The 72,089-nt window shown below is 41.6% G+C and overlaps 1 gene segment (V, D, J or C); it reads left to right on the top strand.

The window, feature by feature from the left end:
- The first annotated feature begins 39,997 nt into the window (after positions 1-39,997).
- LOC128647540 (immunoglobulin kappa variable 3-15-like) lies at positions 39,998-40,780 on the top strand. The segment is given in 3 exon segments: positions 39,998-40,062; positions 40,194-40,505; positions 40,704-40,780. Coding segments are annotated over 3 exon segments (438 nt in total).
- Positions 40,781-72,089: the final 31,309 nt, after the last annotated feature.

The raw sequence follows: 72,089 nt of genomic DNA, 5'->3' as shown, positions 1-72,089 counted from the left end.
GGGCCTGGGACACACGCTGCCAGGCAGGCAACTGCAATTCAATGGCCCTAGGAGACTGATGATTCACAGTCCAAAAAGTTATGATTTAAAATATTTTCAATACTGTTACAACAAATATGATTGGTGGCAGAAGTTGGCTAGTGGGCCTGGCACACACGCTGGCAGGCAGGATGAAGCTGCAATTCAATGGCACTAGGAGACTGAAGATTCACAGTCCAAAAAGTTATGATTTAAAATATTTTCAATACTGTTACAACAAATATGATTGGTGGCAGTAGTTGGCTAGTGGGCCTGGCACACACGCTGGCAGACAGGCAACTGCAATTCAATGGCACTAGGAGACTGATGATTCACAGTCTAAGAATTTTTTATTTAAAATATTTACAATACTGTTACAACTAATATGATTGGTGTAACTAGTTGGCAAGTGAGCCTGGCACACATGATGGCAGGCAGGCAACTGCAATTCAATGGCACCAGGAGACTGATGATTCACATTCTAAGATTTTTTATTTAAAATATTTACAATACTGTTACAAAAAATATGATTGGTGGCAGTAGTTGGCTAGTGGGCCTGGCACACATGCTGGCAGGCAGGCAACTGCAATTCAATGGCACTAGGAGACTGATGATTCACAGTCCAAAAAGTTATGATTTAAAATATTTTCAATACTGTTACAACAAATATGATTGGTGGCAGAAGTTGGCTAGGGGGCTGGCACACACGCTGGCAGGCAGGCAACTGCAATTCAATGGCACTAGGAGACTGAAGATTCACAGTCCAAAAAGTTATGTTTTAAAATATTTTCAATACTGTTACAGCAAATAGGATTGGTAGCAGTAGTTGGCTAGTGGGCCTGGCACACACGCTGCCAGGCAGGCAACTGCAATTCAATGGCACTAGGAGACTGATGATTCACAGTCCAAAAAGTTATGATTTAAAATATTTTCAATACTGTTACAACAAATATGATTGGTGGCAGAAGTTGGCTAGTGGGCCTGGCACACACGCTGGCAGGCAGGAGGAAACTGCAATTCAATGGCACTAGGAGACTGAAGAATCACAGTCCAAAAAGTTATGATTTAAAATATTTTCAATACTGTTACAACAAATATGATTGGTGGCAGTAGTTGGCTAGTGGGCCTGGCACACACGCTGGCAGGCAGGCAACTGCAATTCAATTTTCGGTTCGCGAATGGCGGACTCGAACTTCCGGTATTGTTCACGAACCCGCGAACCGCCATTGAATTCAATAGGCAGGCGAACTTTAAAACCTACAAGGACTTATTCTGTCCACAATAGTGATGGAAAAGTTGTTTCAAGGGTACTAACACCTGGACAGTGGCATGCTGGAGGGGGATCCCTGGCAAATCTCCCATGGAAAATTACATAGTTTATGCAGAGTCTGCTTTTAACCCATAATGGGCCTAAATCAACTAACATTCCCAAATTGTTTGCAATAACGTGCTTTAAAACATCAGTTATGATGTCGTATCTATCAGGTAGTGTAAGGGTTACGGCCGCATCACAGTGTCAGAGCAAACTCCAAGTGTTACGCACCGCAATCAACCGCAAACAGTCCACTTGCACAACCACGAGATAGATAGATAGATTTGATAGATAGATACATAGATAACATAGCTCAATCGATGCAATATACATATGATCGATACACTGTACATAGCTCAATAGATGCAATATACATTCGATCGATACGAATTACATCAATCAATAGATGCAATATACATTTGATAGATACAAATGTTATCGAATCAAAGATGCAATATACATTTTATAGATACGAATGACATCAACCAAAATATGTAATATACATTTTATAGATAAGAATTACATTGATCAATAGATGCAATCTACATTTGATCAATACGTTTGATAGTTCGATCGATTTGATATATAAATAAATGGATTTGAAATATATATAATTTCCCTGACAGAGTATAACAATAAGACATGTGGTCTGTGACCCGTGGTGTGTTAAGTAGTAATATTCTTAACATTTTACTACAACCTGTTACTCCCCCTATCAGATGAGGTCTATATGGCCTTCATTTGTGGAACCGGGAGATGGAAGAAGATGATTGTTCTGTCCTCCTACTTCAAATTTGTCAGAAACACAAGTGGCTGTCTCAAAACATCCCGGACAGAAGATAGATTGATAGATAGGATAGATAGATATACATAGATTGATAGTTAGATAGAATCTATAGAAGAGAAATAGATAGATTTGTTAGATATATAATTACCCTGATAAAGTCTAATAATTAAACATGCGGTCTTGGACCCAACTAGGTTGTGTTAAGTAGTACTATTCTTCGCACTTTCAGCCCTGTAACTCCCCCTATTGGTGGAGGTCTATATGGCAGTTATGATTACCCTGACAAAGTATAACAACAAGACACGCGTTCTGGGACCCATGGTAATTTTGTTGTGTTAAGTAAAACTTTTCTTATCACTTGAATCCCTCTTACCCCCCCTTTTGTTGGAGCTCTATATGGCCTGCATGATTAGCCAGACAAAGTATAATAATAAAACATCTGGTCTTGGACCCTTGGTAATTAGGTTGTGTTTAAGTAGTACTATTCTTATAACTGTAATCCCTGTTACTCCCCCTATCAAGGGATGTCTATATGGCCTGCATGATTACCCTGACAAAGTATAACATCAAGACACACGGTGTTGGACCCATGATAACTAGCTTGTGTTAATTATTACTTTTCTTAGCACTTTAATCCCTGTTACCCCCCCTATCGGGGGTGGTCTATATGGCCTGCCTGATTACCCTGAAAAAATATAATAATAAGACATGCGGTCTGGTACCCATTTTAACTAGGTTGTGTTTTAAGTACTACCATTCTTAGCACTTTAATCTCTGTAACTCCCCCTATTTGGTGTGGTCTATACGGCCTGGATGATTACCCATATAAAAAAAATTATAATAATAAGACATCTGCTCTTGGTCTGCGACCCATGGTAACTATGTTGTGTTAATTAGTAATGTCCTTAGCATTTTAATAGCTGTTACTCATACTCACCCTATTGGTGGAGGTCTATATGGCCTGCATGATTACCCTTACAAAATATAATAACCAAACATATTCTCTGGGACCCATGGTAAGTAGGTTGTGTTAAGTAGTACTGTTCTTTGCAGTTTAATACCTGTTACAACACCAAATGGTGGCAGGTCTATCTGGCCTTCATGATTAGCTGCACCCAAACCCAAATAAAAGCCGAGTGGTCTTAGACTAACACCCATGGCTAACTCGGTTGTTTCAATTAGTACTATTCTTAGCACTTTCATCCCTGTTACGGGTGGTCTACATGGCCATCATGATTAGCAGAACAAAAAACTACAATCCAACCTTTGCTCAGTCTTTATAGGCCCTTCATTGGCTGTATTTTGATAGTACAGTTCTTATTAATTTTATAGCTGATACGACACCGAGTGGTGGCAGCTCTATATGGCCTGAATGATTAGCCGCACCCAAAACAAAAATAAATCCAAGCGGTCTTGGATTAACACCCATGGCTAACTCGGTTGTTTCAGTAGTACTATTCTTAGCACTTTCATCTCATCATCCCTGTTACTTCCAGGACTCTCGGTGGTGGTCTACATGGCCATCATGATTAGCCTAACCAAATACTAGAATCCAACCTTGGCTCAGTCTTCATAAGGCCCTTCATTGGCTGTATTTTGGTAGTACTGTTCTTATTAGTTTAATAGCTGATACAACACCGAATGGTGGCAGCTCTATATGGCCTGCATGATTAGCCGCACCCAAAGCCAAAAAAAAGCCAAGGGGTCTTGCACTAACACCCATAGCTAACTCTGTTGTTTCAAGTTGGACTATTCTTAGCACTTTCATCTCATCCCTGTTACTTCCAGGACTCTCGGTGGTGGTCTACATGGCCATCATAATTACCCTCACCAAAATATAACAACAGTACGTGCGTGCAGGGAACCATGGTAAGGTTACTTCCTTTCGCAAAATCGAGTATAACAGTTGCAGGCAGAGGTTCTGACCCTGCATTATGGCTGCACCTCTCCCTAAAAGAGGCATGTGTTACAGAGTCTGTGGGCATGTATGCAAAGAACTGGCTTGCCTAAAAAGAGGAGCAAGGCTGTACAGGTTGTTCTCCTTCAGCCGTTTTATATGCTGTCCCACGGCCACGACCCTCAACAACCACAACAGAATGAAACACCACATATGCCATCCTTTTGAACAACAGAGTACAGGTATGGCATTGATTTTAGTTACACAGCGATATTTATTATGAACCGTGAAATTGAAAACAAAAACATGATTGGACACCCAGTACAGTACAGGTCGTTCTCCTTCGTCCTTTTTAGAATAGTGTTCCGGACCCCCAACAAAAACAACAGCAGGAAAGAGGACATATGGCATCCTTTTGAACAATAGATGACAGGTAAGGCATAGATTTTAGAAAGCCATAGATAATTTTTTTGCAACTGTGAAATAAAAAAAACATTGATTGGACACCCAGGACACTTCTTTATCCTTAGGCCTTTTTATAAGAGGCTCCCAGAGCCTCAACAGAAACAACAGCATGAAAGAGGACATATGGCATCCTTGTGAACAATTGATTACAGTTAAGGCATTGATTTTAGAATCCCAGAGATAATTTATATGACCCGGGAAATAGAAAAAAACATTGATTGGACACCAAGTACACTTCTTTATCCTTAGGCCTTTTTATAAGAGGGTCCCGGAGCCTCAACCGAAACAACAGCATGAAAGAGGACATATGTCATCCTTTTGAATAATAGATTACAGGAAAGGCATTGATTTTAGAAACCCAGAGATCATTAGTTGCAACCGGGAAATAGAAAAAAACATTGATTAGACACCCAGTACACTTATTTATCCTTAGGCCTTTTTAATAAGAGGGTCCCGGAGCCTCAACCGAAACAACAGCATGAAAGAGGACATATGTCATCCTTTTTTAATAATAGATTACAGGAAGGGCATTGATTTTAGAATCCCAGAGATCCTTTATATGTCCCGGGAAATAGAAAAAAACATTGATTGGACACCCAGTACACTTCTTTATCCTTAGGCCTTTTTATAAGAGGGTCCTGGAGCCTCAACAGAAAAAACATTATGAAAGAGGACATATGGCATCCTTTTGAATAATAGATTACAGGAAAGGCATTGATTTTAGACTCCCAGAGATCATTTATATGACCCGGGAAATAGAAAAAAACATTGATTGGACACCCAGTACACTTCTTTATCCTTAGGCCTTTTTATAAGAGGCTCCCGGAGCCTCAACAGAAAAAACATCATGAAAGAGGACATATGGCATCCTTTTGAATAATAGATTACAGGAAAGGCATTGATTTTAGAAACCCAGAGATCATTAGTTGCAACCGGGAAATAGAAAAAAACATTGATTAGACACCCAGTACACTTATTTATCCTTAGGCCTTTTTAATAAGAGAGTCCAGGAGCCTCAACCGAAACAACAGCATGAAAGAGGACATATGTCATCCTTTTGAATAATAGATTACAGGAAAGGCATTGATTTTAGAATCCCAGAGATCCTTTATATGACCCGGGAAATAGAAAAAAACATTGATTGGACACCCAGTACACTTATTTATCCTTAGGCCTTTTTATAAGAGGGTCCTGGAACCTCAACAGAAAAAACATTATGAAAGAGGACATATGGCATCCTTTTGAATAATAGATTACAGGAAAGGCATTGATTTTAGAAACCCAGGGATCATTAGTTGCAATCGGGAAATAGAAAAAAACATTGATTAGACACCCAGTACACTTATTTATCCTTAGGCCTTTTTATAAGAGGGTCCCGGAGCCTCAACCGAAACAACAGCATGAAAGAGGACATATGGCATCCTTTTGAATAAACGATTACAGGAAAGGCATTGATTTTAGAAACCCAGAGATCATTAGTTGCAACCGGTAAATAGAAAAAAACATTGATTAGACACCCAGTACACTTATTTATCCTTAGGCCTTTTTATAAGAAGGTCCCGGAGCCTCAACCGAAACAACAGCATGAAAGAGGACATATGTCATCCTTTTGAATAATAGATTACAGGAAAGGCATTGATTTTAGACTCCCAGAGATCATTTATATGACCCGGGAAATAGAAAAAAACATTGATTGGACACCCAGTACACTTCTTTATCCTTAGGCCTTTTTATAAGAGGCTCCCGGAGCCTCAACAGAAAAATCATCATGAAAGAGGACATATGGCATCCTTTTGAATAATAGATTACAGGAAAGGCATTGATTTTAGAAACCCAGAGATCATTAGTTGCAACCGGGAAATAGAAAAAAACATTGATTAGACACCCAGTACACTTATTTATCCTTAGGCCTTTTTAATAAGAGGGTCCCGGAGCCTCAACCGAAACAACAGCATGAAAGAGGACATATGTCATCCTTTTGAATAATAGATTACAGGAAAGGCATTGATTTTAGAATCCCAGAGATCCTTTATATGACCCGGGAAATGGAAAAAAACATTGATTGGACACCCAGTACACTTCTTTATCCTTAGGCCTTTTTATAAGAGGGTCCTGGAGCCTCAACAGAAAAAACATTATGAAAGAGGACATATGGCATCCTTTTGAATAATAGATTACAGGAAAGGCATTGATTTTAGACTCCCAGAGATCATTTATATGACCCGGGAAATAGAAAAAAACATTGATTGGACACCCAGTACACTTCTTTATCCTTAGGCCTTTTTATAAGAGGCTCCCGGAGCCTCAACAGAAAAAACATCATGAAAGAGGACATATGGCATCCTTTTGAATAATAGATTACAGGAAAGGCATTGATTTTAGAAACCCAGAGATCATTAGTTGCAACCGGGAAATAGAAAAAAACATTGATTAGACACCCAGTACACTTATTTATCCTTAGGCCTTTTTAATAAGAGAGTCCCAGAGCCTCAACCGAAACAACAGCATGAAAGAGGACATATGTCATCCTTTTGAATAATAGATTACAGGAAAGGCATTGACTTTAGAATCCCAGAGATCCTTTATATGACCCGGGAAATAGAAAAAAACATTGATTGGACACCCAGTATACTTATTTATCCTTAGGCCTTTTTATAAGAGGGTCCTGGAACCTCAACAGAAAAAACATTATGAAAGAGGACATATGGCATCCTTTTGAATAATAGATTACAGGAAAGGCATTGATTTTAGAAACCCAGGGATCATTAGTTGCAACCGGAAAATAGAAAAAAACATTGATTAGACACCCAGTACACTTATTTATCCTTAGGCCTTTTTATAAGAGGGTCCCGAAGCCTCAACCGAAACAACAGCATGAAAGAGGACATATGGCATCCTTTTGAATAAACAATTACAGGAAAGGCATTGATTTTAGAAACCCAGAGATCATTAGTTGCAACCGGGAAATAGAAAAAAACATTGATTAGACACCCAGTACACTTATTTATCCTTAGGCCTTTTTAATAAGAGAGTCCCGGAGCCTCAACCGAAACAACAGCATGAAAGAGGACATATGTCATCCTTTTGAATAATAGATTACAGGAAAGGCATTGATTTTAGAATCCCAGAGATCCTTTATATGACCCGGGAAATAGAAAAAAACATTGATTGGACACCCAGTACACTTATTTATCCTTAGGCCTTTTTATAAGAGGGTCCTGGAACCTCAACAGAAAAAACATTATGAAAGAGGACATATGGCATCCTTTTGAATAATAGATTACAGGAAAGGCATTGATTTTAGAAACCCAGAGATCATTAGTTGCAACCGGGAAATAGAAAAAAACATTGATTAGACACCCAGTACACTTATTTATCCTTAGGCCTTTTTATAAGAAGGTCCCGGAGCCTCAACCGAAACAACAGCATGAAAGAGGACATATGTCATCCTTTTGAATAATAGATTACAGGAAAGGCATTGATTTTAGACTCCCAGAGATCATTTATATGACCCGGTAAATAGAAAAAAACATTGATTGGACACCCAGTACACTTCTTTATCCTTAGGCCTTTTTATAAGAGGCTCCCGGAGCCTCAACAGAAAAAACATCATGAAAGAGGACATATGGCATCCTTTTGAATAATAGATTACAGGAAAGGCATTGATTTTAGAAACCCAGAGATCATTAGTTGCAACCGGGAAATAGAAAAAAACATTGATTAGACACCCAGTACACTTATTTATCCTTAGGCCTTTTTAATAAGAGGGTCCCGGAGCCTCAAACAAAACAACAGCATGAAAGAGGACATATGTCATCCTTTTGAATAATAGATTACAGGAAAGGCATTGATTTTAGAATCCCAGAGATCCTTTATATGACCCGGGAAATAGAAAAAAACATTGATTGGACACCCAGTACACTGCTTTATCCTTAGGCCTTTTTATAAGAGGGTCATGGAGCCTCAACAGAAAAAACATTATGAAAGAGGACATATGGCATCCTTTTGAATAATAGATTACAGGAAAGGCATTGATTTTAGACTCCCAGAGATCATTTATATGACCCGGGAAATAGAAAAAAACATTGATTGGACACCCAGTACACTTCTTTATCCTTAGGCCTTTTTATAAGAGGCTCCCGGAGCCTCAACAGAAAAAACATCATGAAAGAGGACATATGGCATCCTTTTGAATAATAGATTACAGGAAAGGCATTGATTTTAGAAACCCAGAGATCATTAGTTGCAACCGGGAAATAGAAAAAAACATTGATTAGACACCCAGTACACTTATTTATCCTTAGGCCTTTTTAATAAGAGAGTCCAGGAGCCTCAACCGAAACAACAGCATGAAAGAGGACATATGTCATCCTTTTGAATAATAGATTACAGGAAAGGCATTGATTTTTGAATCCCTGAGATCCTTTATATGACCCGGGAAATAGAAAAAAACATTGATTGAACACCCAGTACACTTCTTTATCCTTAGGCCTTTTTATAAGAGGGTCCTGGAACCTCAACAGAAAAAACATTATGAAAGAGGACATATGGCATCCTTTTGAATAATAGATTACAGGAAAGGCATTGATTTTAGAAACACAGGGATCATTAGTTGCAACCGGGAAATAGAAAAAAACATTGATTAGACACCCAGTACACTTATTTATCCTAAGGCCTTTTTATAAGAGGGTCCCGGAGCCTCAACTGAAACAACAGCATGAAAGAGGACATATGGCATCCTTTTGAATAAACGATTACAGGAAAGGCATTGATTTTAGAAACCCAGGGATCATTAGTTGCAACCGGGAAATAGAAAAAAAACATTGATTAGACACCCAGTACACTTATTTATCCTTAGGCCTTTTTATAAGAAGGTCCCGGAGCCTCAACCGAAACAACATCATGAAAGAGGACATATGTCATCCTTTTGAATAATAGATTACAGGAAAGGCATTGATTTTAGAATCCCAGAGATCATTTATATGACCCGGGAAATAGAAAAATACATTGATTGGACACCCAGTACACTTCTTTATCCTTAGGCCTTTTTATAAGAGGGTCCCGGAGCCTCAACAGAAAAAACATTATGAAAGAGGACATATGGCATCCTTTTGAATAATAGATTACAGGAAAGGCATTGATTTTAGAAACCCAGAGATCATTAGTTGCAACCTGGAAATAGAAAAAAACATTGATTAGACACCCAGTACACTTATTTATCCTTAGGCCTTTTTATAAGAGGGTCCTGGAGCCTCAACCGAAACAACAGCATGAAAGAGGACATATGTCATCCTTTTGAATAATAGATTACAGGAAAGGCATTGATTTTAGAATCCTAGAGATCATTTATATGACCCGGGAAATAGAAAAAAACATTGATTGGACACCCAGTACACTTCTTTATCCTTAGGCCTTTTTATAAGAGGCTCCCGGAGCCTCAACAGAAAAAACATTATGAAAGAGGACATATGGCATCCTTTTGAATAATAGATTACAGGAAAGGCATTGATTTTAGAAACCCAGAGATCATTAGTTGCAACCGGGAAATAGAAAAAACATTGATTAGACACCCAGTACACTTATTTATCCTTAGGCCTTTTTATAAGAGGGTCCCGGAGCCTCAACCGAAACAACAGCATGAAAGAGGACATATGGCATCCTTTTGAATAATAGATTAAAGGAAAGGCATTGATTTTAGAAACCCAGAGATCATTAGTTGCAACCGGGAAATAGAAAAAAACATTGATTAGACACCCAGTACACTTATTTATCCTTAGGCCTTTTTATAAGAGGGTCCCGGAGCCTCAACCGAAACAACAGCATGAAAGAGGACATATGTCATCCTTTTGAATAATAGATTACAGGAAAGGCATTGATTTTAGAATCCCAGAGATCATTTATATGACCCGGGAAATAGAAAAAAACATTGATTGGACACCCAGTACACTTCTTTATCCTTAGGCCTTTTTATAAGAGGGTCCCGGAGCCTCAACAGAAAAAACATTATGAAAGAGGACATATGGCAACCTTTTTGAATAATAGATTACAGGAAAGGCATTGATTTTAGAAACCCAGAGATCATTAGTTGCAACCGGGAAATAGAAAAAAACATTGATTAGACACCCAGTACACTTATTTATCCTTAGGCCTTTTTATAAGAGGGTCCCGGAGCCTCAACCGAAACAACAGCATGAAAGAGGACATATGGCATCCTTTTGAATAATAGATTACAGGAAAGGCATTGATTTTAGAAACACAGAGATAATTAGTTGCAACCGGGAAATCTAAAAAAACATTGAATAGACAGACACCCAGTACACTTCATTATCCATAGGCCTTTTTAGCAGAGGCTCCAGGACCCTCAACAAAAACAAGAGCAGGGAGCTGGGCATAGGAGTACAATGGAGTGTGACAATAATAATGTGAAGGGGAAGATTGCGGAGTTGTGGCATTTTAATTTTGTTATCGTGGGAAGTACTTGCAATGACCTTGCTCTGGTGAATCCATATCGCAAATGTGTTTTTTAAGGCACTGTTTGTCTATTTTTTGAATATCAGCATTTTGTAAATGAAGCTCAACTTAAGGTGGTGAGAACCGACCTTTCTTCTGGCTGTTTGCAAATGTTGTGGCTCTGGACAAACATGTGAATAAGGGGCCATCAGCCATATTCTGCACGCAACCCCTTTGATGATTGACGATAAACATGTGTCACCTGCAAGCAAAGCTCGTTACTTCTGTCTAAATCATCTTCCTGGTATGGACAGGCCACTGTTTCCCACAGCAAGTCTGAAGCTTGAACTACAAGATTGTCTTGAGTATGGTAGGAAACCAAAGTTTATTTAATTCTGTACTATCACCACAAAAGCTGAACTTCTTGAAGCAAGGAAAATGCCAGCAATTTCATGTGCTTATGGATGACAAGGACGTCTTGTCCTGTGGTGCACAGAGATGGAGAGGATTTTGGGCCTCCCTGTACACTACCCAGATGTCTCCAACATCACCAGAAACACAAGACAGCGACTCTTGGAAAGTTCCTGGAGTGTTCTGGTAGCCATCTCTTTGCGCCCCGAAAGGAATACTTTATCAGTGTTTTTGTATCCATCCGACAACAGCTTCGGAGACTGTGGTGACGCACATGTTATTTACTGTTGTTCCAGCTGTGGCAATATCAATTGGCATTAAAAAGGTAAGATTTGGAGACTAGTGACGCACATTTTATGCACGCTGTGGCAATTGCAATTTGCATTAAAAAGAATCTGCTAACAACCACTACCTAGGACCACACCTGACTCCTGAAGTCATGCTTCAGTTAGTAACTCAAGTTAAATTAATTTTTTTTTTTATTATGCTCAGCAGATTCAAAACATACCATTCTTCTAGTCATATCACACGACATGTCAAAATGCTGCATGGAAAATGGCAGTGTGCAAAGTCATAATCTTAGTGAACCTATAAGTGCATTAAATTTTCTAAAATAAACAAAAATACCGAGAAAAAAAAAAGGAAAGAGGACATATGGCATCCTTTTGAACAATAGATTACATTTAAGGCATTGATTTGAGAAACCCAGCGATAATTTGTTGCAACCGGAAAATCTAAAAAAAACCTTGATTAGACACCCAGTACACTTATTTATCCTTAGGCCTTATTAGCAGAGGCTCCAGGACCCTCAACAAAACCAGCAGCAGGAAAGAGGACATATGGCATCCTTTTGAAAAATAGATTTCTGGAAAGGCATTGATTTTAGAAACCCGGGGATAATTTGCTTCAACCGGGAAATCTAAAAAAACATTGATTAGACACCCAGTACACATATTTATCCTTAGGCCTTTTTAGCAGAGGCTCCAGGACCCTCAACAGAAACAACAGCAGGAAAGAGAACATATGGCATCCCTGTGAACAATTGATTACAGTTAAGGCATTGATTTTAAAATCCCAGAGATCATTTATATGAACCGGGAAATAGAAAAAAACATTGATTGGACACCCAGTACACTTCTTTATCCTTAGGCCTTTTTATAAGAGGCTCCAGGAGCCTCAACAGAAACAACAGCATGAAAGAGGACATATGGCATCCTTTTGAATAATAGATTACAGGAAAGGCATTGATTTTTAGAAACCCGGGGATAATTTGTTGCAACCGTGAAATCTAAAAAAACATAGATTAGACACCCAGTACACTTCTTTATCCTTAGGCCTTTTTATAAGAGGCTCCCGGAGCCTCAACAGAAACAACAGCATGAAAGAGGACATATGGCATCCTTGTGAATAATAGATTACAGGAAAGGCATTGATTTTAGAAACACAGAGATAATTAGTTGCAACCGGAAAATCTAAAAGAACATTGATTAGACACCCAGTACACTTATTTATCCTTAGGCCATTTTAGCAGAGGCTCCAGGACCCTCAACAAAACCAGCATCAGGAAAGAGGACATATGGCATCCTTTTGAAAATTAGATTACAGGAAAGACATTGATTTTAGAAACCCAGAGATAATTTGTTGCAACCGGGAATTTGAATCAAACAAATGATTCGATGGACACCCAGTACACTTCTTTCTCCTTAGGCCTTTTTATAAGAGGGTCCCGGAGCCTCAACAGAAACAACAGCATGAAAGAGGACATATGGCATCCTTGTGAATAATAGATTACAGGAAAGGCATTGATTTTAGAAACACAGAGATAATTAGTTGCAACCAGGAAATCTAAAAGAACATTGATTAGACACCCAGTACACTTATTTATCCTTAGGCCTTTTTAGCAGAGGCTCCAGGACCCTCAACAAAACCAGCAGCAGGAAGGAGGACATATGGCATCCTTTTGAAAATTAGATTACAGGAAAGGCATTGATTTTAGAAACCCGGAGAGAATTTGTTGCAACCGGGAATTTGAATCAAACAAATGATTCGATGGACACCCAGTACACTTCTTTCTCCTTAGGCCTTTTTATAAGAGGGTCCAGGACCCTCAAAAAAAAAACACCAGCAGGAAAGAGGACGTATGGCATCCTTTTGAACAATAGAGTACAGGTACAGCATTGATTTTACAAACCCAGAGATAATTTTGGTCAAATGTGAAATAGAAAAAAAAATTGAGTGGACACCCAGTACTCCTCTTTCTCCTTAGGCCTTTTTATAAGAGGGTCCAGGACCCACAAACAAAATACCAGCAGGAAAGAGAACATATGGCATTCTTTTTAACAATAGAGTACTGGTACGGCATTGATTTTAGAAACCCACAGATAATTGTTTGGAAAAGTGAAATAGCCCCAAAAACCATGCTTGGACTCCCACTCCAGGTCGTTCTCCTTCAGCCTTTTTATAAGAGGGTCCAGCACCCTCAACAGAAACAACTGCAGGAAACACCACCACATATGCCATCCTTTTGCACAAGCGAGTACAGGTATGGCATCCATTTTAGAAACCCAGAGATAATTGAGAGGAACCAGGAACATTTTTCTAAAAATTTGATGGGGCACCCATTAAAGGTCATTCTCCTTCAGCATTTTTATACCATGGGCCACGACCCGCAACAGGCACAACAGCATGAAACACCACATATGCCACCCTTTTGCACAATAGAGTACAGGTATGGCATAGATGGAACACGGAGATAATTTAGAGCCACCAAGAGACGGATAAAGATGCTTGGTCGGTCCTCCTCCTTCAAATTTGTAGCATTTTGCATTCAATTTAATGGTCCACCAGATATGAGTGGTGTGCTAAGTTGTACTATTCGTAACAGTTTAATCACTAGTGTTATGTGCCTTATTTTTTTTATTTGAGTTTTGTAGCTGTAGCAGCGGCCAGAAAAATTGATGTTTGTAAAACATTTATAAAGTTCCCTAAAAGCTTGTGGCTTGAACACTAGTTGTTGGTTGATAAGTCAAGTAAGTCCTCCGGCTTTATAACAAAAAAAAAAAGGCCAGCCTGTGTACCAGTTGTACCCCAAGCCAGCTCATCTCATCATCAGGCCTTTTTTATTCAAATGTATCACCCAATGTCAGTCCCTTCGGGATCCAGCCCTCATTCATTTTTATAAAAGTGAGATAGTCAAGGCTTTTTTGACCTAGGCGACTTCTCTTCTCAGTGACAAAACCTCCTGCTGCACTGAAAGTCCTTTCGGACAGGACACTTGAAGCGGGGCAGGCCAGAAGTTCCATTGCAAATTGGGATAGTTCAGGCCACAAGTCCAGCCTGCACACCCAGTAGTCAAGGGGTCCATCGCTCCTGAGAGTGTCGAGATCCGCAGTTAATGCTAGGTAGTCTGCTACCTGTCGGTTGAGTCTTTCTCTAAGGCTGGATCCCGAAAGGCTCTGATGGTGCATGGGAGTTAAAAAGGTACGCATGTCCTCCATCAACAAGACGTCAGGAAAGCGTCCTGTCCTTGCCGCCGTGGTCGTGGGAGGAGGAGGAGGATTAATTTCATCTCTTCCCCTGTTACATTCCCGTGTTGCTGTGACATCACCCTTATACGCTGTGTAAAGCATAGTTTTTAATTTATTCTTAAAATGCTCTATCCTTTCCGACTTGCGGGAATTTGGTAACATTTCAGGCACTTTATGCTTATACCGGGGGTCGAGGAGCGTGGACACCCAGTACAGGTTGTTCTCCTTCAGCTTTTTTATACGAGGGTCCCTCAACAGGCACAACAGAATGAAAGATCCCATTTGAACAAGGTTGGATGCCGAGCTAATCATGTCCCGTTCCTCCTCCTCACTGATCTCACTGATGGTATCTTCTTCCCCCCAGCCATGTACAACACCATGGGTACCAGAGAGGTGACAACAACGAGCACCCTGGGATGCCTGTTGTGCTCAGTCTTCCTCCTCCTCCTCCTCCTCCTCAAAGCCACATTCCTCCTCTGACTCCTCTTCCTCACAATCTTCTTCCTGCATTGCCGCAGGTCCAGCAAGCGATGCTGATTCGGCTGTTTGTGGGGGTGATGGACACCACAACTCTTCCTCTTCCTCTTCACGCTCATCTACTGCCTGATCCAGCACTCTTCACAGGGCACGCTCCAGGAAGAAAACAAATGGTATGATGTCGCTGATGGTGCCTTCGGTGCGACTGACAAGGTTTGTCACCTCCTCAAAAGGACACATGAGCCTACAGGCATTGCGCATGAGCGTCCAGTAATTCGGAAAAAATATCCCCAGCTCCCCAGAGGCTGGCCTAGCACCCCGGTCATACAAATACTCATTAACAGCTTTTTCATGTTGGAGCAGGCGGTCAAACATTAGGAGTGTTGAATTCCACCGTGTCGGGCTGTCGCAAATCAAGCGCCTCACTGGCTGGATATCGGACAAGTGCGCCATGGCCGTGTAGGAACGCCTGAAATGGCCACACACCTTCCTGGCCTGCTTCAGGACGTCCTGTAAGCCTGGGTACTTATGGACAAATCGTTGTACAATTAGATTACACACATGTGCCATGCACGGCACATGTGTCAACTTGCCCAATTTCAATGCCGCCACCAAATTACTTCCATTGTCAGAAACAACCTTGCCAATCTCCAGTTGGTGCGGAGTCAGCCACTGATCCACCTGTGCGTTCAGGGCGGTCAGGAGTGCTGGTGCGGTGTGACTCTCCACTTTCAGGCAAGTCAACCCCAAGACGGCGAGACACTGCCGTACCCGGGATGTAGCATAGTACCTGGGGAGCTGGGGGGGTGCCATAGATGTGGAGCAAGACGCAGAAGTTGAAGAGGACTCAGCCGAGGAAGAGGTTATGGAAGAGGATGGAGTAGGAGGAGTAGAGGAGGTAGCAGCAGGCCTGCCTGCAAGTCGTGGCGGTGTCACTAACTCTTCTGCAGAGCAACGCATTCCATGCTTGTCAGAAGTCAGCAGGTTTACCCAATGCGCAGTGTAGGTGATATACCTGCCCTGACCATGCTTTGCAGACCAGCTATCCGTGGTCATATGGACCCTTGCCCCAACGCTGTGTGCCAGACATGCCATAACTTCCGTTCTCACAACAGAGTACAGGTTTGGGATTGCCTTTTGTGAAAATAAATTTCTGCCAGGTACCTTCCACTGCGGTGTCCCAATAGATACAAATTTTTTGAAAGCATCAGACTCCACCAGCTTGTATGGTAAAAGATGGCGGGCTAAGAGTTCAGACAAGCCAGCTGTCAGACGACGGGCAAGGGGGTGACTTTGAGAAATTGGCTTCTTACGCTCAAACATGTCCTTGACAGACACCTGACTGTGGGCAGATGACCAGGAACTGCTACGTAAGAGAGACTGGAGGATGGTTGAGAGGGGGCAAGGAGGACAGCACTGGTTGATGTGGCTGAAGATGCTGTAGCAGGAGGAGACGGGCGGCTTTCACTTTGTGTGCTGCTTCTACTCATGTGTTCTTCCCATCGGCGTTTGTGATGGGAGACCATGTGCCTTCGCAAAGCAGTTGTACCTAGGTGGGTGTTGGACTTCCCACGACTCAGTTTATTTTGGCACAGGTTGCAAATGGCATCGCTGTTGTCAGAGGCAGACACACAAAAAAATGCCACACTGCTGAGCTCTGCGATGACGGCATTCTGGTGGTGGCAACAGTATGCGTTGATGGGCGTCGGCGTGCTGTCTGGCTGACCCCTGGTGACGATGCATGCTGTCTGACTGTGCCACTAGCTCCTTTAGACGACCTCCCCATGCTTCCAAATCGTCTCCTCCTCCTCTCTGTCTCCCCATCTGAACTTTCTCCCTCTTCTTCTTCTCTTCTAGCAGGCACCCACGTGACATCCACCGACACATCATCATCAACCGCTTCACTTGTATCTGAAACATCAAGAAAGGAAGCAGCAGTGGGTACAACATCATCATCATCATCACACCATACCTCCATGTCGGTAATGCTGCCTGACTGAGACTGATCACTATTATCTACATCCTCTGTCAATGATGGTTGCGCATCACTCATTTCTTCCAAATGATGTGTCAATAACTCCTGTGACAGATTAAGTGAAGCGGCTGTGGTGCTAGTGTTGGTGGTGGCGACAGGCGGGGGAGTGGCACTGGTCACTTGAGACCTGGCCAAAGCACAGCTGGACGTAGATGGTGCGTCAAGGTTAGGAGGACTAGCAGCGGAAGCTGAAGAAGATTGGGTGTCCTGTATTAGCCATTCAACTAGGTCCTCCTCAGAAGTTTTCGTGTCCCCCCTGGCACCCGGCGTCTGAACAATTTGCATATTTGTAGTGTCTAAAGGAATCACAGCACCACGACCACGACCACAGAACCTGCGGGGTGGCCTGCCTCTGCCTGTCATTTTTTTTAAAATGGACACTAACAATACTATTACACCAATTGAGTGGTGGCACTGTGAAAGTGGGCATAGTATACGCTGTGAGACTGACAACAACAAAAAAGACAGATGTTTTAAAAATCACAAATTGTTATTTTTTTAAAATATTACAAGTACTGTGACAACAAATATGATTGTTTGGCACTAGTTGGCAAATGGGCCTGTCTGGCACACACGCTGGGAGAAAGGAAACTGCAATTCAATGGCACTAGGAGACTGAAGAATCACAGTCAAAACAGTTAAGATTAACAAAAATTCCAATCCTGTTACAATAAATATGATTGGTGGCACTAATTGGCTAGTTGGGACTGGCACACAGGCAGGCAGGCAGGAGGAAAATGCAATTCAAGGGCACTAGTAGACTGCAGATTGACAGTCAAAACAGTGATGATTGACAAATTTTGCAATACTGTTAAAAGAAATATGATTGCTGGCACTAATTGGATAGTTGGGCCTGGCACACCGGCTGGCAGGCAAGAGAAAAGTAATTAATTTTAATTAGTAACTATACTGTGACAACAATTATGATTGGTGTAAATAGTTGGCAAGACGGCCTGGCACAAAAGGCTGGCAGGCAGGAGGTAGATGCAATTCAAGGACACTAGGAGACTGATTACTGACAGTCAAAACAGTGATGATTGACAATTTTTGCAATACTGTTAAAAGAAATATGATTGCTGGCAATAATTGGCTAGGTGGGCCTGGCACACAGCAGGCTGCAAGGCAGGAGGAAAGTGCAATTCAATGGCACCAGCAAACTGAGGATTCACAACAACTATTACCAAAAATTTAAATTTTTAATTATTAAGAATACTGTGACAACAAATATGATTGGTGTAAATATTTTGAAAGTAGGCCTGGCACACAGGCTTGGAAGGCAGTAGAAAAGTGCAATTCTAGGGCACGAGCAAACTGAGGATTAAGATCAACAATCAAGAATTTTTTAATTTTTATTAGTAACTATACTGTGACAACAATTATGATTGGTGTAAATAGTTGGCAAGACGGCCTGGCACAAAAGGCTGGCAGGCAGGAGGTAAATGCAATTCAAGGACACTAGGAGACTGAATACTGACAGTCAAAACAGTGATGATTGACAATTTTTGCAATACTGTTAAAAGAAATATGATTGCTGGCAATAATTGGCTAGGTGGGCCTGGCACACAGCAGCCTGCAAGGCAGAAGGAAAGTGCAATTCAATGGCACCAGCAAACTGAGGATTCCCAACAGCTATTACCAAAAATTTAAATTTTTAATTATTAAGAATACTGTGACAACAAATATGATTGGTGTAAATATTTTTCAAGTAGGCCTGGCACACAGGCTTGGAAGGCAGTAGAAAAGTGCAATTCTAGGGCACGAGCAAACTGAGGATTAAGATCAACAATCAAGAATTTTTTAATTTTAATTAGTAACTATACTGTGACAACAATTATGATTGGTGTAAATAGTTGGCAAGACGGCCTGGCACAAAAGGCTGGCAGGCAGGAGGTAAATGCAATTCAAGGACACTAGGAGACTGAATACTGACAGTCAAAACAGTGATGATTGACAATTTTTGCAATACAATTAAAAGAAATATGATTGCTGGCAATAATTGGCTAGGTGGGCCTGGCACACAGCAGGCTGCAAGGCAGGAGGAAAGTGCAATTCAATGGCACCAGCAAACTGAGGATTCACAACAACTATTACCAAAAAGTTTAATTTTTAATTATTAAGAATACTGTGACAACAAATATGATTGGTGTAAATATTTTGAAACTAGGCCTGGCACACAGGCTTGGAAGGCAGTAGAAAAGTGCAATTCTATGGCACGAGCAAACTGAGGATTAAGATCATCAACAATCAAGAATTTTTTAATTTTAATTAGTAACTATACTGTGACAACAATTATGATTGGTGTAAATAGTTGGCAAGATGGCCTGGCACAAAAGGCTGGCAGGCAGGAGGTAGATGCAATTCAAGGACACTAGGAGACTGATTACTGACAGTCAAAACAGTGATGATTGACAATTTTTGCAATACTGTTAAAAGAAATATGATTGCTGGCAATAATTGGCTAGGTGGGCCTGGCACACAGCAGGCTGCAAGGCAGGAGGAAAGTGAAATTCAATGGCACCAGCAAACTGAGGATTCACAACAAATATTACCAAAAAATTAAATTTTTAATTACTAAGAATACTGTGACAACAAATATGATTGGTGTAAATATTTTGAAAGTAGGCCTGGCACACGGGCTTGGAAGGCAGTAGAAAAGTGCAATTCTATGGCACGAGCAAACTGAGGATTAAGATCATCAACAATCAAGAATTTTTTAATTTTAATTAGTAACTATACTGTGACAACAATTATGATTGGTGTAAATAGTTGGCAAGACGGCCTGGCACAAAAGGCTGGCAGGCAGGAGGTAAATGCAATTCAAGGACACTAGGAGACTGAATACTGACAGTCAAAACAGTGATGATTGACAATTTTTGCAATACTGTTAAAAGAAATATGATTGCTGGCAATAATTGGCTAGGTGGGCCTGGCACACAGCAGGCTGCAAGGCAGGAGGAAAGTGCAATTCAATGGCACCAGCAAACTGAGGATTCACAACTATTACCAAAAATTTTAATTTTTAATTATTAAGAATACTGTGACAACAAATATGATTGGTGTAAATATTTTTCAAGTAGGCCTGGCACACAGGCTTGGAAGGCAGTAGAAAAGTGCAATTCTAGGGCACGAGCAAACTGAGGATTAAGATCAACAATCAAGAATTTTTTAATTTTAATTAGTAACTATATTGTGACAACAATTATGATTGGTGTAAATAGTTGGCAAGATGGTCTGGCACAAAAGGCTGGCAGGCAGGAGGTAAATGCAATTCAAGGACACTAGGAGACTGAATACTGACAGTCAAAACAGTGATGATTGACAATTTTTACAATACTATTAAAAGAAATATGATTGCTGGCAATAATTGGCTAGGTGGGCCTGGCACACAGCAGGCTGCAAGGCAGGAGGAAAGTGAAATTCAATGGCACCAGCAAACTGAGGATTCACAACAACTATTACCAAAATTTTAATTTTTAATTATTAAAAATACTGTGACAACAAATATGATTGGTGTAAATATTTTGAAAGTAGGCCTGGCACACAGGCTTGGAAGGCAGTAGAAAAGTGCAATTCTAGGGCAGGAGCAAACTGAGGATTAACCCCTTAATGACAAGTGACGTACCAGGTACGTCCTGCAAAAACTTGCAGTTAGTGACAATGGACGTACCTGGTACGTCACTTGTCTAAGAGAGTGCTGGAAGCGATCGCAATCGCTTCCAGCAGCTCTCAGGGTATTGCAGTGATGCCTCGATATTGAGGCATCCTGCAATACCCTTTAGAAAGCATCCGATGCAGAGAGAGCCACTCTGTGGCCCTCTCTGCACCGGTAGCGATGCGGCCATTCGTTGGTGGGTGGGAGCTTACAGGGAGGAGGGTGGGCGGCCCATCGCTACCCGGCATCCGGTTCCTTCAAGTGTATTGTGCACGCCGGATGCCGGGAGCGTGCGGGGGCTGCGTGCACGCGCGCGCGCGCAGCAATCACTGGCACTGCCACCAATGAATTTAGGTAAGAGGGAGGGGGGCAGAATTTTGATCAGGATCTGGATCGGGGGGGGGGGTGGGGGGGGGGGGGGGGTCAGCTACACTACAGAAAAAATAAAACATGTCACAAAACAAAACACTTTTTTTGGGGGGGAAAACTGGGTACTGGCAGACAGCTGCCAGTACCCAAGATGGTGGCAATTAGGTAGGTGGGGAGGGTTAGAGAGGTGTTTGGGGGGGATCAGGGAGGTTGGGGGTTAAGGCAGGGGTCCATCACAGCTGAATAATTAAAAAAAAAACAAAAAAAAAAAAAACACCTTTTATTTTAGTACTGGCAGACTTTCTGCCAGTACTTAAGATGGCGGGGACAATTGTGGGGTGGGGGAGGGAAGAGAGCTGTCTGGGAGGGATCAGGGGGTGGGATGTGTCAGGTGGGAGGTTGATCTCTACACTAAAGCTAAAATTAACCCTGCAAGCTCTCTACAAGCTACCTAATTAACCCCTTCACTGCTGGGCTTAATACAAGTGTGGTGCGCAGCAGCATTTAGCGGCCTCCTAATTGCCAAAAAGCAACGCCAAAGCCATATATGTCTGCTATTTATGAACAAAGGAGATCCCAGAGAAGCATTTACAACCATTTGTGCCATAATTGCACAAGCTGTTTGTAAATAATTTAAGTGAGAAACCTAAAATTGTGAAAAATGTCACTTTTTTTTTTATTTGCTCGCATTTGGCGGTGAAATGGTGGCATGAAATATACCAAAATGGGCCTAGATCAATACTTTGGGTTGTCTACTACACTACACTAAAGCTAAAATTAACCCTTCAAGGTCCCTACAAGATCCCTAATTAACCCCTTCACTGCTGGGCATAATACACGTGTGGTGCGCAGCTGCATTTAGCGGCCTTCTAATTACCAAAAAGCAACGCCAAAGCCATATATGTCTGCTATTTCTGAACAAAGGGGATCCCAGAGAAGCATTTACAACCATTTGTGCCATAATTGCACAAACTGTTTGTAAATAATTTCAGTGAGAAACCTAAAGTTTGTGACAAAATTTGTGAAAAAGTGAACAATTTTTTTTATTTGCTCGCATTTGGCAGTGAAATGGTGGCATGAAATATACCAAAATGGGCATAAATCAATACTTTGGGTTGTCTTCTAAAAAAAAATATATACATGTCAAGGGATATTCAGGGATTCCGGACAGATATCAGTGTTCCAATGTAACTAGCGCTAATTTTGAAAAAAAGTGGTTTAGAAATAGCAAAGTTCTACTTGTACTTATTGCCCTATAACTTGCAAAAAAAGCAAACAACATGTAACCATTGGGTATTTCTAAACTCAGGACAAAATTTAGAAACTATTTAGCATGGGTGTTTTTTGGTGGTTGTAGATGTGTAACATATTTTGGAGGTCAAAGTTAGAAAAAGTGTGTTTTTTTCCATTTTTTCCTCATATTTTATTATTTTTTTTTAGTAAATTATAAGATGTGATGAAAAAAATGGTATCTTTAGAAAGTCCATTTAATGGCGAGAAAAACGGTATATAATATGTGTGGGTACAGTAAATGAGTAAGAGGAAAATTACAGCTAAACACAAACACTGCAGAAATGTAAAAATAGCCATTGTCATTAAGGGTAAGAAAACTGAAAAATGGTCCGGTCATTAAGGGGTTAAGATCAACAATCAAATTTTTTTTAATTTTAATTAGTAACTATACTGTCTGTGACAACAATTATGATTAGTGTAAATAGTTGGCAAGACGGCCTGGCACAAAAGGCTGGCAGGCAGGAGGTAAATGCAATTCAATGGCACTAGGAGACTGAATATTTGCAGTCCAAAAAATTATGATTTTTATTTTTTTATATACTGTTACAAGAATTATGATTGGTGCCACTAATTGGCTAGTTGGGCCTGGCACACAGGCTGGCAGATATGAGTCGTGGATGGTAGGTAGGGCAGCAATTTAACACAGTATGCTGTGTAAGTGACAAAAACACAGGCCTGATAGAAAATTAAGTTAGATTACACTAACAAAATATTTTAAAATTTTAGATTTTAATATTAAAATTATGTTAAGAAGTGCAATGCACATATGAGTGGTCACACTGGCTGGCTGCTACGTAGGGCAGCAATTAACAACAGTATGCTGTGTAAGTCAGATAGACAGTTAGACACAGGCCTGATAGAAAATAAAATTAGATTACACTAGCATAATGATTTAAAGACTTTTTGGGGGGAATTTAAAGAAAAAGGTTAAGCACATACATATGAGTCGTGGCTGATAGCCTTGGAAGTGCAGCTATTAAAAACAGTAGGCTCTGTAAGTCAGATACACACACGCCTGATAGAAAATACTATTAGATTACATTAGAAAAATGATTTAAATTATTTTTTTGGGGGGGGAATTAAAAAAAGATTAAACACATATGAGTCGTGGCTCATAGACTAGGGAGGGCAGCAAGTAAACACAGTAGGCTCTGTATGTCAGCAAAACACACAGGCCTGATAGAAAATTATATTAGATTACACTATCAAACACATTTAAACTTTTTTTTTATATTTAAATTAAGGTGAAGAAGATATGAGTGCTGGGTGGCTGCCTGGCACAGACCAATTAACCAAAAGACTGAAAAAAATGAGGTATATTAATGCTGAGTGAGCCTGACAGACACAGGCCTGATAGTAAATGTAATTAGATTACACTAGCAAAATATTTTTTTTTTTTTTTTTTTAAATTTAAAATAATGTTATAAACGGATATTAACACTGGTGGCTGGCACAGAGCAATGAACAAGAGTATATGCTGTGTGACACAGGCCTGATAGAAAATGAAAAAAAATTACACTAGCAAAATAATTAAATTTTTGGGTTAGTTAAATTTAAACTAATGTTGTTAGGGAGATATCAGTGGTGGCAGTAATCACAGCATATGCTGTGAGCCTTAAACACACAGCCTGAAAGCTAGGCAAATGCTAATAAAAACAAAACAAAACAAAAAACGGCACAAAATATAGCCCTAAAAAGGGCTTTTTGGGGTGCTGTGCTTGCAGCAGAGATGAGTGGAGTCCTTCTGGACTGTAGTGGGCACTAAATACACTAGCCTAGCTATGTTTTTCCTATTAATGTCAGGAGCAAAAACACAACACCTCCTCTCATTAAGAAAGCAAGGTCGTTATGAGTCTAAAATGGCGGATTCCGAGTAGCTGGGAGGGTCTGTGAGGGAGTGTCTGATGTTGATTGGCTCTAATGTGTCAGACGGCTGTGGCATAAAGGGTCAAAGTTTCCTCAATGATGACACATAGGGGAGGATCGAACATCGCCATGTGTTCGCCCACAAACGCGAACGCGAACAAGCTAAATGGCACTAGGAGACTGATGATTCACAGTCCAAAAAGTTATGATTTAAAATATTTTCAATACTGTTACAACAAATATGATTGGTGGCAGTAGTTGGCTAGTGGGCCTGGCACACACGCTGCCAGGCAGGCAACTGCAATTCAATGGCACTAGGAGACTGATGATTCACAGTCCAAAAAGTTATGATTTAAAATATTTTCAATACTGTTACAACAAATATGATTGGTGGCAGAAGTTGGCTAGTGGGCCTGGCACACACGCTGGCAGGCAGGAGGAAACTGCAATTCAATGGCACTAGGAGAGTGAAGATTCACAGTCCAAATATTTATGATTTAAAATATTTTCAATACTGTTACAACAAATATGATTGGTGGCAGTTGTTGGCTAGTGGGTCTGGCACACACGCTGCCAGGCAGGCAACTGCAATTCAATGGCACTAGGAGACTGATGATTCATAGTCCAAAAAGTTATGATTTAAAATATTTTCAATACTGTTACAACAAATATGATTGGTGGCAGTAGTTGGCTAGTGGGCCTGGCACACACGCTGGCAGGCAGGAGGAAACTGCAATTCAATGGCACTAGGAGACTGATGATTCACAGTCTAAGAATTTTTTATTTAAAATATTTACAATACTGATACAACTAATATGATTGGTGTAACTAGTTGGCAAGTGGGCCTGGCACACACGCTGGCAGGCAGGCAACTGCAATTCAATGGCACTAGGAGAGTGAAGATTCACAGTCCAAAAAGTTATGATTTAAAATATTTTCAATACTGTTACAACAAATATGATTGCTGTAACTAGTTGGCAAGTGGGCCTGGCACACACGCTCGCAGGCAGGCAACTGCAATTCAATGGCACTAGGAGAGTGAAGATTCACAGTCCAAAAAGTTATGATTTAAAATATTTTCAATACTGTTACAACAAATATGATTGGTGGCAGTAGTTGGCTAGTGGGCCTGGCACACACGCTGCCAGGCAGGCAACTGCAATTCAATGGCACTAGGAGACTGATGATTCACAGTCCAAAAAGTTATGATTTAAAATATTTTCAATACTGTTACAACAAATATGATTGGTGGCAGAAGTTGGCTAGTGGGCCTGGCACACACGCTGGCAGGCAGGAGGAAACTGCAATTCAATGGCACTAGGAGACTGAAGAATCACAGTCCAAAAAGTTATGATTTAAAATATTTTCAATACTGTTACAACAAATATGATTCTTGGCAGTAGTTGGCTAGTGGGCCTGGCACACACGCTGCCAGGCAGGCAACTGCAATTCAATGGCACTAGGAGACTGATGATTCACAATCCAAAAAGTTATGATTTAAAATATTTTCAATAATGTTACAACAAATATGATTGGTGGCAGAAGTTGGCTAGTGGGCCTGGCACACACGCTGGCAGGCAGGAGGAAACTGCAATTCAATGGCACTAGGAGACTAAAGATTCACAGTCAAAAAAGTTATGATTTAAAATATTTTCAATACTGTTACAACAAATATGATTGGTGGCAGTAGTTGGCTAGTGGGCCTGGCACACACGCTGGCAGGCAGGCAACTGCAATTCAATGGCACTAGGAGACTGATGATTCACAGTCCAAAAAGTTATGATTTAAAATATTTTCAATACTGTTACAACAAATATGATTGGTGGCAGTAGTTGGTTAGTGGGCCTGGCACACACGCTGGCAGGCAGGAAACTACAATTAAATGGCACTAGCAGACTGATGATTCACAATCTAAGATTTTTTTATTTTAAATATTTACAATACTGTTAGAACAAATATGATTGGTGTAACTAGTTGGCAAGTGGCCTGGCACACACGCTGGCATGCAGGCAGGCAACTGCAATTCAATGGCACTAGCAGACTGATGATTCACAGGCAAAAAATTATTTATTTTAAATATTTACTATACTGTTATAACAAATATGATTGGTGTGAATAGTTGGCAGCAAGTGGGCCTGGCACACACGCTGGCAGGCAGGCAACTGCAATTAGATTACACTAGCAGACTGATCTTTCAGAGTCAAAAAATTATTATTTTTAATATTTAAACTACTGTTATAACAAATATGATTGGTGGCACTAGTTGGCAAGTGGGCCTGGCACACACGCTGGCAGGCAGGCAACTGCAATTCAATGGCACTAGCAGGATGATGATTCACAGTCAAAAAAGATTTTTTTTTAAATATTTACACTACTGTTATAATAACAAATATGATTCGTGGCATTAGTTGGAAAGTGGGCCTGGCACACACGCCGGCAGACAGTTAACTACAATTAAATAACAATAGCAGACTGATGTAACAGTTTGTTTTTAAAAAAGTTAAAAAAAATGTTACAACAGATAGGAGTAATCGCCCTCAGTTTAGAACTAGGCACAGTATGTGCTGGCAGCCTGACACACAGGCTGGCACTAGTGGTGGCAGGCTGGCCTGTAAACTAAAATTAAATAACACTAGAAGACTGATGTAAAAAAATTTTTTTACAAAACTTAATATAATGTTACACCAGATAGGAATCGTGGACTGGCACTAAGGATGGAAGTAGGCACAGTATATGCTGGCAGCCTGACACACAGGCTGGCACTAATGGCAGCCTGGCTGGCCTGGCAACTAAAATGAAATAACACTAGAAGAGGACTGATGTAAAAAAATTTTTTTTTTTAAATTTACACTAATGTTGTTACACCAGATATAAGTGGTGGAAAAAAGAGCTATTAATCTGTGTCACACTATATGATGTGGGCCAGAAACACACAGGCCTGATGGAAAAAGAAATTAGATTACACTAGCTAAATGATTTAAAAAAAAAAATTGTATCTTTAAAATAATAGTAGATAAATAATAAAGCAGATATGAGTCATGGCTGGTAGGTAGGGCAGCAATTAACCACACCGCAGTATGCTGTGTAAGTCAGAAACACACAGGCCTGATAGAAAATGAAATTAGATTACACTAGCAAAATGATTTAAATTTTTTTTTTTTAAATTTAAAAAAAGGTTAAGCACATATGAATCGTGGTTGCTAGCCTAGGTAGGGCAGCAATTAACCACAGTATGCTCTGTAAGTCAGAAACACACAGGCCTGATAGAAAATAAAATTAGATTACACTAGCAAAATGATTTAAAGTTTTTTTTTTTTTATTTAAAAAAAGGTTAAGCACATATGAGTCGTGGCTGCTAGCCTAGGTAGGGCAGCAATTAACCACAGTATGCTCTGTAAGTCAGAAACACACAGGCCTGATAAAAAATAAAATTAGATTACACTAGCAAAATGATTTTAAGGTTTTTTTTTTAATTGAAAAAAATGTTAAGCACATATGAGTTGTGGCTGCTAGCCTAGGTAGGGCAGCAATTAACCACAATATGCTCTGTAAGTCAGAAACACACAGGCCTGATAGAAAATAAAATTAGATTACACTAGCAAAATGATTTAAAGGTTTTTTTTTTAATTGAAAAAAAGGTTAAGCACATATGAGTCGTGGCTGCTAGCCTAGGTAGGGCAGCAATTAAACACAGTATGCTCTGTAAGTCAGAAACACACAGGCCTGATAGAAAATGAAAATAAATTACACTAGCAAAATAATTTCAAATTTTTGTTGGTTAAATTTAAACTAATGTTAAGCAGATATCAGTGGTGGCACTAATCACAGTATATGCTGTGAGCCTCACACACAGGCTGAAAGCCAGGCAAAAGAAAGCCAGGCAAATGCAAATAAAAATACAAAGAAAAAAAAAAAAACGATTGAAATTATAGCCCTAAAAAGTGCTTTTTGGGGTGCTGTCCTTGCAGCAGAGATGAGATGAGTCCTTCAGGACTGTAGTGGACACTAAATACACTATCCAAGCTATCTATGTCCCTATTATGTCAGCAGCAGCAGCACTAAAGCTCCTCACTAAGAAAGCAAGATCGTAATGAGTCTAAAATGGCTGCTGCCAAGGAGCTGGGAGGGTCTGTGAGGGAGTGTCTGCTGCTGATTGGCTCTAATGTGTCAGAAGGCTGTGACATACAGGGTCAAAGTTTCCTCAATGATGACACATAGGGGGCGGATCGAACATCGCATATGTTCGCCCACAGCGGCGAACGCGAACAAGCTATGTTCGCAGGGAACCGTTCGCGGGCGAACAGTTCGGGACATCACTATTAACCAATAGTTAGCGAGGACACACCAATAGTGTGCATGTGTAAGTAAACACATCCCTAATTGATTAATTCACAACCCGCAATTTGTTTATTATAATCATGAATAAAAATGTAAAAAACTCAGCTGAACATTGTAATCTGAACATAGTAAACCTGCAAGTTAGTATACAGTAACAGTCATCATTTGTATATTGTAAAACACCCTATTGTGCTGTGATGACATGCAATAAGGAAACTACAGGATAGTCTAATGTTTTATGATTGCAATGCATGTAACAATATACATAGCCATTACACAGATTAATATGTGGACAGCTAATAATGTACAATCTTTCATAGATTCCCAACATAATACATACGTTCATCACAAATCCTAACCCTCCTCATCTTGAAAGATATCCAAATAGGAATTTTATATGCTTCTGAAAGAATTATTTACCATTAGAAATATGTGACGATTATTCCATAGTTCTCAAGTGATACTTACTATTTTGATTAGTAGTCATATAACGGGTGTTTGTGTGAGTAATTCGATAGGATCATTCTCATATTCTTTAAATATAATCAGAGGATATTTCTAACTGCTAAATGGACAAGTATCTGTGAGATTTGTATGATACCTGCCCCATTGTATTTGATTAAGTGCAAACTAAAATAAGATTTTTTGGGGTCTACGTGTTAAAACACTATCCGCCAAATACACATTGCATTTAACAATATTGAGCCAATCATGTCTCAATATTCCTGGAACACCCTCCACTTAACCAATGATTTGACAGTGGGCGTGTGGGCAGTGATGTCATGATCGAGAATCACCAACTGTGGCCAGTAGGAAAATTTTTAAAGTTATGATGCTCTTCTGAGGGCGTGGTCTGTTACCATGATTTGGACCTATTATGTCTAGTTTCTAATTCTAACACTCACACAGCGATATTATGTTGCTACGTCAGCTCTGCTGACCTGCATAAAGGGGGGGCGTGGTTTACTAGCGCCTACAACGTATCCCACTCGCATCTGTCACCACACCTCATATTGTTTAGCCAATGTGTGGTATATGCTTCATGTACAGAAGGCTGTGGTATACTATCACCCTTATAGTCTAGGTACCGCAATAACAGTGATTTAATAATGGTGTTAATGCTAACCTAGCTACAATTAGGTACTGTTACAAAATTTGCTAAGGTGCTCCCCCAATGGAGATATGGGGGGTAGTTATCAAGCCGTCTACTTCACCTGCCTTTGCCGGTTCAATACGCCCGCCTAAGCTCGCCTACCATCGCCGCCGCGGACCTGCAAAATTTTGCCTAAGTTATCAAAAAAGCTGTCAAAAAGCTGCGCACCAAGTAAGGGGCGATGAGCAGCGGACTGTGATAGTTATCACTCATCCGATCTTGCTGCTCTTCGGCTTTTTGACAGCTTTATTGATACCCCTGTCACTAAGCACCCACACTAACTACACTGTTCTACCCCCTATACCTGCGCCCCCGGAGCCCCCCGCAACTCAATAAAGTTATTAACCCCTAAACCGCTGCTCCTAGACCCCGCTGCAACTCTTATAAATGTATTAACCCCTAAACCGCCGCTCCCGGATACCGCCGCCACCTACATTATACCTAGTAACCCCTATCCTGCCCCCCCTATATCGCCGGCACCTATAATAAAGTTATTAACCCCTATCCTGCCCCCCTACACCTAACACCCTCTAAAATAAAGTTATTAACCCCTATCCTGCGGATCCCGGACCTCGCCGCAACTAAATAAATAGTTTAACCCCTAAACCGCCGCTCCCGGACCCCGCCACAACCTATATTAAACTTATTAACCCCTAATCTGCCCCCCCTACACCGTCGCCAACTTTAATAAATTTATTAACCCCTATCCTGCCCCCCCTACACCAATCAGCCAATCAGATTGAGCTTGCATTCTATTGGCTGATCGGAACAGCCAATAGAATGCAAGCTCAATCTGATTGGCTGATTGGATCAGCCAATCGGATTGAACTTCAATCTGATTGGCTGATTTAATCAGCCAATCAGATTTTTCCTACCTTAATTCCGATTGGCTGATAGAATCCTATCAGCCAATCGGAATTGAAGGGACGCCATCTTGGATGACGTCCCTTAAAGGAACCTTCATTCAGTCATCGGCCGTCGGGGAAGAAGGATGTTCCGCGTCAGCGGGATGAAGATGGATCCGGAAGAAAGAAGATTGAAGACGCCGCTTGGAAGATGACATCGCCCGGATGGAAGACTTCTTCAGCGCCGCCTGGACGATGACTTCATCGGATGGAAGACTTCTTCAGCGCCGCCTGGATGATGACTTCTGCCACTCCGGATCTCCTCTTCAGTTCCATCGGTGGTCGGCTGGCTGAAGACGACTCAAGGTAGGATGATCTTCAGGGGGGTAGTGTTAGGTTTATTTAAGGGGGGTTTGGGTTAGATTAGGGGTATGTGGGTGGTGGGTTTTAATGTTGGGGGTGGGGTTATATTTTTCTTTTACAGGCAAAAGAGCAGAATTCTTTGGGGCATGCCCCGCAAAAGGCCATTTTAAGGGCTGGTAAGGTAAAAGAGCTGGTAACTTTTTAATTTAGAATAGGGTAGGGCATTTTTTTATTTTGGGGGGCTTTGTTATTTTATTAGGAGGCTTAGATTAGGTGTAAGTAGCTTAAAATTGTTGTAATATTTTTTAAATGTTTGTAACTTATTTTTGTTTATTTTTTGTAACCTAGCTTTTTTTATTTTTTGTACTTTAGTTAGTTTATTTAATTGTATTTAATTGTAGTTATTTGTAGTTAATTTATTTAATTAATTTAATGATAGTGTAGTGTTAGGTTTAATTGTAACTTAGGTTAGGATTTATTTTACAGGTAATTTTGTATTTCTTTTAGCTAGGTAGTTATTAAATAGTTAATAACTATTTAATAACTATTCTAACTAGCTAAAATAAATACAAAGTTACCTGTAAAATAAATATAAATCCTAAAATAGCTACAATGTAATTATTAATTATATTGTAGCTATCTTAGGGTTTATTTTACAGGTAAGTATTTAGTTTTAAATAGGAATAATTTATTAAAGTATAGTGTAGTGTTAGGTGTAATTGTAACTTAGGTTAGTTTTGATTTTACAGGTTAATTTCTCTTTATTTTAACTAGGTAGCTATTAAATAGTTAATAACTATTTAATAGCTATTGTACCTAGTTAAAATAAATTGAAAGTTGCCTGTAAAATAAAAATAAATCCTAAGATAGCTACAATATAATTATTATTTATACTGTAGCTATATTAGGGTTTATTTTAAAGGTATTTAGTTTTATATAGGATTAATTTAGTTAATAAGAGAAATATTATTTAGATTTATTTAATTAATATTTAAGTTAGGGGGGTGTTAGGGTTAGTGTTAGACTTAGGTTTAGGGGTTAATCATTTTATTACAGTGGTGGCGGTGTAGGGGGGGCAGGATAGGGGTTAATAAATTTATTATAGGTGGCGACGGTGTAGGGGGGGCAGATTAGGGGTTAATAAGTTTAATATAGGTTGCGGCGGGGTCCGGGAGCGGCGGTTTAGGGGGTAATACATTTATTTAGTTGCGGCGTTGTAGGGGGGGCAGATTAGGGGTGTTTAGACTTGGGGTACATGTTAGGGTGTTAGGTGTAGACAGCTCTCATAGGAATCAATGGGATATCTGGCAGCAGCGAACATGAACTTTCGCTATGGTCAGACTCCCATTGAAAACCAGGTACGCTGGGCCGGAAAAGTGCCGAGCGTACCTGCTAGTTTTTTAATAAGTAGCAAAAGTAGTCAGATTGTGCCGCACTTGTGTGCGGAACATCTGGAGTGACGTAAGAATCCGGCGGATCGAAGCTTACGTCACAAAATTCTACTTTTGCCGGTATCTAGGGCTTGATAACTAAGGCGAATCAGCCTCGCCACAAATACGCTGCGGAATTCCAGCGTATTTGAGGTTGACGGCTTGATAACTAGAGGCCATGATGTGCTACTGTGAATTGAATATAATGATATCCTATAAATAAACTTAAAATCAAATGTGAATATTTTATTAATATTATAAAAATACTATGTAGATGTGTTAAAGATAATAGAAACAATATATAATCTATGTAGTGACATAATGATATGTGATAAACTAGTAGTGGTATTTAATAGTGTACATTTGTACACCTTACATAATTTATATTATTTATCTAAATAAGCACATTTTATGTGTATATGTTATATAGTCTAATTATATTATGTATCTATTGGTAGTTTGTTTGGAGAGGGTTGGTGCCTACATGAGGCCAGACGGCTTAAAAATAAAAATAAAAAAAATAAAAAAGTAGGCCCAAATGAGGCCAAGGGGGTTAGAAAGAAGGGGGAAGTGTCCGGGTGTGAGGCCCAAAGGAGGACACATGGCTGGAGGGGAACCCGTTCAGGGGAGCCCAGGTGATAAAAGCTTGAGAAGCATAAATAATAGTAAAAAAATAATAATAATAATGGGAACCCAGAAATCCCACCCAGGGCCTGATGGGCTGCGGGAGGCAGGGGAGCTAAAGGGGAGATGCCCCGATAATTATAGGAAGGCCACAGGGGGTCACAGCCTAGTAGGGTCCCCCAAAAGGGAGGGAGGCCCCCCATAGATTGTTTTTGGTCCTCCCACCCCCCTCCTCATCCTCATCCCATATTGATTTCTTTCCTCCAATCCTAGCTATGTATTCATTTTTTTTATGCATGTTCCCCTGTTATATTGGTCAGGAATTATTGTGCCCCCCCCCAGTAAGGTAAGGTAGGGTAGGGTTTTGGGTGCCACGCGGGTACCTGGGCCATGTATAACTGCCCTTCTTCTATGATAGTGCCGCAGACTTTAACCCCGGAGGGATGTCGGAGACAGGACGGCAGCGGGATTTGGGAGAGGGACATGGATTCCCTTATCATCAAGGATATCCCTAGTGACTTTGATGGTGAAGGGTTTCAGGAGGTGAGTGTCCCGGAGCTGTCTATAGCTGACCAGGTGGGGGAACTGGATGTTTTGGCCCAGCTCTTGGGGTCCATTTCACCCCCTCGGGGCTTTAACGGAGAAGGGAGGGGCAGGCACACCGCCAGGGTCAGGGGAGGGGGAGAAAGTGGGCTGACGGAGAGAGGTATATTAGATGATGTTTTTCATGTGACATTACAGGTTGGGAGCGACTGGAGGAGGGACCGGTCCCCTAGTGGGCGACGGGAGACAAGCAGGAGATGGGGCTGGTCTCGCTCATCCATCAGGAACAGATGCAGCAGGGTGTCACCCACATGGGCGCGTATCAAGCAGGCAGCCATGGACAGGAGTGGAGACAGGAGGAGAGAGCCCAGGGCCAGGAGGAGATCACCAGGAAGGCACCGGGAGTCTCTGACAAGGGAAAGGAGACGGTCTGGAAGGGCCGCGGCTGCAAGGGATTCCGGAGCTGGGGCGTCGCATAGAACCGCAGGTGAGGTGCTTAAATACATGTGTGCATCTATTAATCAGAGTGTGAGTGTGAATGAGGTGCAGAATGCATTGTTAAAGGGAGTGAGGGAGTCGGTTACGCAGGTGGAACAGTCTTGTGCAGTGACGGGCCCGGTGGGGCGTGGGGAGCCAGTGCCGCAAGCATGAGTACCCCAGTAGCGGGGGTGGCAGCGGTTGCAGTACCTGGGCCGGGGGTGGTTGGGACCGTGGGTGTAGGGGCTGAACAGGCCCCGGTGGGATGCCAGCGGGGACCCTGCAGTGAGTGGTGCGGGCAGTGCAGCAGTGAGTTCCGGGGGCGGGACCCTGAAGGTGTCAGAGGAAGCATTGCATAGGCCGTGTCTCTGTTCTATAAGCCCTTTAGGAATGCATTTAACTAATGAGGTGAAAGAAAAGATTTGGAAAAGGGAGTTCCTAGAATTGTTTTCACTTCTTCCCATGGATCAATTTGTAGAGATTAAGGAGGACCCAAAGGGTGAGCAGGGGATGAAGGAGGAGGGGGAGCATAAGAAACGGTATCGGAAGATACCGAAGATGTTCACTAACTGGTCCAGGGCTTTTTGTATCCTGGCCAGCATGATTACACAGAAGTCTCCCGACCAGGGCTCCACCCTGTTCTGATACCTGGATGAGATTTCCTCTGCCTACTGTACTTATGGGGGTATGGCCTGGTGGAGATATGACGAGCAGTTTTGTCAGCGGATAGCAGTTCATCCTGACATGAGGTGGGACGATAGGGACATGGGGATTCGGCTGGAGATTATGACTCCTTTATGAGGGGGGCAGTCCTTTTGGCCTGGTGGGAGCAGCCTCGCGGGTACAGCTGGCAGCAGTTCAGCGGTGGTCCTCCGAAAGGGCCTGTGTTTCCAGTTCAATGACGGGCAGTGTATATTCGGGTCCTCATGCAAGTATAAGCACAAATGTTCAGGATGTGGGGGGGTCCACCTCTATGCTAAATGCTTCAGGAAATGGAAGGCTGGGGTTAGAGTGGGAGCTAAAGGGGGGATGCCCCAGTTATTTTAGGAAGGCCGCAGGGGGTCGCAGCCTAGTAGGGTCTCCCAAAAGGGGGGGGAGGCCCCTTATAGATTGATTTTGGTCCTCCCACCCCCCTCCTCATCCCATATTGATTTCTTTCCTCCCATCCTAGCTATGTCCCCCTGTTATATTGGTCAGGGTTTAGTGTGTGTGCGTGTCCCGTGTAAGGTAAGGAAGGGTGCCACATGGGTAATTAGGCCATGTATAACTGCCCTTCTTCTATGATAGTGCTGCAGACTTCAATCCCGGAGGGATGTCGGAGACAGGACGGCAGCGGGATTTGGGAGAGGGACATGGATTCCCTTATCATCAAGGATATCCCTAGTGACTTTGACGGCAAGGGGTTTCAGGAGGTGAGTGTCCCAGAGCTGTCTACAGCTGGCCAGGTGGGGGATCTGGATGTTTTGGTGCAGCTCTTGGGGTCCATTTCACCCCCTCAGGGCTTTGGGGGAGAATGGAGGGGCATGCACACCGCCAGGACCAGGGGAGCAAGTGGGCATATGGAGAGAGGTGTATTAGATGATGTTTTTGATGTGACATTACAGGTTGGGAGTGACTGGAGGAGGGATCAGTCCCTTAGTGGAGACAAGCAGGACAAGCAGAGACAAGCAAGAGATGGGGCCAGTCTCGCTCATCCATCAGGAACAGATGCAGCAGGGTGTTACCCACATGGGCGCGTATCAAGCATGCAGCCATGGACAGGAGTGGAGACAGGAGGAGAGAGCCCAGGGCCAGGAGGAGATCACCAGAAAGCCACCGGAAGTCACTGATGAGGGAAAGGAGACAGTCTGGAAGGGCCAGGGCCGCAAGGGATTCCAGAGCTGGGGCGGTGCATAGAACCGGAGGTGAGGTGCCTAAATACATGTGTGCATATATTAATCAGAGGGGGAGTGTGAATGAGGTGCAGAATGCATTGTTAAAGGGATTGAGGGAGTTGGTTATGCGGTTGGAACAGTCTTGTGCAGTGACGGGCCCGGCGGGGGTGTGGGGAGCCAGTGCCGCAAGCATGAGTACTATAGGGACGGAGGTGGCAGTGGTTGCGGTACCTGGGCTGGGGGTGGCTGGGACCGTGAGTGTAGGGGCTGGACAGGCGCCCGGTGGGATGCCAGAGGGGACCCTGTGGTGAGTGGTGTGGGCAGTGCAGCAGTGAGTTCTGGGGGCGGGACCCTGAAGGTGTTAGAAGAAGTGTTGCGTAGGCCGTGTCTCTGTTCTATAGCCCCTTTAGGGTTGCATTTAACTAATGAGGTGAAAGAAAAGATTTGGAAAAGGGAGTTCCTAGAATTGTATACGCTTCTCCCCATGGATCAATTTGTAGAGATTAAGGAGGACCCAAAGGGTGAGCAAGGGAAGAAGGAGGAGGAGGAGTGTAAGAAACGGAATCGGAAGATACCGAAGATGTTCGCTAACTGGTCCAGGGCTTTTTGTATCCTGGCCAGCGTGATTACACAGAAGTCCCCCGACCAGGGCTCCGCCCTGTTCTGCTACCTGGATGAGATTTCCTCAGCCTACCATACTTATGGGGGTATGGCCTGGTGGAGATATGATGAACAGTTTTGTCAGCGGATAGCAGTTCATCCTGACATGAGGTGGGACGATAGGGACATGGGGATTTGGCTGAAGATTATGACTCCTTTATGAGGGGGCAGTCCTTTTGGCCTGGTGGGAGCAGCCTCGTGGTTACGGCCAGCAGCAGTTCAGCGGTGGCCCTCCGAAAGGGCCTGTGTTTCCAGTTCAACGATGAGCAGTGTCGATTCGGGTCCTCGTGCAAATATAAGCACAAATGTTCAGGATGTGGGGGGGTCCACCTCTATGCTAAATGCTTCAGGAAAGAGAAGGCCGGGGTTAGAGTGGGAGAAGTGGGTGTTCTGGGCTCGGACACCGGTGGACATCAGAAGGATAGTCCCGTGGCTAAGGCGATACGCTAAGGTTAGGGGAAAAGGAGGGGATGCTGAGCTGCTCTTGACAGGTTTTAGCTCGGGTTTTCTCATCCCCTTTCAGGAGGTAAAAGGGGTTGGGGTGTCTGGGAACTTGAAGTCCACCAGGGAGTTTCCAGGAGTGGTTCGGGAAAAGTTGGGGAAGGAGGTCTCCTTGGGGCAAATGGCTGGCCCCTTGAAATCCAGTCCATTACCTAACCTGTGGCTGTCCTCATTGGGGGTAGTCCCAAAAAAGGCACCGGGGCAGTTAAGAATGATTCACCACTTGTCGTAACCGAAGGCTTTTCGGTTAATGATGGTATTGACCCAGGGGCCCTTTTGGAAAAGGTGGACATAGAGTCAGCAGTTTGGTTGCTGCTGAAATAAAAGACAGATTGCCAGACTTTAACTGCATATTTATCCCCGTTGCAGAGTTTAAGACAAACAATTCTGCAGTAAGAAAATGCTGTAACTCATTTGATGATATTCTGTCAGGGTTTTTTCCCTGCTTTGTTTGCCATGTGCTGCTGGCAGCCATTTTACTCACCTCTCTTGTTGACTCTGGTGCATAATGCGTGATGCTGCTTATTTCCTGCACGCCCTTTTATGGCCAGACTGGTGTACATCATCCGTGTGAGACAAGTTGCAGTCTCTGAATTGTGATGTCATCACTTATTATTTAAAGGGTCTCTGTTCAGTATGCTTTGCCCTTGCATTGTCTCAGACCTCTTTGTGAGTTCCAGTGTATTACCTGGATGTCTGACGTCCCTCCTGGTTCCTGATCCCTGGCTTGTTCCTGACGCTTTTCTCCTTGTTCCTGATTCCGGCTCGTCTGACTACTCGCTTTGGCTCCTGACTCGGCTCGTCTGACTATTCGCTTTGGCTCCTGACTCTGCTCGTCTGACTACCAGCTCTAGTTTTGACTCCTGGCTTGTTATTTGACTTATGGACTTTTTATTATTTTTTTGTTACTAATAAAGGTGTGATTATTTTTGCACTTCTCGTCTCAGTCTGATTCCTGGCACCCTGACATTTTCTTTTTCTACAAATATAGCAGCCGGTTTCATTGTGCAGAATTGCTGTGTTAGTTGCATTTGAGATTTCTCATTTGATAAGAGATCCACAGGTATTAAATAAAACCTGATAAACAAATTTAACACAAACTTATGTTGCAAGTATCAAGCTCTTTTATTGATGTGTGCACTGCAAACTTCACTCTATAGCTGTCTAGCAAACAACACATCACATGTGTACAGTTATATATCCATATGTGCAGCAATTTCCCTGAGAGCTGCAAGACAGGCTGACATGCTACATCACATCTGCTCATGTAACAGGTCCAACATGACAACAGCAAGTAACATATTGCACATCTCTTACTTTTGGAGTAACATCCTCAGCAAAATGCAGCTAAATATAGAGGTCATCTTAACAGCACAAACTTGAGTCATATAATTCATGTCTTACAAACAGTTAGTTCCTGCAAAAGACTGTCAGAGCTACTGCTGATAACATTCCTCTTGGGATGATGCACACAACAAACACAATGCTAAATTTACACACAGGTACAATACTTCAGGATGTCCCCCTCCTAAGATTACTTGTGTATGAGTGAGGGCGTGGCCTGCTACCATTATGGAGATGAGGAAGTAACCGGGACACCAACAGTCACAGAGTCTGCTGCCAGACTGGGAGGTGTAGAGAAATAAAAACGATATATGCTGCACTTCCCAACTCCAATAAAGTAATATCACAAAAAATTAAATATTAAACTGTGAATACACAAATATGACTTGTCCCGTATAAATGGATAGAGGATAACTTTGGATAAACCCTCTTATAGGGTCCATGTTAACCCCTTACTTTCCAAACTTGCTACAATCTCTCAAAAACAATTGTTAACCATATCAGACTAATACCTATACAATTTTAAGCATCCTAATGAAAATGAATCATGGGACTGATTACAATCATTTAGAAAAGCTTATCAAATTATTTAATTTATTTATTTAAATCCCCATAGATTAAAAAGGTAGGATTTGTAACCTTTAGTATAGGATTCTGATTGGTCCCCCGCTCAGTAACAAATTAGCAAAAATAAGCATAATTTTTAATAATTAAACAGACATGAAACTCATTTTTGTTACTACTGATTCATATAGAGCATACAATTTTAAACAATTGTAACTAATTATCTAATTTGCTTAGTTCACTTTTTATCCTTTGTTGAAATGCATAGCTAGGTAGGCTCAAGAGGTGAGAGCATACTGCTGATTGGCAGCTGCACATATATACCTCTTGTCATTGGCTTACCAATGTGTTTAGCTAGCTCCCAGTATTAAATTGCTGTTCTTTCTACAGAGGCTAACAATAGAATGAAGCAAATTTGATAATAGAAGTAAACTGAAAAATTGTTTAAAATATATCTTGTATCTGAATCCTGAAAGAAGGATCTGGGGTCTCATGTCCCTTTAAATAATTCCTTATTTCCTCCCCAGACAACACAGAAGTATTAACAAATCAATTAAGTTCATGCAACTAGACATTAAATACAATACACACTAAGTAGTATAAATATAACAGACAAGTGTGATATTATTTGCATTGTGCAGTTTTGCATAACCAGACATTTCCTCCCCAGTCTCAGCTGATGTACATATTACATTGTGCAGGTGACATCAGTATCTGAGCTCTCTCAGCAACACAAAGATGCTTTATCCAACTTATCTGCTGTGTTTATTGTTGTGCTATATTCAGTGTAAGTGATTATTGTGATTATATCTTACAGATGGTTTATATTATGTTCTATTGTAGATTTGTACAGTAAATGAATAAATACAAAAATATTTTTCTACTAATAATCAGAAATATTTATTGCTTATTCTTTAGGTTCCTGTGGACAGATTGTGCTGACTCAGTCCTCAGATGTCACTGTGTCACCAGGTGAAAGTGTCACCATGACATGTAAAGCCAGTAGTAGTGTTAGCAGCAACTTACACTGGTACCAACAGAAATCAGGACAACCACCAAAGCCTCTTATCTATAGTGCAACCAGCAGAGTCACAGGGATCCCAGACAGGTTCAGCGGCACTAGGTCTGGTAATGATTTCACTTTGGCAATCAGCAGAGTGCAAGCAGAAGATGCAGCAGATTATTACTGTCAGCAGGGTTACAGCTTACCTCTCACAGTGATACAGAGCTGTACAAAAACCTTCCTCTTTTGTTTTCTAGCGTTTAGTTTTGAATGTTATTTTTTATGTGTCCTGTGTTGTAATGCACGTTATAGATCTGCTTAAATCTGCTACTTTCTGTACCATGAAAACATTGAGCTCTCACTTGCTCTGATTTGGTAAAATGTAAATGTGTTCTCAGGTGCAATGTGTGTGAATCTGTTCTAAGGGTCTGAATATGAAAAACAGGAGACACCCAGTAACAGGTTAATTACTGACAATGAAAAGGAGCTGCAGGGGCATTAGTGTCACCCACTACCCATTCTGCCGTTGTCACCTCCACTAGTAGAGTATCCTAAGCAAGACTTATGCATCTAATTCTTCTGGCACAAGTAGTCAGTTTGTATCTTGCAGCGCAACCAGTTTGTAACAGAAGCTCATCGCCCACTCTAAAGTAAGGCAGCAATGCTGAAGTCATTTAGAGCATAAGTGCTGGTGCATTTCTTTAACAGAAGTTCCCAGAATACTTGCTGACTTGTGCCTGCTGATCGGGCAGCGTGTGTCTGTTCTTGTGTTACTGCAGAGAGAGTGTAAGAAATAAAACAACTTCTACATCATCCTCTAGCTGAATCTGCTGATGGGGGAGGCAAGCGAGACAGGAAATCAGCAGCAGCAGTGGTAAAGAGCAGGCGATTTTATACAACTTTATAATGTGCTTCTGTTATCAATTTTACTTCATTCTCTTGACATCTTTTGTTGAAAAGCAGGGATGTAAGCTTAGGAGCCGGCCCATTTCTGTAGAACTCTATGGCAGCAGTTTTGCAAGATTGTTATTCATTTGCAAGAGCACTAGATGGCAGCACTACTTCCTGCCATATAGTGCTCCAGATGCCTACCTAGGTAACTCTTCAACACAAAATATCATGGAAATGAAGCAAATTTGATTAAAAAAGTAAATTGGAAACTTTTTTGTAAAATGGTTTGCTCTGTCTGAATCACAAAATAAAAAAAAAGAGTTCTAAGTCAACCAAATAGTGCTCCCTCTTGAGTGACAGCTAAATACAACGCTGCCTGAAAAAAATACATTTACACTCAATCAGCTGCACTTTTTATGTGTTTAATAAACACCTGATTTTAAGTTTTAAGTTACTTGCTACCTTTTTATCAGCACTTAACCTATATCCTGTACGCTTGGATGTTATTTACATTCCTAGACTCTGCGAGTGAGCTGAAGATATCCTATAGGCCTGTGTTTCCTGCCTCTTGAGGAGAGTTTGCCGGACAACTCTGAGGATCCGGTTTGCCTAGTCTGCACTACATTACAGTGCTATAGTATGAGTGAGTGTATATGATCCATCATCTGTCACATCTCACAGTTTACAGTATTACGCTATGTGGAGATTGTTTTTTCTTATAGAGCTTATGTTGAGTGAAACGATCCTCTGAAGTCCTTGCCGCATACACCAGAGGAGAGTTCTACCAGACAACTCTGAGGATCCGGTCTGCCTAGTCTGCACTACATTACAGTGCTATAGTATGAGTGTATATGATCCATCATCTGTCACATCTCACAGTTTACAGTATTACGCTATGTGCTATGCTATGAGATTGTTTTTTCTTATAGAGCTTATGCTGAGTGAAACGATCCTCTGAAGTCCTTGCCGCATACACCAGAGGAGAGTTATACCGGACAACTCTGAGGATCCGGCCTGCCTAGTCTGCACTACATTATAGCGCTTCATCACATGTGAGTGTATACTATCAATGATTTGTTCTATAGTATATCCTTGCTGAATTACGCTATGTGACGCCTTCTCCTTCTTTTATAGATTTGTTCTGAAGTGTACGGCCTTTTACCCTGAGGAGAGCAGCCTTTATCTGTGTGATTTTAAACACACATACATTTGGACTTAGTCATACAGTACCTATTGTATGTTACAATTTTTCTGTATTTGCATATCTATATGTTGGTTGTGTCTAGCGGTTGCACACCTGAGACCATTATATTTTGCGCATTATATTTTGCACATTATTCTATCTCAAAGTCTTAAAGTGATAGCGCCCCTATCTACATCACTGAGTGTGAATTGACAATCAGCTGCTTCCCTTAATTTGATGGTCATAATAATGGTCTAACCCTTTTCAAACCATTTTACCTCTGGCTGCAGCTTTTACTGATAAAATATATTCAATAGAGAAGCTCTGCGTGTGATTTTTTATCTCCTCCTTCAGCCTCTTGACAAGTTCTGCTTCTTCACTACCACCAAGAACCACTACACAATTTTTGAGGAAGGCGTCCACCTTGCTCAATAGAGGACTGGACAAAGCTATGACTTGACCAAGACTGGCAGTGTTTTGACTTAAAGGGACTGTCTATAACAGAATTGTTATTGTTTTAAAAGATAAATAATCCCTTTAATACCCATTCCCTAGTTTTGCATAATCAACACAGTTATATTAATATACTTTTTACCTCTGTGATTACCTTATATCTAAGCCTCTGCAAACTGCCCCCTTATTTCAGTTCTTTTGACAGACTTGCATTTTAGCCAATCAGTGCTGACTCCTAGGTAACTCCATGTGTGTGAGCACAATGTTTTCTATATGACACACATGAACTAACACCCTCTAGTGGTGGAAAAACTGCCAAAATGCATTCAGATACGAGGCGGCCTTCAAGGTCTAAGAAATTAGCATATGAGCCTACCTAGGTTTAGCTTTCAACTAAGAAAACTAAGGCCTAGACTTGGAGTTTAGCGGTAGCCGTGAAAACCAGCGTTAGAGGCTCCTAACGCTGGTTTTAAGCTAACGCCGGTATTTGGAGTCAGTCAAAAAAGGGTCTAACGCTCACTTTTCAGCCGCGACTTTTCCATACCGCAGATCCCCTTACGTCATTTGCGTATCCTATCTTTTCAATGGGATCTTCCTAACTCCAGTAATTAGAGTCGTGTCTGAAGTGAGCGTTAGAAATCTAATGACAAAACTCCAGCCGCAGAAAAAAGTCAGTAGTTAAGAGCTTTCTGGGCTAACGCCGGTTCATAAAGCTCTTAACTACTGTGCTCTAAAGTACACTAACACCCATAAACTACCTATGTACCCCTAAACCGAGGTCCCCCCACATCGCCGCCACTCGATTAAATTTTTTTAACCCCTAATCTGCCGACCGCCACCTACGTTATAGCTATGTACCCCTAATCTGCTGCCCCTAACACCGCCGACCCCTATATTATATTTATTAACCCCTAACCTGCCCCCCACAATGTCGCAGCCAGCTACCTACAATAATTAACCCCTAATCTGCCGACCGCAAAGAGCCGCCACCTACATTATAGCTATGTACCCCTAATCTGCTGCCCCTAACACTGCCGACCCCTATATTATATTTATTAACCCCTAATCTGCCCCCCTCAATGTCGCCTCCACCTGCCTACACTTAATAACCCCTAATCTGCCGAGCGGACCGCACCACTACTATAATAAAGTTATTAACCCCTAATCCGCCTCACTAACCCTATAATAAATAGTATTAACCCCTAATCTTCCCTCCCTAACATCGCCGACACCTAACTTCAATTATTAACCCCTAATCTGCCGACTGGAGCTCACCGCTATTCTAATAAATGTATTAACCCCTAAAGCTAAGTCTAACCCTAACACTAACACCCCCCTAAATTAAATATAATTTTAATCTAACGAAATTAATTAACTCTTATTAAATAAATTATTCCTATTTAAAGCTAAATACTTACCTGTAAAATAAATCCTAATATAGCTACAATATAAATTATATTTATATTATAGCTATTTTAGGATTAATATTTATTTTACAGGTAACTTTGTATTTATTTTAACCAGGAACAATAGCTATTAAATAGTTAAGAACTATTTAATAGCTAAAATAGTTAAAATAATTACAAATTTACCTGTAAAATAAATCCTAACCTAAGTTACAATTAAACCTAACACTACACTATCAATAAATTAATTAAATAAAATACCTATAATTATCTACAATTAAACCTAACACTACACTATAAATAAATAAATTAAATACAATTCCTACAAATAAATACAATGAAATAAACTAACTAAAGTACAAAAAATAAAAAAGAACTAAGTTACAAAAAATAAAAAAATATTTACAAACATTAGAAATATATTACAACAATTTTAAACTAATTACACCTACTCTAAGCCCCCTAATAAAATAACAAAGCCCCCCAAAATAAAAAAATGCCCTACCCTATTCTAAATTACTAAAGTTCAAAGCTCTTTTACCTTACCAGCCCTGAACAGGGCCCTTTGCGGGGCATGCCCCAAGAAGTTCAGCTCTTTTGCCTGTAAAAAAAACCATACAATACCCCCCCCCCAACATTACAACCCACCACCCACATACCCCTAATCTAACCCAAACCCCCCTTAAATAAACCTAACACTAAGCCCCTGAAGATCTCCCTACCTTGAGTCGTCTTCACCCAGCCGAGCCAAATTCTTCATCCAAGCGGAGCAAGAAGAGGTCCTCCATCCGGTAGAAGTCTTCATCCAAGCGGGGCAGAAGAGGTCTTCCATCCGATTGAAGTCTTCATCCAAGAGGCATCTTCTATCGTCATCCATCCGGAGCGGAGCGGCAGCATCCTGAAGACCTCCGTCGCGGAGCATCCATCCTGGCCGACGACTGAACGACGAATGACGGTACCTTTAAATTACGTCATCCAAGATGGCGTCCCTCGAATTCCGATTGGCTGATAGGATTCTATCAGCCAATCGGAATTAAGGTAGGAATATTCTGATTGGCTGATGGAATCAGCCAATCAGAATCAAGTTCAATCCAATTGGCTGATCCAATCAGCCAATCAGATTGAGCTCGCATTCTATTGGCTGTTCCGGATTGAACTTGATTCTGATTGGCTGATTCCATCAGCCAATCAGAATATTCCTACCTTAATTCCGATTGGCTGATAGAATCCTATCAGCCAATCGGAATTCGAGGGACGCCATCTTGGATGACTTCATTTAAAGGAACCGTCATTCGTCGTTCAGTCGTCGGCCAGGATGGATGTTCCGCGTCGGAGGTCTTCAGGATGCTGCCGCTCCGCTCCGGATGGATGACGATAGAAGATGCCTCTTGGATGAAGACTTCAATCGGATGGAAGACCTCTTCTGCCCCGCTTGGATGAAGACTTCTACCGGATGGAGGACCTCTTCTTGCTCCGCTTGGATGAAGAATTTGGCTCGGCTGGGTGAAGACGACTCAAGGTAGGGAGATCTTCAGGGGCTTAGTGTTAGGTTTATTTAAGGGGGGTTTGGGTTAGATTAGGGGTATGTGGGTGGTGGGTTGTAATGTTGGGGGGGGGGTATTGTATGTTTTTTTTTACAGGCAAAAGAGCTGAACTTCTTGGGGCATGCCCCGCAAAGGGCCCTGTTCAGGGCTGGTAAGGTAAAAGAGCTTTGAACTTTATTAATTTAGAATAGGGTAGGGCATTTTTTTATTTTGGGGGGCTTTTTTTATTTTATTAGGGGGCTTAGAGTAGGTGTAATTAGTTTAAAATTGTTGTAATATATTTCTAATGTTTGTAAATATTTTTTTTATTTTTTGTAACTTAGTTGTTTTTTATTTTTTGTACTTTAGTTAGTTTATTTCATTGTATTTATTTGTAGGAATTGTATTTAATTTATTTATTGATAGTGTAGTGTTAGGTTTAATTGTAGATAATTATAGGTATTTTATTTAATTAATTTATTGATAGTGTAGTGTTAGGTTTAATTGTAACTTAGGTTAGGATTTATTTTACAGGTAAATTTGTAATTATTTTAACTATTTTAGCTATTAAATAGTTCTTAAATATTTAATAGCTATTGTACCTGGTTAAAATAAATACAAAGTTACCTGTAAAATAAATATTAATCCTAAAATAGCTATAATATCATTATAATTTATATTGTAGCTATATTAGGATTTATTTTACAGGTAAGTATTTAGCTTTAAATAGGAATACTTTATTTAATAAGAGTTAATTAATTTCGTTAGATTTAAATTATATTTAACTTAGGGGGGTGTTAGTGTTAGGGTTAGACTTAGCTTTAGGGGTTAATCCATTTATTAGAATAGCGGTGAGCTCCGGTCGTCAGATTAGGGGTTAATAATTGAAGTTAGGTGTCGGCGATGTTAGGGAGGGCAGATTAGGGGTTAATACTATTTATGATAGGGTTAGTGAGGCGGATTAGGGGTTAATAACTTTATTATAGTAGCGCTCAGGTCCGCTCGGCAGATTAGGGGTTAATAAGTGTAGGCAGGTGGAGGCAACGTTGTGGGGGGCAGATTAGGGGTTAATAAATATAATATAGGGGTCGGCGGTGTTAGGGGCAGCAGATTAGGGGTACATAGGGATAATGTAAGTAGCGGCGGTTTACGGAGCGGCAGATTAGGGTTTAAAAATAATATACAGGGGTCAGCGATAGCGGGGGCGGCAGAATAGGGGTTAATAAGTGTAAGGTTAGGGCTGTTTAGACTCGGGGTTCATGTTAGAGTGTTAGGTGCAGACGTAGGAAGTGTTTCCCCATAGGAAACAATGGGGCTGCGTTAGGAGCTGAACGCGGCTTTTTTGCAGGTGTTAGGTTTTTTTTCAGCTCAAACAGCCCCATTGTTTCCTATGGGGGAATCGTGCACGAGCACGTTTTTGAGGCAGGCCGCGTCCATAAGCAACTCTGGTATCGAGAGTTGAAGTTGCGTTAAATATGCTCTACGCTCCTTTTTTGGAGCCTAACGCAGCCATTCTGTGGACTCTCAATACCAGAGTTATTTTAAAGGTGCGGCCAGAAAAAAGCCAGCGTTAGCTACGCGGGTCGTTACCGACAAAACTCTAAATCTAGCCGTAAGAGAACAAAGCACAATTGGTGATAAAAGTAAATTGGAAAAAATTACATGCCCTATCTGAATTGTGAAAGTTTATTTTGGACTAGCCTGTCCCTTTAATTCTCTGTGATATACCTAAAAGGCTTTAGGACTGCCACTAACTGACCAATCCTGATCCACTCATCTCTGTGTAATGGGCTCCCAATTCCAGCTAAAGGGACAAGAAACCCCAACATTTTCTTTCATGATTTCAGATAGAGAATACAATTTCAAACAACTTTCCAATTTACTTCTATTATCAAATTTGTTTGCTTCATTCTCTTGCTATCCATTGCTGAAGGAAAAGCACTGCACTACTAGCAGCTAGCTGAACACATATAGTTAGCCAATCACAAGAGACAAATGTGTGCAGGCACCAATCAGCAGCTAGCTCCCACTAGTGTAGGATATGTGCATATTCTTTTTCAACAAGGGATACCAAGAAAACAAAGCACATTAGAAAATAAAAGTGAATTTAAAAGCGTCTTAAAATGAAATATCTGAATCATGCAAGTTTCATTTAATAGACAGGAAGCCATAGCACAGAGGACAGACTCTTCTGCTCCAATGTTTCATCAGCTCCAAAGTCAGCTTCCAACAAGCAGTTATTTTGTCTTGCTTAAGACGGTACCGGGGCAGCACTGCCTTCTCCTGTTCCTGCCTAAGCAGGTGACTGCCTGTAACACCGCAGAAATACATAGCAGCGGTGTTTTTTGTTTTGTTTTTGTGTTTAACTGAAATGCCGTTTGGTAAAAGCAGAACAAGGAAGTCTGTATTGATATCAAATACTAAGAACATAATGGCTATGCTTATTATTAAAGGGACATGAAGCCCAAAACGTTTCCTTCATGACTTACAACTGTCACATTCATTTTTATTATCAAATTGTCTTTGTTTTCTTTGTATCTTTTTTTAAAAGCATGGAGGTAAGCTCAGGAGCATGCATGTGCCTGGAGCACTATATGGCAGCAGTTTTGCAAGAATGTTATCCATTTGCAAGAGCACTAGATTGTAGCACTATTTCCTGCCATTTAGTGCTCCAGATGCATACCTAGGTATTTATTCTATAAAGAATACCATGGGAATTAAGTACATTTGATAATAGAAGTTAATTGGGAACTTTTTTAAATAGTAAGTTCTGTCTGAATCACAAAAGACAACGTGTGGGTTTCATATCCCTTTAGGGCATCCAACTAGAACTCAAATTGTGTTTATGGGGTTGGTGACTAAACTCTAGAGGGTGGTCGACTTCAGAAATGCTGCTGCCCACTTCTGTTTAATCTCACAAGGTCTTTGTAACAGATCTCTGAATTAAATCTGCAAGGATAACAACAAACATGTACTGTACTGTATAAGGAGCAGCTGTGTGAGAAGGTGAGAACTGTGAGAACTTCATTTCCTTTCACTCATACTACTTTCACTCCACTTGTCACTTTCCTTGGAGGTGTATTTATGGGTTGCTGTACTATAATCCAGAGGCCTACTAGTGTGCTGCTCCTGTCCTTCCAAGCTCTGTCGTTATCATCAGTCAATGCCAAATCCTTAGTGACCTGCTAGCTGCTGCTTTACAGGGACCCTCTAGTCACATGTTTGTTCGCCTTCCTTGAAGGTGTATCTTTAGTGTTTGTGTATTATAATCATAGGCCTACTTCAGTTACTCTTCTGCCACTTCAGTAATTCTGCTGCCTCCTGCCCTTCCTGCACTGTGGTGGTCATCATCAGTTAAAGTAAAAAATCATAGCAAACTGTTGGCTGATGTGTCAAGGGGTCTCTAAGCAGTTAAGCACGTGTTTATCCTCCTCCCTTGGAGGTGTGTGTATGTTTTGGGATAGTGTACCAGAGGCCTACCTAGTTCAACAACTCTGCTGCCTGCTATTGCCTCTTCTACTTTTGCCCTTCCTGATTTGTGGTGGTCATCATCAGCTAGAAAATAAAAAAATACAGGCTATATTTATATGTGTGTACATATAATGCCACTAGGGGACTCTCACTCAAGTAGCCAAAGTGCCAGAGATGTCCAAAATAAAACTAATAACTGGTATTTCAATCTTCAGATTCTGTATCTTGCCCAGGTAGCTCTTTGTCAAAAGGGTGGTCAACCTCTCTGGAGTTCCTTTGGTTCATCACATAGTCCAGATTATCTTGTATTTCATTAGTTGTGATGTGTTGTTTTTTTTTCAAGAAAGGGGGTGTGTTTTTTTCCCACATATTGAACTTGTTACCATCAACTTATTGGATCCAGCTACACCTGGTCACAGTTAGCTGACAACTGTGAAGTTCCAGCCTGCACAGTACTTACATATGTGAGTTACCAATTATTATTCCTGTGTAATGACTGTACTAGGCCATTTGGCATATTTGTGTCATCGTCAGTTAAAATGTTGTAGGGAATTTTTAGCTGTTGCCCTCCTCTTGGGGTTTTTTTTTGGGGGGGGGAGGGGTTGTGTACTGGAGGTCTACCTAGTTCAGTAAGACTACTGGCAGCTACATCCCCTCTCCTGCACCCACCTTTTTCTAAATTAAGTCTCCAAGGTTAGCTATAAACTACAAACTAGTATGGAGCAGGTATGGGAGAAAGTGAGGAATATGGGTACTTTAGCATGAGGAAGTGGAAAAAGAATGAGAGTTGAAAAAAATAATAAGATGGTGTGGAAGAGTTGTAGTAGTGTGAGGTGAATGGTTAAAAGGGGGGGGGGGCAATAGGGTGGTTGAAAAGGTAGTACTAGTGAGTAATTGATATTACTATAAATATTAGATGCTTTTAATTTCAATTTATTGTTTGAATTCTCTTTGTAAAAATTCTTCTAGTTCCTCTATGATCTTGTCTCACAGTTAGCACTGAATCTTTCAATTGTTGGCATTTGATAGCAATGTAATTTTGTTGTTAAAAAATTCATGTTTTGTGGGCTTTTCATTGGCTATAGTAAAATTTAATAAATATTCTTATCTGAATATTCAGACAAACCAAACGTGACCAGAAACAAAATTCTGACAAACTGATTTGACCCAAAAATCAGAATGAATCTTTCGAAAAAACAAATGTTTTGCCAATGCACATGTCTAATAGTGTTATGGTATCAACAGATATCAAGGGTTAATACCAGATGAAAGATGTCCTGAATAGTGATGTCGTGAACCTAAAATTTTCGGTTCGCGAACGGCGGACTCGAACTTCCGGTATTGTTCGCGAACCCGCGAACCGCGCAAACCGCCATTGAATTCAATAGGCAGGCGAACTTTAAAACCTACAAGGACTCTTTCTGGCCACAATAGTGATGGAAAAGTTGTTTCAAGGGTACTAACACCTGGACTGTCGCATGCTGGAGGGGGATCCCTGGCAAAACTCCCATGGAAAATTACATAGTTTATGCAGAGTCTGCTTTTAAGCCATAATGGGTCTAAATCAACTAACATTCCCAAAGTGGCTGTCTCAAAACATCCTGGACTTTTCTTATCACTTTAATCCCTGTTCCCCCCCCTATCGGGGGTGTTCTATATGGCCTGCCAGATTACCCTGAAAAATTATAATAATAAGACATGCGGTCTGCTACCTATTTTAACTAGGTTGTGTTTTAAGTACTACCATTCTTAGCACTTTAATCTCTGTAACTCCCGCTATTTGGTGAGGTCTATACGGCCTGGATGATTACCCATACAAAATATTATAATAAGACATCTGCTCTTGATATGCGACCCATGGTAACTATGATGTGTTAATTAGTAATGTCCTTCGCATTTTAATAGCTGTTACTCATACTCACCCTATTGGTGGAGGTCTATATGGCCTGCATGATTACCCTTACAAAATATAACAACCAAACATGTGCTCTGGGACCCATGATAAGTAGGTTGTGTTAAGTAGTACTGTTCTTTGCAGTTTCATACCTGTTACAACACCAAATGGTGGCAGGTCTATCTGGCCTTCATGATTAGCTGCACCCAAACCCAAAAAAAAGCCGAGAGGTCTTAGACTAACACCCATAGCTAACTCGGTTGTTTCAATTAGTACTATTCTTAGCACTTTCATCCCTGTTACGGGTGGTCTACATGGCCATCATGATTAGCCGAACAAAATACTACAATCCAACCTTTGCTCAGTCTTCATAGGCCCTTCATTGTCTGTATTTTGATAGTACAGTTCTTATTATTTTTATAGCTGATACAACACCGAATGGTGGCAGCTCTATATGGCCTGCATGATTAGCCGCACCCAATACAAAAATAAATCCAAGCGGTCTTGGATTAACACCCATGGCTAACTCTGTTGTTTCAAGTAGTACTATTCTTAGCACTTTCATCTCATCATCCCTGTTACTTCCAGGACTCTCGGTGGTGGTCTACATGGCCATTATGATTAGCCTAACCAAATACTACAATCCAACCTTGGCTCAGTCTTCCTAAGGCCCTTCATTGGCTCTATTTTGGTAGTACTGTTCTTATTAGTTTAATAGCTGATACGACACCGAATGTTGGCAGCTCTATATGGCCTGCATGAATAGCCGCACCCAAAGCCAAAAAAAAGCCAAGCGGTTTTGCACTAACACCCATGGCTAACTCTGTTGTTTCAAGTTCTACTATTCTTAGCTCTTTCATCTCATCCCTGTTACTTCCAGGACTCTCGGTGGTGGTGGTCTACATGGCCATCATGATTAGCCTAACCAAATACTACAATCCAACTTTGGCTCAGTCTTCCTAAGGCCCTTCATTGGCTGTATTTTGGTAGTACTGTTCTTATTAGTTTAATAGCTGATACGACACCGAATGGTGGCAGCTCTATATGGCCTGCATGAATAGCCGCACCCAAAGCCAAAAAAAAGCCAAGCGGTTTTGCACTAACACCCATGGCTAACTCTGTTGTTTCAAGTTCTACTATTCTTAGCTCTTTCATCTCATCCCTGTTACTTCCAGGACTCTCGGTGGTGGTCTACATGGCCATCATGATTACCCTCACCAAAATATAACAACAATACGTGCGTGCAGGGAACCATGGTAAGCTTACTTCCTTTCGCAAAATCGAGTATAACAGTTGCAGGCACAGTTTCTGACCCTGCATTATGGCTGCACCTCTCCCTAAAAGAGGCATGCGTTACAGAGTCTGTGGGCATGTATGCAAAGAGCTGGCCTGCCTAAAAAGAGGAGCAAGGCTGTACAGGTTGTTCTCCTTCAGCCGTTTTATACGCTGTCCCACGGCCACGACCCTCAACAACCACAACAGAATGAAACACCACATATGCCATCCTTTTGAACAACCGAGTACAGGTATGGCATTAATTTTAGTTACACGGCGATATTTATTATGAACCGTGAAATAGAAAACAAAAAAATGATTGGACACCCAGTACAGTACAGGTCATTCTCCTTCTGCCTTTTTAGAATAGTGTTCCGGACCCCAACAAAAACAACAGCAGGAAAGATGACATATGGCATCCTTTTGAACAATAGATGACAGGTAAGGCATCGATTTTACAAAGCCATAGATAATTTTTTTGCAACTGTGAAATAAAAAAAAACATTGATTGGACACCCAACACACTTCTTTATCCTTAGGCCTTTTTATAAGAGGCTCCCGGAGCCTCAACTGAAACAACAGCATGAAAGAGGACATATGGCATCCTTGTGAACAATTGATTACAGTTAAGGCATTGATTTTAGAATCCCAGAGATCATTTATATGACCCGGGAAATAGAAAAAAACATTGATTAGACACCCGTTACACTTATTTATCCTCAGGCCTTTTTAATAAGAGGGTCCCGGAGCCTCAACCGAAACAACAGCATGAAAGAGGAGATATGTCATCCTTTTGAATAATAGATTACAGGAAAGGCATAGATTTTAGAAACCCACAGATCATTATTTGCAACCGTGAAATAGAAAAAAACATTGATTAGACACCCGTTACACTTATTTATCCTCAGGCCTTTTTAATAAGAGGGTCCCGGAGCCACAACCAAAACAACAGCATGAAAGAGGAGATATGTCATCCTTTTGAATAATAGATTACAGGAAAGGCATTGATTTTAGAATCCCAGAGATCATTTATATGACCCTTGAAATAGAAAAAAACATTCATTAGACACCCGTTACACTTATTTATCCTCAGGCATTTTTAATAAGAGGGTCCCGGAGCCTCAACCGAAACAACAGCATGAAAGAGGAGATATGTCATCCTTTTGAATAATAGATTACAGGAAAGGCATTGATTTTAGAAACCCACAGATCATTTATATGACCCGTGAAATAGAAAAAAAAATTGATTAGACACCAGTTACACTTATTTATCCTCAGGCCTTTTTAATAAGAGGGTCCCGGAGCCTCAACCAAAACAACAGCATGAAAGAGGAGATATGTCATCCTTTTGAATAATAGATTACAGGAAAGGCATTGATTTTAGAATCCCAGAGATCATTTATATGACCCGGGAAATAGAAAAAAAACATTGATTAGACACCCGTTACACTTATTTATCCTCAGGCCTTTTTAATACGAGGGTCCCGGAGTCTCAACCGAAACAACAGCATGAAAGAGGAGATATGTCATCCTTTTGAATAATAGATTACAGGAAAGGCATTGATTTTAGAAACCCACAGATCATTATTTGCAACCGTGAAATAGAAAAAAACATTGATTAGACACCCGTTACACTTATTTATGCTCAGGCCTTTTTAATACGAGGGTCCCGGAGCCTCAACCGAAACAACAGCATGAAAGAGGAGATATGTCATCCTTTTGAATAAAAGATTACAGTAAAGGCATTGATTTTAGAAACCCACAGATCATTATTTGCAACCGTGAAATAGAAAAAAACATTGATTAGACACCCGTTACACTTATTTATCCTCAGGCCTTTTTAATACGAGGGTCCCGGAGCCTCAACCGAAACAACAGCATGAAAGAGGACATATGTCATCCTTTTGAATAATAGATTACAGGAAAGGCATAGATTTTAGAAACCCACAGATCATTTATATGACCCGTGAAATAGAAAAAAACATTGATTAGACACCCGTTACACTTATTTATCCTCAGGCCTTTTTAATAAGAGGGTCCCGGACCCTCAACCAAAACAACAGCATGAAAGAGGAGATATGTCATCCTTTTGAATAATAGATTACATGAAAGGCATTGATTTTAGAAACACAGAGATCATTAGTTGCAACCGTGAAATCTAAAAAAACATAGATTATACACCCAGTACACTTCTTTATCCTTAGGCCTTTTCAGAAGAGTCTCCCGGAGCCTCAACAGAAACAACAGCATGAAAGAGGACATATGGCATCCTTGTGACTAATAGATTACATTTAAGGCATTGATTTGAGAAACCCAGAGATAATTTGTTGCAACCGGGAAATCTAAAAAAAAATGGATTAGACACCCAGTACACTTCTTTATCCTTAGGCCTTATTAGCAGAGGCTCCAGGACCCTCAACAAAACCAGCAGCAGTAAAGAGGACATATGGCATCCTTTAGAAAAATAGATTTCTGGAAAGGCATTGATTTTAGAAACACAGAGATCATTAGTTGCAACCGTGAAATCTCAAAAAACTTAGATTATACACCAAGTACACTTATTTATCCTTAGGCCTTTTTAGCAGAGGCTCCAGGACCCTCCACAAAACCAGCAGCATGAAAGAGGACATATGGCATCCTTTAGAAAATTAGATTACATGAAAGGCATTGATTTTAGAAACACAGAGATCATTAGTTGCAACCGTGAAATCTAAAAAAAGATAGATTATACACCCAGTACACTTCTTTATCCTTAGGCCTTTTTAGAAGAGGCTCCCGGAGCCTCAACAGAAACAACAGCATGAAAGAGGACATATGGCATCCTTGTGACTAATAGATTACAGGAAAGGCATTGATTTTAGAAACCCGGGGATAATTTGTTCCAACCGTGAAATCTAAAAAAACATAGATTAGACACCCAGTACACTTCTTTATCCTTAGGCCTTTTTAGCATAGGCTCCAGGACACTCAACAAAACCAGCAGTAGGAAAGAGGACATATGGCATCCTTTGTGAAAAAAAGATTATAGGAAAGGCATTGATTTTAGAAATCCGGGGATAATTTGTTGCAACCATGAATTTGAATAAAAAAAATGATTGGATGGACACCCAGTACAATTCTTTCTCCTTAGGCCTTTTTATAAGAGGGTCCAGGACCCTCAAACAAAACACCAGCAGGAAAGAGGACATATGGCATACTTTTGAACAATAGAGTACAGGAAAGGCATTGATTTTAGAAACCCAGAGATAATTTTTTGCAAATGGAAATTTGAATCAAAAAAATGATTCGATGGACACCCAGTACACCTCTTTCTCCTTAGGCCTTTTTATAAGAGGGTCCTGGACCCTCAAAAAAAACACCAGCAGGAAAGAGGACGTATGGCATCCTTTTGAACAATAGAGTACAGGTACAGCATTGATTTTACAAACCCAGAGATCATTTTGGTCAATTGTTAAATAGAAAAAAAAAATGAGTGGACACCCAGTACACCTCTTTCTCCTTAGGCCTTTTTATAAGAGGGTCCTGGATCCTCAAAAAAAACACCAGCAGGAAAGAGGACGTATGGCATCCTTTTGAACAATAGAGTACAGGTACAGCATTTATTTTACAAAACCAGAGATCATTTTGGTCAATTGTTAAATAGAAAAAAAAATGAGTGGACACCCAGTACACCTCTTTCTCCTTAGGCCTTTTTATAAGAGGGTCCTGGACCCTCAAAAAAAACACCAGCAGGAAAGAGGACGTATGGCATCCTTTTGAACAATAGAGTACAGGTACAGCATTGATTTTACAAAAACAGAGATCATTTTGGTCAATTGTTAAATAGAAAAAAAAATGAGTGGACACCCAGTACACCTCTTTCTCCTTAGGCCTTTTTATAAGAGGGTCCTGGACCCTCAAAAAAAACACCAGCAGGAAAGAGGACGTATGGCATCCTTTTGAACAATAGAGTACAGGTACAGCATTAATTTTACAAACCCAGAGATAATTTTGGTCAAATGTGAAATCGAAAAGAAAAATGAGTGGACACCCAGTACACCTCTTTCTCCTTAGGCATTTTTATAAGAGGGTCCAGGACCCTCAAACAAAATACCAGCAGGAAAGAGAACATATGGCATACTTTGGAACAATAGAGTACTGGTACGGCATTGATTTGTGAAACCCACAGATAATTGTTTGTAAAAGTGAAATAGCCCCAAAAACCATGCTTGGACTCCCACTCCAGGTCGTTCTCCTTCAGCTTTTTTATAAGAGGGTCCAGCACCCTCAACAGAAACAACTGCAGGAAACACCACTACATATGCCATCCTTTTGCACAAGCGAGTACAGGTATGGCATCCATTTTAGAAACCCAGAGATAATTGAGAGGAACCAGGAACATTTTTCTAAAAACTGGATGGGGCACCCATTACAGGTCATTCTCCTTCAGCCTTTTTATATCATGGGCCACGACCCGCAACAGGCACAACAGCATGAAACACCACATATGCCACCCTTTTGCACAAAAGAGTACAGGTATGGCATAGATGGAACACGGAGATAATTTAGAGCAACCAAGAGATGGATAAAGATGCTTGGTCGGTCCTACTCTTTCAAATTTTGCGTTCAATTTAATGGTCCACCGGATATGAGTGGTGTGTTAAGTTGTACAATTCGTAACAGTTTAATCACTAGTGTTATGTGCCTTATTTTTTTTATTTGAGTTTTGTACCCACAGAGCTGCAGCAGAGGCCAGAAAAATTCGGACTGTACAAATGACTGAAAAATTGGGGTATTGTTGTAGCAACTGCTGTAGCAGCGGCCAGAAAAATCGATGTTTGTAAAACATTTATAAAGTGCCCTAAAAGCTTGTGGCTTGAACACTAGTTGTTGGCGGATAAGTCAAGCAAGTCCTCCGGCTTTATAACCAAAAAAAAAAGGCCAGCCTGTGTACCAGTTGTAGCCCAAGCCAGCTCATCTCATCATCAGGAGTTTTTTATTCAGCCCTCATTCATTTTTATAAAAGTGAGATAGTCAAGGCTTTTTTGACCTAGGCGACTTCTCTTCTCAGTGACAAAACCTCCTGCTGCACTAAAAGTCCTTTCGGACAGGACACTTGAAGCGGGGCAGGCCAGAAGTTCCATTGCAAATTGGGATAGCTCAGGCCACAAGTCCAGCCTGCACACCCAGTAGTCAAGGGGTCCATCGCTCCTGAGAGTGTCGAGATCCGCAGTTAAAGCTAGGTAGTCTGCTACCTGCCGGTTGAGTCTTTCTCTAAGGCTGGATCCCGAAAGGCTCTGATGGTGCATGGGAGTTAAAAAGGTACGCATGTTCTCCATCAACAAGACGTCAGGAAAGCGCCCGGTCCTTGCCGCCGTGGTCGTGGGAGGAGGAGGATTAATTTCATCTCTTCCCCTGTTACATTCCCGTGGTGCTGTGACATCACCCTTATACACTGTGTAAAGCATAGTTTTTAATTTATTATGAAAATGCTCCATCCTTTCCAACTTGCGGGAATTTGGTAACATTTCAGGCACTTTATGCTTATACCGGGGGTCGAGGAGCGTGGACACACAGTACAGGTCGTTCTCCTTCAGCTTTTTTATACGAGGGTCCCTCAACAGGCACGACAGCATGAAAGAACCCATTTGAACAAGGTTGGATGCTGAGCTAATCATGTCGCGTTCCTCCTCCTCACTGATCTCACTGATGGTATCTTCTTCCCCCCAGCCACGTACAACACCACGGGTACCAGAGAGTTGACAACAACGAGCACCCTGGGATGACTGTTGTGCTCGGTCTTCCTCCTCCTCATCCTCCTCAAAGCCACATTCCTCCTCTGACTCCTCTTCCTCACAATCCTCTTCCTGCATTGCCACAGGTCCAGCAAGCAATGCTGATTCGGCTGTTTGCGGGGGTGATGGACACCACAACTCTCCCGCTTCCTCTTCACGCTCATCTACTGCCTGATCCAGCACTCTTCGCAGGGCACGCTCCAGGAAGAAAACAAATGGTATGATGTCGCTGATGGTGCCTTTGGTGCGACTGACAAGGTTTGTCACCTCCTCAAAAGGACGCATGAGCCTACAGGCATTGCGCATGAGCGTCCAGTAATTTGGCAAAAATATCCCCAGCTCCCCAGAGGCTGTCCTAGCACCCCAGTCATACAAATACTCATTAACAGCTTTTTCTTGTTGGAGCAGGCGGTCAAACATTAGGAATGTTGAATTCCACCGTGTCGGGCTGTCGCAAATCAAGCACCTCACTGGCAGGTTGTTTCGACGCTGGATATCGGACAAGTGCGCCATGGCCGTGTAGGAACGCCTGAAATGGCCACACACCTTCCTGGCCTGCTTCAGGACGTCCTGTAAGCCTGGGTACTTATGGACAAATCGTTGTACAATTAGATTACACACATGTGCCATGCACGGCACATGTGTCAACTTGCCCAATTTCAATGCCGCCACCAAATTACTTCCATTGTCAGAAACAACCTTGCCAATCTCCAGTTGGTGTGGAGTCAGCCACTGATCCACCTGTGCATTCAGGGTGGTCAGGAGTGCTGGTGTGGTGTGACTCTCTGCTTTCAGGCAAGTCAACCCCAAGACGGCGTGACACTGCCGTACCCGGGATGTAGCATAGTACCTGGGGCGCTGGGGGGTGCCATAGATGTGGAGCAAGACGCAGAAGTTGAAGAGGACTCAGCCGAGGAAGAGGTTATGGAAGAGGATGGAGTAGGAAGAGTAGAGGAGGTAGCAGCAGGCCTGCCTGCAAGTCGTGGCGGTGTCACCAACTCTTCTGCAGAGCCACGCATTCCATGCTTGTCAGAAGTCAGCAGGTTTACCCAATGCGCAGTGTAGGTGATATACCTGCCCTGACCATGCTTTGCAGACCAGCTATCCGTGGTCATATGGACCCTTGCCCCAACGCTGTGTGCCAGACATGCCATAACTTCCTTTCTCACAACAGAGTACAGGTTTGGGATTGCCTTTTGTGAAAAGAAATTTCTGCCAGGTACCTTCCACTGCGGTGTCCCAATAGATACAAATTTTTTGAAAGCATCAGACTCCACCAGCTTGTATGGTAAAAGCTGGCGGGCTAAGAGTTCAGACAAGCCAGCTGTCAGACGCCGGGCAAGGGGGTGACTTTGAGAAATTGGCTTCTTACGCTCAAACATGTCCTTGACAGACACCTGACTGTGGGCAGATGACCAGGAACTGCTACGTAAGAGAGACTGAGTGGAGGATGGTTGAGAGGGGGCAAGGAGGACAGCACTGGTTGACGTGGCTGAAGATGCTGGAGCAGGAGGAGGAGGGCGGCTTTCACTTTGTGTGCTGCTTCTACTCATGTGTTCTTCCCATCGGCCTTTGTGATGGGAGACCATGTGCCTTCACAAAGCAGTTGTACCTAGGTGGCTGTTGGACTTCCCACGACTCAGTTTCTTTTGGCACAGGTTGCAAATGGCATCGCTGTTGTCAGAGGCAGACACACAAAAAAAATGCCACACTGCTGAGCTCTGCGATGACGGCATTCTGGTGGTGGCAACAGCATGCGTTGATGGGCGTCGGCGTGCTGTCTGGCTGACCCCTGGTGACGATGCATGCTGTCTGACTGTGCCACTAGCTCCTTGAGACGACCTCCCCGTGCTTCCAAATCGTCTCCTCCTCCTCCTCCTCTCTGTCTCCCCATCTGAACTTTCCCCCTCTTCTTCTTCTCTTCTAGCAGGCACCCACGTGACATCCACCGACACATCATCATCAACCGCTTCACTTGTATCTGAAACATCAAGAAAGGAAGCAGCAGCGGGTACAACATCATCATCATCATCATCATCATCATCACACCATACCTCCATGTCGGTAATGCTGCCTGACTGAGACTGTTCACTATTATCTACATCCTCTGTCAATGATGGTTGCGCATCACTCATTTCTTCCAAATGATGTGTCAATAACTCCTGTGACAGATCAAGTGAAGCGGCTGTGGTGCTAGTGTTGGTGGTGGCGACAGGCGGCGGAGTGGCACTGGTCACTTGAGACCTGCCCAAAGCACAGCTGGACTTAGATGGTGCGTCAAGGTTAGGAGGACTAGCAGCGTAAGCTGAAGAAGATTGGGTGTCCTGTGTTAGCCATTCAACTAGGTCCTCCTCAGAAGTTTTTGCGTCCCCCCTGGCACCCGGCGTCTGAACAATGTGCATATTTGTAGGGTCTAAAGGAATCACAGCACCACGACCACGGAACCTGCGAGGTGGCCTGCCACTGCCTGTCATTTTTTTTTAAATGGACACTAACAATACTATTACACCAATTGAGTGGTGGCACTGTGAAAGTGGGCACAGTATACGCTGTGAGACTGACAACAACAAAAAAGACAGATGTTTTAAAAATCACAAATTGTTAATTTTTTAAAATATTACAACTTACAAGTACTGTGGCAACAAATATGATTGTTTGGCACTATTTGTCAAATGGGCCTGTCTGGCACACACGCTGGGAGAAAGGAAACTGCAATTCAATGGCACTAGGAGACTGAAGAATCACAGTCAAAACAGTTATGATTAACAAAAATTCCAATCCTGTTACAATAAATATGAGTGGTGGCACTAATTGGCTAGTTGGGACTGGCACACAGGCAGGCAGGCAGGAGGAAAATGCAATTCAAGGGCACTAGTAGACTGCAGATTGACAGTCAAAACAGTGATGATTGACAAATTTTGCAATACTGTTAAAAGAAATATGATTGCTGGCACTAATTGGATAGTTGGGCCTGGCACACAGTCTGGCAGGCAGTGGAAAAGTGCAATTCAATGGCACAAGAAAACTGAGGATTAAGATCAACAATCAAATTTTTTTTAATTTTAATTAGTAACTATACTGTGACAACAATTATGATTGGTGTAAATAGTTGGCAAGACGGTCTGGCACAAAAGGCTGGCAGGCAGGAGGTAGATGCAATTCAAGTACACTAGGAGACTAATTACTGACAGTCAAAACAGTGATGATTGACAATTTTTGCAATACTGTTAAAAGAAATATGATTGCTGGCAACAATTGGCTAGGTGGGCCTGGCTCACAACAGGCTGCAACGCAGCAGGAAAGTGCTATTCAATGGCACCAGCAAACTGAGGATTCTCAACAACTATTACCAACAATTTTATTTTTTAATTATTAAGAATACTGTCACAACAACTATGATTGGTGTAAATATTTTTCAAGTAGGCCTGGCAAACAGGCTTGGAAGGCAGTAGAAAAGTGCAATTCTAGGGCACGAGCAAACTGAGGATTAAGATCATCAACAATCAAGAATTTTTAAATTGAAATTACTAACTATACTGTGACCAAAAATTATGATTGTTGTAAATAGTTTGCAAGACGGCCTGGCACAAAAGGATGGCAGGCAGGAGGTAGATGCAATTCAAGGACACTAGGAGACTGATTACTGACAGTCAAAACAGTGATGATTGACAATTTTTGCAATACTGTTAAAAGAAATATGATTGCTGGCAACAAATGGCTAGGTGGGCCTGGCTCACAGCAGGCTGCAAGGCAGGAGGAAAGTGCTATTCAATGGCACCAGCAAACTGAGGATTCAAATCACAACAACTATTACCAAAAATTTTAATTTTTAATTATTAGAATACTGTCACAACAAATATGATTGGTGTAAATATTTTTTAAGTAGGCCTGGCACACAGGCTTGGAAGGCTGTAGAAAAGTGCAATTCTAGGGCACGAGCTAACTGAGGATTAAGATCATCAACAATCAAGATTTTTTTAATTTTAATTAGTAACTATACTGTGACAAAAAATTAGGATTGGTGTAAATAGTTGGCAAGACGGCCTGGCACAAAAGGCTGGCAGGCAGGAGGTAGATGCAATTCAAGGACACTAGGAGACTGATTACTGACAGTCTAAACAGTGATGATTGACAATTTTTGCAATACTGTTAACAGAAATATGATTGCAGACAACAATTGGCTAGGTGGGCCTGGCTCACAGCAGGCTGCAAGGCAGGAGGAAAGTGCTATTCAATGGCACCAGCAAACTGAGGATTCAAATCACAACAACTATTACCAAAAATTTAAATTTTTAATTATTAAAATACTGTCACAACAAATATGATTGGTGTAAATATGTTTTAAGTAGGCCTGGCACACAGGCTTGGAAGGCTGTAGAAAAGTGCAATTCTAGGGCACGAGCAAACTGAGGATTAAGATCATCAACAATCAAGATTTTTTTAATTTTAATTAGTAACTATACTGTGACAAAAAATTAGGATTGGTGTAAATAGTTGGCAAGACGGCCTGGCACAAAAGGATGGCAGACAGGAGGTAGATGCAATTCAAGGACACTAGGAGACTGATTACTGACAGTCTAAACAGTGATGATTGACAATTTTTGCAATACTGTTAACAGAAATATGATTGCTGACAACAATTGGCTAGGTGTGCCTGGCTCACAGCAGGCTGCAAGGCAGGAGGAAAGTGCTATTCAATGGCACCAGCAAACTGAGAATTCACAACAACTATTACCAAAAATTTTAATTTTTAATTATTAGAATACTGTCACAACAAATATGATTGGTGTAAATATTTTTCAAGTAGGCCTGGCACACAGTCTTGGAAGGCTGTAGAAAAGTGCAATTCTAGGGCACGAGCAAACTGAGGATTAAGATCATCAACAATCAAGATTTTTTTAATTTTAATTAGTAACTATACTGTGACAAAAAATTAGGATTGGTGTAAATAGTTGGCAAGACGGCCTGGCACAAAAGGCTGGCAGGCAGGAGGTAGATGCAATTCAAGGACACTAGGAGACTGATTACTGACAGTCTAAACAGTGATGATTGACAATTTTTGCAATACTGTTCACAGAAATATGATTGCTGACAACAATTGGCTAGGTGGGCCTGGCTCACAGCAGGCTGCAAGGCAGGAGGAAAGTGCTATTCAATGGAACCAGCAAACTGAGGATTCACAACAACTATTACCAAAAATTTTAATTTTTAATTATTAAGAATACTGTCACAACAACTATGATTGGTGTAAATATTTTTCAAGTAGGCCTGGCAAACAGGCTTGGAAGGCAGTAGAAAAGTGCAATTCTAGGGCACGAGCAAACTGAGGATTAAGATCATCAACAATCAAGAATTTTTAAATTGAAATTAGTAACTATACTGTGACCAAAAATTATGATTGTTGTAAATAGTTTGCAAGACGGCCTGGCACAAAAGGATGGCAGGCAGGAGGTAGATGCAATTCAAGGACACTAGGAGACTGATTACTGACAGTCAAAACAGTGATGATTGACAATTTTTGCAATACTGTTAAAAGAAATATGATTGCTGGCAACAAATGGCTAGGTGGGCCTGGCTCACAGCAGGCTGCAAGGCAGGAGGAAAGTGCTATTCAATGGAACCAGCAAACTGAGGATTCACAACAACTATTACCAAAAATTTTAATTTTTAATTATTAGAATACTGTCACAACAAATATGATTGGTGTAAATATTTTTCAAGTAGGCCTGGCACACAGTCTTGCAAGGAAGTAAAAAAGTGCAATTCTAGGGCATGAGCAAACTGAGGATTAAGATCATCAACAATCAAGAATGTTTTAATTTTAATTTGTAACTATACTGTGACAACAATTATGATTGGTGTAAATAGTTGGCAAGACGGCCTGGCACAAAAGGCTGGCAGGCAGGAGGTAAATGCAATTCAAGGACACTAGGAGACTGATTACTGACAGTCAAAACAGTGATGATTGACAATTTTTGAAATACTGTTAACAGAAATATGATTGCTGGCAACAATTGGCTAGGTGGGCCTGGCTCACAGCAGGCTGCAAGGCAGGAGGAAAGTGCTATTCAATGGCACCAGCAAACTGAGGATTCAAATCACAACAACTATTACCAAAAATTTTAATTTTTAATTATTAGAATACTGTCACAACAAATATGATTGGTGTAAATATTTTTTAAGTAGGCCTGGCACACAGTCTTGCAAGGAAGTAAAAAAGTGCAATTCTAGGGCACGAGCAAACTGAGGATTAAGATCATCAACAATCATGAATTTTTTAATTTGAATTAGTAACTGTACTGTGACAAAAAATTAGGATTGGTGTAAATAGTTGTCAAGACGGCCTGGCACAAAAGGCTGGCAGGCAGGAGGTAGATGCAATTCAAGGACACTAGGAGACTGATTACTGACAGTCAAAACAGTGATGATTGAAAATTTTTGCAATACTGTTAAAAGAAATATGATTGCTGGCAACAATTGGCTAGGTGGGCCTGGCTCACAGCAGGCTGCAAGGCAGGAGGAAAGTTCTATTCAATGGCACCAACAAACTGAGGATTCACAACAACTATTAACAAAAATTTAAATTTTTAATTATTAAGAATACTGTCACAACAAATATGATTGGTGTAAATATTTTTCAAGTAGGCCTGGCACACAGTCTTGCAAGGAAGTAAAAAAGTGCAATTCTAGGGCACGAGCAAACTGAGGATTAAGATCATCAACAATCAAGAATTTTTTAGTTTTAATTAGTAACTATACTGTGACAACAATTATGATTGGTGTAAATAGTTGGAAAGACGGCCTGGCACAAAAGGCTGGCAGGCAGGAGGTAAATGCAATTCAAAGACACTAGGAGACTGATTACTGACAGTCAAAACAGTGATGATTGACAATTTTTGCAATACTGTTAAAAGAAATATGATTGCTGGCAATAATTGGCTAGGTGGGCCGGGCACACAGCAGGCTGCAAGGCAGGAGGAAAGTGCTATTCACTGGCACCAGCAAACTGAGGATTCACAAAAACTATTACCAACAATTTAAATTTTTAATTATTTAGAATACTGTCACAACAACTATGATTGGTGTAAATATTTTTCAAGTAGGCCTGGCACACAGGCTTGGAAGGCAGTAGAAAAGTGCAATTCTAGGGCACGAGCAAACTGAGGATTAAGATCAACACTAAAAAATGTTTTTATTTAAATTACTAACTATACTGTCTGTGACAACAATTATGATTGGTGTAAATAGTTGGCTAGACGGCCTGGCACAAAAGGCTGGCAGTGGCAGGCAGGAGGTAAATGAAATTCAATGGCACTAGGAGACTGAATATTTGCAGTCCAAAAAATTATGATTTTTTTTTTTTAATTACTGTTACAAGAATTGTGATTGGTGCCACTAATTGGCTACTTGGGCCTGGCAGACAGGCTGGCAGATATGAGTCGTGGATGGTAGGTAGGGCAGCAATTTAACACAGTATGCTGTGTAAGTGACAAAAACACAGGACTGATAGAAAATTAAGTTAGATTACACTAGCAAAATATTTTAAAATTTTAGATTTTAATATTAAAATTATGTTAAGAAGTGCAATGCACATATGACTCTATGAGTGGTCGCACTGGCTGGCTGCTACGTAGGGCAGCAATTATAACAACAGTATGCTGTGTAAGTCAGATAGACAGTTAGACACAGGCCTGATAGAAAATACAATTAGATTACACTAGCATAATGATTTAAAGACTTTTTTTGGAAATTTTAAGAAAAAGGTTAAGCACATACATATGAGTCGTGGCTGATAGCCTTGGAAGGGCAGCTATTAAAAACAGTAGGCTCTGTAAGTCGGATACACACACGCCTGATAGAAAATACTATTAGATTACACTAGAAAAATGATTGAAATTATTTTTTTGGGGGGGGGAATTAAAAAAAGGTAAAACACATATGAGTCGTGGCTCATAGACTAGGGAGGGCAGCAAGTAAACACAGTAGGCTCTCTAGGTCAGCAAAACACACAGGCCGGATAGAAAATTATATTAGATTACACTAGCAAACAAATTTAAACTTTTTTTTTTTTATATTAAAATTAAGGTGAGGAAGAATAGATATGAGTGCTGGGTGGCTGCCTGGCACAGACCAATTAACCAAAAGACTGAAAAAAAGGAGGTATATTAATGCTGAGTGAGCATGACAGACACAGGCATGATAGTAAATGTAATTAGATTACACTAGCAAAATATATATATATATTTTTTTTATTTAAAATAATGTTATAAACGGATATTAACACTGCTGGCTGCTGGCTGGCACAGAGCAATGAACCAGAGTATATGCTGTGTGACACTGGCCTGATAGAAAATGAAAAAAAATTACACTAGAAAAATAATAAAATTTTTGGGTTAGTTAAATTTAAACTAATGTTGTTAGGGAGATATCAGTGGTGGCAGTAGTCAGAGCATATGCTGTGAGCCTTAAACACACAGCTGAAAGCCAGGCAAATGCTAATAAAAAAAAAACGGAAAAAAAAACGGCACGAAATATAGCCCTAAAAAGGGCTTTTTGGGGTGCTGTGCTTGCAGCAGAGATGAGCGGAGTCCTTCTGGACTGTAAATACACTAGCCTAGCTATGTTTTTCCTATTAATGTCAGGAGCAAAAACACAACACGTCCTCTCATTAAAAAAGCAAGGTCGTTATGAGTCTAAAATGGTGGATTCCGAGTAGCTGGGAGTGTCTGTGAGGGAGTGTCTGATGTTGATTGGCTCTAATGTGTCAGGTGGCTGTGACATAAAGGGTCAAAGTTTCCACAATGATGACACATAGGGGCGGATCGAACATCCCCATGTGTTCGCCCACAAACGCGAACGCGAACAAGCTATGTTCGCTGTGAACCTTTCGCGGGCGAACAGTTTGGGACATCACTAGTCCTGAATATGGGATCCGCAACACACAACCCAGATAATTCCCCCCAAACATGAGACCAAACTCCATATTGAAGGTAAAAACAGAATGTACTTTATTGAGGGCTATATGCCCAGTATTTATGCAGGTTTGAGACCAGATGGGGGGTTGGCAGTATTGTACATTAGATAGAGGCAAGACGCCCTTTTTCATGATACAATAGAATTACATTACTTAAGCAGATAAACAATTTAAACACAAGAAAACAATGGAGTCTGACTCTGGAGAGCAGTCTGACTCTGGAGGTGATTAAACAATGTGAATGCTTATCACTAAAACTTAATTAAAGTACACAATAGCTGCTGCCAGGACCTGTCTTTTAGAAAATAGTTTCTCAAAGCTGAACCAAGTTAACCCTTCCAGTACTGACAGAGGAGTCTGTCACACGGCTCCCTCCTGGTGGGACACTCCGGCAGACCTGGCTTGACCCTTTGGCGGGTCAACTTGGGGATGACCGGACTAGGAGGTGGTAGGCATGTCAGTTTGCTGGGACAATCCATCTGTATTCCCATTATGAGAGAGAATTCCTGTCCATATAAATAAGGGTTCAACTTCTTCAGTGCCAGACTAGGGCTAAACAGTCCTTCCAAATCTCATCGGCTTCTTTACGAGTTTTTTGTACCTGCTCTTTATAGGTATCCACAAGCCCTTCATACTGACGTAGGTTGCCATTGAGTTGCTGCACCTCACTATGGGCCAGCGTCAGCTTCTCCTCCAGTGTTGCTAAGTTTGTCTTTAATGTTTCATGTTCCACTCTCAAGCTGGTGTTTTTTGCGGTCTGTCGGTGCATCTTGTCTAGCAGGGATTCCTGTTCTAAACACGCTTTTTCCTCTGTGCTCCTCTTCTCTCCCGCTAGCACCGTTACGTGATTGTTTAACGTGACCATTTCATCCTCTACTTGACTCTTCTCCTTCATCAGCGCATTGTAACGGGACTTCCACGTATCAATAGCGGATAGAGATTTACTGAGCTCAGCGTCCTGGGGCTTAGCAGCAGGTGGGTCAGTCTCTTCTGCACGGATCTGGGCACGGGTAGTCACAGGGTTAACATTGGCGGTACCCATAGGAGCGTAGGCAGAAACAAGGGGGGCCAAGTTATTTCCAAGGAGAACATCAGCTGGTAAGTCCTTCATGACCCCCACATTCACAGGTCTAGCGCCCACTCCCCAATCCAAATGTACCCGGACAACAGGTAGGCGGAACACAGCGCCCCCTGCTACCCTCACAGCCACAGTGTCTCCGGTGTGCTGTTTCTCAGACACCAAGTTCTTTTGAAGCAAGGTCATGGTAGCACCAGTATCCCGTAGACCACTGACCTCCTTCCCATTCACTTTAACCAGTTGCCGGTTATCCCGGTGGGCAGCTTGCACGGGGTCCACTTTATGTAGGATGCCCAAACACTCTTCCTCCTCTACGCAGTGGGCCGCAGGCTGGGGGTTACGTGGGTTTCCGCCAGCAGGTCTCCTCCAGGACTGTGCTTGGTTCGCTGTGCTTAGGGGACACTTTGGTCTTTTGTGCCCTAGTTGCTTACATCCAAAGCACCGAATAGGCTGTGAGTAGTCCCGTGAGCCGACCCGGGCTGTCCGAGGATAGTTCGTGGCTGGAGGCCGTGTGGTAGAGCGGTGCACCAGGGGTTGGTAACTAGTAGCTGCTGGGGTGACTGGGGGTCTGTACTCCACTCTGGCAGGGGGCTTAGTGGTAGCAGTGTCCAGTTTGCGGGCATCCGTATACTCATCTGCCAGGCGAGCAGCTTCATGCAGGGTGGAGGGTTTACGGTCCCGAACCCACTCTCTAACTCCTGCTGATAATTTGTCAAAGCAATGTTCCAACAGGAATAGCTGCAGCACCTCTTCCCCGGATACGGCTTGGCACCCCGCTATCCAGTGAGCTGCTGTGCGTTGCACCTTACATGCACCTTATCAACCCCTAAACCACCACACCCCATCACAAACCAACCCCCTAACCTAACACCCCTAAATTACCCCAAAACAGACTAACCTTACCTGTATTTTCCATGGGCGGTGAGCGCATTGCCTGCTTGAATTGCAAGTTGAAAGTAAATGTGATTGCTTCAACGCAAATGCATTTAAAGCTCAAAAATTTTAAGCAACCTGAAAGCTCATATAAAGAGTTTGGTCACAGGAAACTGTTCTATTAACCCCTGAACTGCCACACTCCTCCTCACAAAGTAACCCACTACACTATTAACCCATAAACCCTCAAACCCCCATTGCAAAGTAACCTACTAACATCTAAACACCTTAACCTAACACCCCCGAACATCCCAAAACAAACTAACTTTAGCTGTAAAAAAAAAAAATAACAGTACCTTTAAAATCAAAAACACCTGAAAAAAATAACCTTACCTTTAAAAATAAGAAACCCAACCTTACCTTAAAAGTAAAAAATCTAACATTACTGGAAAAAAAAAACTAACAGTACAAGAAAAAACAAACCGGTCATTATAAAAACAACAAACAAATTATGAAAAATAAAGAGTTAACTCCACTGAAAAAAAAAAAAAAAAAACACCCCAAAATAAAAAAAAAACTATATATACCGTTTATATATTTTTTTAAAGTACGGTTTTAAAATAGGCATAATAACTCTTTTTTTATTTTTTTTATTTTTTATTTTTTGTAATGGCAGGTTTTTTAATGTTTTGTAATAGTAGGTATAAGGTTAGTTTTTTTTTATTTTTTCAGTTAAGATTAGTCTGGTCGCTGACAGGGATCTGAAAATACAAGAAAAAACAGAGTAACTAACCCTGGTTTTCTACATAGGAGTAGCAATAATGTTAGAAGTTAAGCAGAGACTACCTCGCCACCTTCTAAGTGCTATAAGCCACCATTACTCTATCTAAAGAGATTGGCATGGAATCAGCTTGACCCCAATCCTTGCTTGCAGGGAAAAGTACCCTATCTTTGCACATCCCCCCTTGACAGAGGCGAAGAGGATGACTGGGGGTTATGGGTAAGGAAAGTGACACTTAAAGGGACAGTAAACCTTAAAAATAATGTTATATAATTCTGCACATAGTGCAGAAGTATATAACATTATTTAAGTGCTATAGTTATAAATGCCTTTTTTACCTTTTAATATGTTAAAAATATGGCGCTTTTACAGACCCACTCTCTGCTCTCTGCTGAGCGGGTCTGTTATATTTAGTCAGCGCATCGGGCCAGCTGTATAGTCACAGCCCGGCCCGACCGCGCCATAAGACTAAGTGCAGCTCGCTCCTGTCATATATATATATACACACGCACATACACAAACATAAATGCACATATACACACACATACTTACATACACATATAAACATACACACATATACACACACCTACACATATATACACACATACATATATACACACAAAAATATATACACATACATATATAAACACACACATACATACACACACACTTACACATACACAAACATACATATACACACAAACAAACATATACACATACATATATAAGCACACACAAACATACACACACATACATACACATACACAAACACACACACAAACATATACACACACATATATAAACACACACATACTGCAAGCTCTGTTAAAAAACCTATTTTGGAGGGGCCATTAACCCCAGAGCAGGGCAAGTGGAAGGGTTATCCTGAGGACAAGGGGCGGGCTCACATGGTAGGTGTTAAAGATGGTTGAGCAGGAGCTCTTTCCATCTTCTCACTTCCATCAAGCCTGGAGAGAACGTGAGGGTACTTACCTCCTCACCATGGACAACCTCCAAGAGCTGATCATGGCAGCTGCAGCTGTTGCCAGGGAGAGTGGTCCTCAGTGGTTGCTGGCGCAGCTGCAGGCTGCAGGGCCGATTCCTGGGACTTGACCCGGAGCAGACGGCGGGGGAGGTTCTGTCCCCGAGAGCAGGCCGGTGAGGAGGTCAAAGCGGCCAGAGCGCCTCAGTCCGGAGGTGGGATCTCGGAGAGGGAGGTCGGCGGGGAGCGCATCCGGCACTTCCAGGAGAGGGCCCAGAGGACGGCCGGCCGGTAGGAGGTGCTCTGGCAGCAGAGGTTGGAGGCACAGGAGCTGGAGCTGCGGGACCATCAGAGGTTAGGAGACGCTAGGCCGCTCTCGTGGGAGGATGACGACGGTCATGTGGGATCCATGATGCGCCCGGCCGGGCCTGAGGTGACGTTGGAGGAGGCATCAACTGCTGCTTCAGCAGGTAAGTAGCTGGGCTATCGAAGAGTAGGGCAGTTTGGCGGTAGGCTGGGGGGGCAATTGAGATAGTGTCAGGCGGTGTTTACCTGTGCCCCCCCTCCATTTTAAGCAAACCAAAAGAAAATTCTCCAAGGGTTAGGGGGCACCCCCACAGGTACAGGGCCAGGTTTAGGGGGAGATAGGGCCCAGATGAGTCCATGGGGAGGGTCTATATATACTAGACAATGAGGGGGTGCTCTGTGGATGGAAAAAAAACTGTGAACCTCTCCACTGGTTAGCTTTCAAAAACCAGATAGGCATATATACATATAACAGATGTTAATAAACATGTAAGTCAAACCCAATATTCCAAGGGTAGTTATTTAAGGAAAGTCCCAGTAGAGAGTTCCAATTATTATACGATGAATGATGTAGTATATCCAATGTGGTGGAGTAATCCAACTTTTATCAATATCGCACAGTGGTGTGGCTTCTCTCCTCACAGAATTGTCCAGAACTGCAAAGGAAATAGAAGACAAGATGGGCGCCTCATGTGTATATCAATATGCCAAACAATCAAAATAAGAATAGCCAAGTGGGTACTCACATTTGGCCCAAGTACACTTATGTACTGGTAGACGCAGGCTGGTAACGTGGGGTGTACCAGCTAACCCTCTCCAGACGTAGGTTGGTCAGTGCAGGGGGATCCTGCTACACTCAGGGTGAGTGATAAGTCAGTGGCAGTGGTTGAAACTGCTCAAGAAGGTGATAAACCAAAGCTTGTATAAAACAAGTTAGTTTATTAAAA

Source organism: Bombina bombina, chromosome 2 (genome assembly GCF_027579735.1).
Source record: "Bombina bombina isolate aBomBom1 chromosome 2, aBomBom1.pri, whole genome shotgun sequence".
Classification (NCBI taxonomy): Eukaryota; Metazoa; Chordata; class Amphibia; order Anura; family Bombinatoridae; genus Bombina; species Bombina bombina.
The sequence above is the reverse complement of the archived record's forward strand: the minus strand, read 5'-3'. Positions and strand labels throughout refer to the sequence as shown.